Here is a 72,089-nt window from a genome sequence, read left to right as displayed (position 1 = left end):
GAATAATAAGCCCCATATATTTTTCCATACAGAATAATTGGCCACATATAATGTTCCATACAGTATATGATGAGCTCCACATAATGCTACAGTATATGATGGTCCCCATGGACGATGCTCCAGTGTGTTATGGGCCCAAATAATGCTCTACATATAATGGGCTCCATTTCTAATGCTCCAGTTTATAATGGGCCCCATAAATGCTGCTCCAGTGTCTGATGTCCCCAATCTGGAATGCTCCAGTATATGATGGGCCTCATGGATGATGCTCCAGTGTCTTATGGGCCCTAATAATGCTCCATATATAATGGGTCCCATTTCTAATGCTCCAGTGTATCATGTGCCCCATAGATGCTGCTCCAGTGTCTGATCTGCCCCATTTGGAATGCTCCAATATATGATGTGCCCCATAGATGCTGCTCCAGCGTCTGATCTGCCCCATTTAGAATGCTCCAGTATGTGATGGGCCTCATGGATGATGCTCCAGTGTCAGATGTCCCCCATTTTGAATGCTCCGGTATATGATGGGCCCCATTTTTAATTAACCCAGGCATGGTATGTGAAAAGATCTCCATGGAGTAATCTGAAGTGTGTGCTGCCGCATCCTTCACTTTTGGTGTGGGTGAAGGACACATGGAAAGAGGTTGCTCCTGACCAGAAGCCTGCACTTACGACTCAGTGCTAGCATTTTTTTAAACTTCAGAAGAGGAGGAGATAGAGCTGGAGGCTGTTTCAGCAATGTAAGCCAAAAACAGTTCCTGATGCTCAGGCTTTAAAAGCAGTCTACCTACTCCCAGAAAATGGAGCCTTACAGGCCTTCCAGCGCGACACCATGACATAGGCTCAACACCTCCTGCCTTAGCTGCTATTGTGTTTTTGGCACTACCAGCAGAGGCACCACCATCAGTGCCAGGTGGCCCCCCACGTCCACGTCCACTTCCTCTTCCACCATACTTCCTCATGTTTTAGAAAATTGACCCAAAATACCAGCAGATATATGGTACTGTATCAGAAGCCTACAGCTCTATACAGTCTAGGGATAACAGTAAATCTCCATATATATTTTAGGAGTCATACACAGATGCTCACAGGCTCAGTATGGATTACCCAATAAAATAAAAAGGTGAAAAAGGGTACAGTATCACCAGATACAAGGTATATATAGTATAGTGTAAACATTCTGAATTTCCATATACATTTCAGGAGGCAGACACAAGCGCTCTCAGGTCCAGTATGGATTGCACAAGAATATGAAAAGCTGTAAATGGGTAATGTAACACAATCGTACAGCTGTATACAGTGTTGGGCAAATTTGAAATCTTGGTATATATTTCCAGAGTCACCCTCAGACGCTCACTCAGTCTGGGTTTGACCATAATAAAAAATGTTGTAAAAAAGGTACTGGATAACAAGATAACAAGTATATATATTATAGGGTACAATTGAAATCTCCATATACATAGTCCCGTAGTCACTCTCAGACGCTTACTCAGTATGGATTTGACCGTAATACTAAATGTCAAACAAATGTACTGTATAACAAGATACAAGCTGTGTTATGATGAGTCACCGAAGGAGGAAAAAACAAAATACCAGCTAAGTCCAGAAAAACCAGAGAGGTTGGCAGCTATCGGATTGCAGACCCCTGAACCTATCCACAACAACTAGCAGTAGCCGTGGGGGGTTCCTACGGTGCCCTAGACCCCTCGATCACAGCCGGAGAACTATATAGCCTAAAGACAGAAAGGGGAAAAACTAAACTGCCCCAGAGCAGACCCCAAAGCAATAGGCAGCCCCCAACATATAATGACGGTGAAGCAAGATGAAAACACTAACACAGATAGAAAGATAGGTTGAGCAAATGATGGGGCCCAAGCTAACTACATAGGACAGGATAGGAAAGCTGCTGTCTGCCATCCGCAAAAACCCTATCAAAATGAGCCAACCGACTGATAGGAAAAACAGGCCCTGAAGTCGCTAGGCTTCAAAAGACTATATCAGCACTCAGGTATATTCTGAAGACAGAGCAAAATATCAACAGATCAGAGACAAAAATGGAGTTCAGCTCACCCCCGACCGGGGATGGCAGAACTCCCAAAAAACAAGGCAAAAACAAAAAAAAACTGAAGAGTACAAAGAAGAGCAGAAAACTTAGCTTTGGGGTGCAGGAATCAGACTGGTCTCCAAGAATCCAGCAGGAAATCACCAGCCAGGAAGAAGGGCGTCGGCAGCCTTATATACAGTCCTCAATTCCAGCCACCCATTCATCATCTAGCTGCCCATGTGTTTGGTAATCAGCCTCACTACCTTCCTTCACCAGATGAGGGAGTTCATCAGACCTCAATGGTGAAGGGAAAAAATGAACTCACAACAAAGCTGTATCGAGTATAGGGTAAAAACTGGTATCTCCTATTCACCGTATATATAGAAGGTGTAAACCACACATGCTCACTCACTATGGATGATACCATAATGCAAAATTTGGAACAAAGGTACTGTATCAGCACATACCAGGTCCATTCATTCTAGGGGTAATTTTAAATTTCTGTCTATACTTCTGGAGTCAGACACAGACACTCACAGGCTCAGTATGTATTACACCAGAATTTAACAAGTAGAAAAGGGGAAAGGTAGTCGAAGCGTACAACAGTATACAGTGCTGTGGTACTTTTAAATCTTCATATATATTTCAATATCAGTAAGCCAGTTCAGAGTCTCCACTACTGGAAACTACATGGATACAAGTACAGACGGAAAGTCGAGTGTTAGCAGAAATTTGGGAATTACTCATCGCGGGAAAACCTCCCGGTAGATGTTACAGAGGCAATGCAGACCCTCAATTACTGTGTCTGTGGAGACTGCGAAAACAGTTCTTTGTGAAGAAAGGATTGATTTATCACAGTAGAGTGGATCACATCACCGTTACTCGTCTCCATCAAACTGTGATCACAGGGAGAGATATAGACATGGTCCTCACTGCCTATCATGATGTGTCTGGTCATTTTGGAGTGCCAAAGACAGAAGCCACATGCCGTAGGCGATTCTATTGAATTGGCATGAGAGGAGACATTGAAAAATGGTGGCAGGAATGTCACACATCTGTGACTATCACAACTGTGAAAGGTGATCATAAAGCACCACTGCATCAACTTGTAAGTTGACATTCATTACAAATGGTAGCCATTGATCATCTGAAAGTAGAGGCCAGCAGGACAGGGCATAGCTACATCTTAACCATCATCGATCAATACACCAAATTTCTAGTGGCCGTCCCTGTGAAGGATTTAACTGCCCAGATTACATAGAGCAGGGAGAGGTAAGTATTGCAACTTGCAAGTGCTGTGGCCATGACCAAGCAGGGGGGGCACACTCATGGTCGACGATACTGGCACAGGGCCCCTCATAGTACGCTGGTGTGTCTGACGGCGAGTGGGCCCCCCCACCATCAGAGACACTGTATTGTACTATGAGGGGCCTTGTACCAGTGCCGTCGGCCATCTGTGGGCCCATCCACCTGTTCAGAGCAACTGCACTTGCCCGGGTGCGCCAGTAGTTGACCCCAGCCATTGGGGGGGTGGGCAGCCCACTTAGAGAGGTTTAAAAGATGGCATATGTTGATGTGTTGGCTGGACATTCAGCTGCTGCAAAGGGCGGAATTGGGCAAGTCCGAGGAAGAGGAGGATAAAAGCGAGGCAGATTTCTGGTAATCTATGTGTCATCAGGGGAAGGTGGAACAAAATCCTTTGAAACCCATGCATGGTTCATTTTAAAGAAGGTTAGATCATCAACATTTTGGGTAAACAGACGGGTCCTTTTTCTGTCAGGATTGATCCAGCAGCACTGAAGACTCTTTCAGATAACACACTAGCAGCAGGGCAAGCGAGCTCCTGTAAGGCATATTGTGCCAATTCAGGCCAGGCATCCAGTTTAGAGGCCCAATAGACAAAGGAGAATGACTTGTGAGGGAGAACATCGATATGGGAGGAGAAGTAGTTTGTAACCATAGTTGACAACTGCTGTCTTCAGTCACTTTTAATCGATGCAGTATTAGCAGTCGTGTGAGAGGTACTTGAGAAATCATTCCACAACATGGTCATTAAACCCCTGTCTCCAACGCCACTTCGGTTGTGTGCACCACGAACACCTCTTCCATTGTGCCCACTACGGCTCGTGGGAGAACCAGCACCATTGCTGTGTGCTGGAAAAGCCTCAAGCAACCTGTTTACCAGAGTTGCTTGTTTGTTAGCCAATATTATATCTAGGTTCTCCTGTGGCATGATGTTGTGTAATTTGCCTTTGCAGCATGGATCGAGGATGCTGGCCAGCCAGTAGTCATCATCTCTCATCATTTTGGCAATGCGGGGGTCCCTTTTTAGAATCCGCAAGGCATAAACGCACATGTGGGCCAATGTTCCAGGTGTCAATGATGCACTGCCAGAGTGGTGGGTGGAGGAGCACTTTCTGGCAAATCCACATCCCTACAGTCATGCACAAACACTGTACCTGACCTTGGAATGCCAACATTTTCTCTTGCCCCCTGAGAAGCATCCTCCTGCCCAAAATAATCATCCCCCTCATCTTCCTCCTCCTCAAACTGGAGCAAGTTCAGAAAAGAGCGACCAGAATGGTGACCGGTCTGCAAACCCTGTCTTATGAGGAAAGGTTGCAGGATTTGGGAATGTTTAGTTTGCAAAAGAGAAGACTGAGAGGAGACTTAATAGCTGCCTACAAATATCTAAAGGGCTGTCACATTGTAGAAGGATCAACTTTATTCTCATTTGCACAAGGAAAGACTAGTAGCAATGGGATGAAACTGAATGGGAGGAGACACAGATATTAGAAAAAACTTTTTGACAGTTAGAGTGATCAATGAGTGGAACAGGCTGCCACGAGAAGTGGTGAGTCCTCCTTCAATGGAAGTCTTCAAACAGAGGCTGGACAGACATCTGACTGGGATGATTTAGCGAATCCTGCTTTGAGCAGGGGGTTGGACCAGATGGCCCAGGAGGTCCCTTCCAACTCTACGATTCTATGATTCTATGATTCTATGATTCCTCTTCCTCTTCTTCCTCCACCTCGTCCAGGACAGTTCCCTGACCAGACAATGGCTGACTGTCAGCAAGGCTTCCCTCCTCCTCCTCCTCCGCTGCAGATGCCTGATCCTTAACGTGCATCAAACTTTGCATGAGCAGACGCATAAGTGGAATGCTCATGCTTATGATGGCGTAGTCTGCGCTTACCAGCCGCGGGCATTCCTCAAAACACTGAAGGACTTTACAGAGGTCTTTCAGCTTTGACCATTGCACACCTGACAATTCCATGTCTTCCCTCAAACTGCCTGCCCGTGTATCCTCTCACAAATGCATTACAGCCTGCCTCTGTTCACACAGCCTCTCAACCATGTGCAGGGTGGAGTTCCACCTTGTTGCAACGTCTATGATTAGGCGGTGCTTGGGGAGGTGGAGCAATCGCTGCAGCTTCTGCATACGAGTGGAGTGGACGTTTGAGTGACGGATGTGTGAGCACAGTCTTCGCACCTTATGGAGCAGGGATGTTAACTCTGGATAATTATTAAGGAAGCACTGCACCACCAGGTTGAAAGTGTGAGCCAGGCAAGGTATGTGTGTGAGTTTTGCACGGGCTATGGCTACCACAAAATTACGGCCGTTATCACGGACTACCTTGCCTGCCTCAAGATGTAGACTGCCCAGCCATGACTCTTAGTCGCTGCTAGTAGTCGGCCAGTACCTCCGCGGTGTGTCTGTTGTCACCCAAAGACATCATCTTTAACACAGCCTGCTGACGCTTACCACTAGCTGTTCGATAGTGGGACACCTTGTGTGCAATACTGCCAGCTGCGGATGGAGTGCTCATGCGACTGCGCTCTGTGGACGAGCTTTCACTGATAGAGGAGGAGGAGCGAAAGCCTACAGCCAACTGTTTCCTATACGGTTGGCTAGGCAGCACTGTTCCACCACTGCTGTTCCCAGTGGAGCCTGCATCCACCACATTAACCTAGTGATGGACACGTAACGGCCCTGGCCATGCCTACTGGTCCATGCATCTGTTGTGAGGTGCACCTTTCCACTCACTGACTGTTTTAGTGCATGGACAATGCGGTCTTTCACATGCCGGTGGAGGGCAGGGATGGCTTTTCGAGAAAAGAAGTGCCGACTGGGTAGGTCATAGCGTGGGATAGCATAGGCCATGAGGTCGCGGAAAGCTTCGCTTTTAACCATACAGTAGGGCATCATCTCTAATGATATTAGTTTGGCAATGTAGGCGTTCAAACAAAGTGTACGCGGATGAGAGGATGAGTACTTTCTTGTAGTACTCAGAGTGTCTGGTAGGGTGAACTGGACTGGAGAGCTGCATATGGGGGAAGTAGCGGTGGACCGGACGGAGTGAGAGGGGGTTGGAGGTGGTATTGGTGGTGATGGCCTAGATTCACTGTTGTGTTGCAAAACCATTGTGATTCCCTGAGTGCTTTGGCCTTGCGATGACACCTCCACATTTAGTGCTGGTGGTGTGCTTAACGGTGGCGGTGGTCTTACAGTGGGGGAAGCGATGGAGCATTGCTGGCTACCTTCAGTCGGAGCAGGTGCACACGTGCTACCTGAGGTTTTGTAGTCCGTCCATGCTTGCAAGTGTATGTTGATTAAATGTCTAAGCATGCAACTGGTATTCAAATTTCTGAGTTGTTTACCTCGGCTAAAGGTCCTTCCGCACATCTTACAGGTAACCTTTGCCTCATCAGTAGGATTTTGGACAAAGAAGTGCCACACTGTACTCTTCCTACTATGGTATACATTTTCTGGCCTTGCACACTGTGCTAAGTTGTCCGTCTGGCCAAGCTGTCCTGCAACTCTTTTAGTTTTTGTTCCACGTTTTTGGACAGGTACGGACCTGGCAGATAACCGCTGCTGCGATGTCAATGCCTGCTGCGGATCCTTCTCCTTATCTGAACTATTGCCAGCGCCACCTTCCTCCCCCAATGGATGCCAATCCGGGTCAAGAACTGGGTCATCCATCACCTCTTCAAAGTCAGCTGCACCTTCCTCTTTACCTTCCTCTGTGTCACCGTGTAAGGTGCTATAGTATGCGGGAAGGGGCACCTGAGTTTCATCAGGGTCAGATTCTGGCTCAATAGACTGTGAGGGCAATGTAGTGCTCTGGGTCGATGTACCAGCAGAATCATCTAGCAGTGGCTGTGCATCAGTGCACTCCATGTCAGATTCATCTTGGACTGGGGAATTCTGGATTTGACTGGACAACACAAGCATGGTATGTGAAATGAGCTCCATAGAGTAATCTGAAGTGTGGGCTGCCTCATCCTTAACTTTTGGTGGGGGTGAAGGACACAAAGAAAGGTGTTTTTCCTAACCAGAACCCTGCACTGACAACTCCGTGCTTGCAGGTTTAGAACGTTCAGAAGAGGAGGCAATAGAGCTGGTGGCTGTTTTGGCAATGTACGCCAAAACCTGTTCCTGATGCTCCGGCTTTAAGAGCGGTTTTCCTACTCCAAGAAAAGGCAACCTTACAGGCTTTCTTGGGCCAGACGATGATGCAGGCTCAACACCTTCTGCCTTAGCTGCTATTGTGCTTTTGCCAGAACCAGCCGATGCACCACCACCATCAGTACCAGCTGCGTCCCCGTGCCCACGTCCACGGACTCTTCCACCATACTTCCTCATGTTTGGGAAAATGTACCAAAAATACCAGTAGAGAGATAGTACTGTATGAGGAGCGTCCAGCTGTGTAAGGTGTATTAAACAAATTAAATCTATGTATATATCTTGTTAGTCACAGACGCTCTCACAGTATGTATTGGACCGTAATCCAACAAGCAGATATACGGAACTGTATCAGAAGTGTACAGCTGTATACGTTTTTTGTGCAACTAACAATCTCCGCATATGTATTTACGGAGTATCACACACACACTCTGACTCTGTACAGATGTGACTGTAATGCGAACGGCAGATATACAATACTGTTTGAGAATCGGACAGCTCCATACGGTGTGTGTATGGAAAATTGTCAATCTCCATCTATTTGTATAGGGACTGACACATGCTCTCTCTGTCTAGTTTTGACCGTGATCAAACAGCAGATATACGAAACTGTTTGAAAAGCGGACAGCACTCTAAGGTGTAGGTCTGGAAAAACGGAAAAACTCCTTGGCTTTTTTTCCAGAGTCACACACAGATAGCTTCTATTTGTCCGTGATACAAGGCGGTACACAGTAGTGTGTGAGGAGCGTACACCGCTATACGGTGTGTGAAAAAATGAAAGCTCAGTAAGTCACCAGGACAAAATAATAAAAGTTGGAGTGCTTTGAAAAAAGCTGTTTGAACAGCAGTGTGCACACAGCAATGCAGCTAGCAGGTAGCCTTAAAAGGCAGCCTGATCACCACCAGCGCTGCTGCATAAAAGCAAAAATCCTCCCCTCTCACTGCACACTAACTGTACAGTGAAAAGCGCTATCAGCAGAAGCAGTTTTTTTTCTTCTTCCCTGCCTCACGCTCTCCCTGTTCAGAATCAGCAGCAGCACCTCTCCCTATTCTAAGATCGGCAGAAGTAAGATGGCGGTCGGCGGTCACAGCCTTTTATACCCACTGTGATGCCACGCAAAGCCAGCCAATCACTTCAATGCCCTTCTCTAAGATGGTGGTGGCCGCTGCCTATGTCATCGCGTTGCCCATAGTGTGCGTCCACCTTCATTGGCTTAGAAAAGGCGCTGGAAGCATTATTTGAAACGCAACTTTGGCGCAATGATCGGCGACCTCATGGCCCACCTCACGCTATGGTCGGGTTTCGATCGGCGAAACCCGATTTTAGCTAAAGTCAGCATTTTTTCAATTTGACCGACCCGTTTCGCTCAACACTAATGATACCGAATACAGAAAAAGACCAAAACTTTCTATTGCATCAAGTAGTAAGGCTAGTTTATTTCCTGCAGCGCATGGCGCCACTAAGCCCCGCCCCCTGCCGGCTCCCTGCCCGCCCCATCCGGTCATCGCCGCCTACTAGCGCACATGGGCGCTTGCGATCTGCGCACCCTATCTTTAGCATAGGGTGCACAGATCGTGCGCTGGCCGTGCGCTAGCAGGATTTTGCCGTGCGCTGCGCACTTTTGAAGGTGCGCCCGTGTGCGCCGAACGCAGCATGTTGCATTTCGGCGCACCTTCAAAAGTGCAACATGCTGCGTTCGGCGCACACGGGCGCACATTCAAAAGTGCGCAGCGCACGGCAAAATCCTGCTAGCGCACGGCCAGCGCATGATCTGCGCACCCTATGCTAAAGATAGGGTGCGCAGATCGCAAGAGCCCATGTGCGCTAGTAGGCGGCGATGACCGGACGGGGCGGGCAGGGAGCCGGGAGGGGGCAGGGGCTTAGCGGCGCCGTGTGCTGCAGGAAATAAACGCCAGTGTGAAACTAGCATAAGCTTTTTAAATAGATATATTACCAACATCAAGTTTACTGAATAGGCACAATAACAGAACCAAACTTTTTAGATAGGTAAGTTAACAGAAGCAAAATTACTACATAGATACAGCACCAGAACCAAGCCAGTACATAAATACTTGATTTACTTTGCTAAAATAGCCCCATAGCTCCATCATATTCCAGAGTGCTTTACAGACATTATCATCACTGTTCCATTAGGCTCACAATCTAAATCAGTATATCTATGGATTGTGTAAAGAAACGCACACAAACATGAGGAACATATAAACTCCTTGCAGTTGTAATTGGTGGCATTTGAAACCCTGAATGTAGGGCTGCAAAGCAACAGTGCTAGCCACTCAACTAGAGTCTTTTAAAATTAAGCTCACTACATAGATGCAAAACAGAACCAACCTAATTGCATAGATGCAGCAGAACCTAACTTATTGCATAAATATGGTAACAGAGCCAAACTTGCTACATAGATACAGTAACAAACTCAACCTTACTACATAGATATGGTAACAGAATCTAATGTACTACATAGAAATAGTAAAAGAATCAAGTTTAGTTAGAAATTGTAACTATCTAAATACAATAATAGAACCAAGCTTAGCACAGTCACAAAACCAACCCTACTGAATATACTGTAACAGAATCAAGCTTACAACATGAATAGAGTAACAGAACCCAGATAACTACATTGGTACAATAACTAAACCAAGCTTACTATATGCTACAGCAAAACCAAGTTTAACATTACCATGATCACCTGATATGACAGCGTGGCACTGTAAACAGTCTTGCTTAATGGAGATAACCAGTTGTGGTCATGAAGGGTGGTATGTAGAGATGAACAAGCATGAAAATGGGTGCTCGTTGCTCGAACCGAGCAATTCCTAATAGTATCATGCTTGATTCGAGTAACGAGTATAATGAAAGTCAATTGGAAATCCAAGCTTTTTTCCAGCAGTCCCTACAAAGATGTCTGTGGGGCAGTGAAAATGTTGGAATGGATGGGAAAAGTGCTGAATGGAAGCAGAGCAGCATGGGGAAAACCCCTTGAAGCATTTTTAATCCCAGATTGCTGCTCAGAACAATGGCGTCACACTTTTATTTCATATTAGGCCTCTTTCACACATCAGTTTTTTGCCTTCAGGCGCGATCCGGCTTTTTTTTGTAAAACCGGATCCGGCAAAATGCAATGCCGGATCCAGTTTTTCCCCATTGACTTGCATTAGCGCCGGATCGCGCCGGATGGCATTGCGTTCCATCCGTTTTTTGCCGGCTCCAGCAACTTGTCTCATTCCGGCGTCTGGAAAAAACGGCTACTGTAACGTTTTTTGTCTCCGGCGAAAAAGCCGGAAGCGCCGGATCCGGCGCTTCCAGCTTTTTGCTACAATGAAAGTCTATGGGCGCCGGAATGTGCCGGATCCAGAAAAAGACGGTTCCAGCCACCGGATCCGTTTTTTTTAAGTCTGCGCATGCTCAGATCCAATTGGCCAGCCCCCAGGAACAGATATAACCTGCTAGACGGATCCAGCAAAAAAACGGATCCGTTTCTACAGTTCTCCAAAATTTATGCCGGATCCGTTTTTTCTAAAAATAGCCGGATCCTGTCTGACGGCAAAAAACTGATGTGTGAAAGTAGCCTTATGGAGTGACAATAAAACATTCCAAACCGAAGAGAAATTGCATTTTATAGGAAACACTTTTTCCTGTATAATGATTTGTATATAAGGCAAATTTTAAAAAAGGATTTAAAAAAGAATATAATTTAAGTAAACCAAAATCGATTTTTTTTTTTATTGAAAAATGGGAAATTTCAGTGTAATGTATGAAGGAAGCAAAAATTGCCAAAAGTAAGGGACTCAGATACACCCTGAATTAACGCTCCGTCAGGAACAATGGATCTGACAGGCGCAGCTCTTCTACTTTCATTTCTCCCTTCTCACCAGATTTTCAGGAAACCCCCTCCCTCTAGATAGTCTCCTGGCTCCTGCTGCTGTGTGAAACCTGATACCACAGTTGGTCTGCAGAGCTTCAGGAAGGAAGATATAGCTGCGCTGGCTTCTCAGGCTCATTGGTCCCGAACACATCACACTTTATAAGGTTGGTATGTAATGTTTTTAGTCATTACTATTGTTTATTTAGCTTGTTTTATGAATGGATAGAGAAAGGTTTGAGGAAATTTCATATAAATAAGGCAGATTTTCTTACAAATGAAAGTGTGCATCTCAGGCACATTGTTCCCTAATGCATATTCTCTCTCTTGCTTCAGATTATCTTCTGAAATGGAGAAGAAAATGTATGATCTTTCAAAACCCCATCATGTTGAGGAAGTGGGAAACATGCTGTTAGATGATGATGATGATGCAGACCCCACAATGAATGAGGATTTTGAAGAAAGTGAGATTGATTCTCATGATGAGGTGGAAGTCTGTGAACTAAATTCTGAAACAGAGCAAGATGGTGACAGTGATGAGGAGGAAGAAGATATAGAATCTTATTATATGGGAAAAGATAAAAAAAAGCAAATGGAACAAAAATCCACCCATAAAAAGACGTATGGAACCTCATAACATTATCACTCACCTTCCTGCAGTTATGGGAACAGCGTAAAGCAAAAAATGCAGCTGAATGCTGGAATACTTTTTTCACAGATGACATTCTGGACTCTATTGTCATATACACTAATCAATATATAGACAATATAAAGCACAAGTTCATCTGTGACAGAATCCTGAAGCCCACGGATGAAATCGAACTGCGTGCATTTTTTGGATTATTATACCTTGCAGGAGCTTATAGGGAAAATCGGCAAAGTTTGGAGGAACTTTGGGGTATAGAAAGTGATGGAATTGAAAAATTTAGCCTTGTTATGTCTCTAAAAAGATTCAAGATTCAAATTCGTTGCCTTCGGTTTGATGACAGAACTACCCGAACCGAACGTAAAACATATGACCGGCTTGCTCCAATTCGCGATGTATTCCAAAAATTTGTGGAAAACTGTAAGATAAACTATCACCCTGGGGCAAATGTCACAATTGACGAAATGCTCCCTGGTTTTCGTGGCAGATGCGCATTTCGTCAATACATACCATCAAAACCTAGCAAATACGGAATAAAAATGTGTGCCCTTGTTGATGCCAGTAAGACCTACACATACAACATTGAAATTTATGCTGGAAAACAGCCAGATGGTCCTTACTGTGTCAGCAACAAACCCACTGATGTTGGGAAAAGAATGTCTGAGCCCTTATTTGGATCAGGTCGCAATATAACTGCTGATATTTGGTTTTCAAATTGTGATCTTAATGATTATCTAAAAACGCAGAAGCTTTCATATGTCAGAACTGTAAGAAAAAATAAAAAAGAATTGCCGCCACAGCTTGTTACTGTGACAGGGAGAAAACAGTACAGCAGTATGTTTGCATTCCATGATGGAAAGGTTTTGGCTTCCTATGTACCACGCGAAAAAAAAAATGTACTTCTTCTCTCAACTAGGGATGGGCGAATCCTGAAATATTTGGAATCGCTAGGCTGTAACGAGTCCGACTTGGAAACTCGCTATTCGTTGCAAGTCTAGCGAGTCCAATGTTAATGAATGGGGATGCTAGTTTTGCAGCGATTCCTGTGCTGGGGAGGAGGAGAATGGGGATGCAGAATTTTTTTTTTGCAGAGTTTCTTAGCGATTTTGTGTCAGCAGCTGGACACAAAATCGCTAAGAAACTAGGATTGCTTGTATTAAACTGTTAAAAAACTAGCTAGGAGTTCTCTCTCTCTGTTTTGCAGCGATTCCTGTGCTGGGGAGGAGGAGAATGGGGATGCGAGGAGAGAGAGAGAGAGGGAGAGAGAGAGAGAGAGAGGGAGAGAGAGAGAGGGGGAGAGAGAGAGAGAGGAGAGAGGGAGAGAGAGAGAGAGAGAGGGAGAGAGAGGGGGAGAGAGAGAGAGGGAGAGAGAGAGGGAGAGAGAGGGGGAGAGAGAGAGAGAACTCCTAGCTAGTTTTTTCACAGTTTAATACAAGCAATCCTAGTTTCTTAGCGATTTTGTGTCCAGCTAGGAAACACAAAACTAGCTAGGAGTTCTCTCTCTCTCTCTCCCCTCCAGCACAGGAATCGCTGCAAACTCGCATCCCCATTCTCCTCCTCCCCAGCACAGGAATCGCTGCAAAACAGAGAGAGAACTCCTAGCTAGTTTTTTCACAGTTTAATACAAGCAATCCTAGTTTCTTACCGATTTTGTGTCCAACTGCTGACACAAAATCGCTAAGAAACTCTGCAAAAACTAGGATTGCCATTCATTTGCATTGGACTCGTTACTGTGCGAGTAATCGCTTGGAAACTCGCAGAGTACCGACTCCTGCGAGTCCCCTACTACTCGCAGAGTAACGAGTCCTAACGAGTAGATTCGCCCATCCCTACTCTCAACGCTTCATAATGATGATGCTATCGATCCTAAATCTGAAGCACAACAAAAACCAGAGATTATTACATTTTATAATGAAACCAAAGGGGGTGTTGATACAGCTGATCAGATGTGCTCAACTTTCAGCGTCAGCAGAAACACCAAGCGCTGGCCAATGGTCATATTTTTCGCTATGCTAAATTTGGGTGGTATAAATTCAGAAATCATTTACCTTGAAAACCAGCTTGAACCACTCTGTAGACGATTGTACCTGAAAAAATTGGCCCATGAACTAATGCTTGGAGAGCTACGCAGGAGCAGTATGACAACCATCGGTATCCCCTCTGGCCTTCAAGTTAGGCTCAAAAGATTCCGCCCAGATATTGATACTGAAAATCCAACACCTGTGCCACCTCCCAAAAGAAGGAGATGCACCACCTGCACCATGGAAAGCGGGAACAGAAGGCTTTCTAATTATGAATGTCTCAAATGTCATCATGCAATCTGCCTGACACATGCAAAAATGTATTGCAATTCTTGCTCTTTGCTTTGCAAATGTGTTTTTTCTGGGGAACCTTCAGGATCTAATTCAGATTAATTCTGTGTGTAATATTATTCTAGGTGCCTAGAAAATGTTTTTGTGCCAAAATTTTCTCTTTTTAATAACCGTTACTTGATATCATTGGGGGCTATTAGGTGGGAGTTTTGAAATTTGTGTATATCAAAGTTATTACTTTTATGTTGAGTAAATGGGTTTGTTTTGTAAATAATATGTAGTCTCTTTTATTACATCCCTATGAAGGTCTCTTATCACTTTTAGATCACTGAAAATGAGAAAATTAGATATTCTAGGCATTTTTCTAGCCTGCGCTTGACAGGCACATTGTTCCATTACGAGTTAGTGCGAATATTGTTCCTGACGGAGGGTTAAACATAAAGGAGGACCTCATACACATTCTGTTTGAATTGTCATGCATTGGTACTCCTAGAGGGCTATATACCAAGGTAATGTACTCCGGACTGCAGAATAGTCTATGGGTGAGCAATAAAATACCAATAAGGGCATGTGCAGAAGTTGAGTAAAATTTCTCCACCATTTCTGCATCTCTTGGCAGGAAAAACGCAGCTGCAAAAACACACACTTTGGCCTGCGTTTTTGATTGATTTGAATGAAGTTAACGGTGAAAAATGCTGGGCAAGAACACACAGTGTATTGACATGCAGCAGATTATTTTCTGCACCAAATCTGCAAGTCAGAAATATTCAACGTGTGCATGACACGTCACGTTTCTCATTCACTTTGCTGAAATAAGGTTTTGCTTAAGTCTTACTACAAATCCAGTTAGAAAAAACGCAACAAATATGTACCAAATCTGCAATGTGTGCACACAACCTAATACCAATGAAATTTTATTCAACAAGATGTAATACCCTATGGATGAGCAATATTAGACCAATACATTTTTTGGGGGTTACCGTATTTTGCGGATTATAAGATGCTCCATATTATAAGACGCACCCCAAAATTTTGAGAAGAAAAATAGGAAAAAAACTTTTTATAACAAAATGGTGGTGCTTCTTATAACCCATTCATCTTACTGCTTATTGGGGGTGGTGGCTGCAGTGAAGTTGGGTCCCAGTGTTGCTGTTGGAGAAGGCAAGAGTGTAGCGTTGCTGCAGACTGCAGGCTGGGATGAGTGGGTGTTCTGATGTGTGCTGCTGTGGGTGTTCGGTGGTGCAGGGTCTCTGTCTACATTTTGTGAAAGCCCAGAACCCCCACACTTACATGGTTCACTGTGTGGTGAACTCCAGGAAAATGGCTGCTGGGGGCAGCACATACGAAGAGGGAGATCTCGGCACCAAGATCTCGGGAGATTAGATCTTGGTCCCAGACTGGGGAACACTTAACTCTTTAATGGAGAAATTCAGGTGTGTCGTGCTCTGCGGAAAAGTTGCTGCCATCTCTCTAGTCACCTCACTGCCTCTTATCTGTTTCAGAGCCGCAGATCTCTCCCCCTCAGCACTTCTGGCCTTGCTCTGCATGCCAGTTTCCCAGGATATTCCGGTTGCTTGTGCACCTTTTTCTACCACACTTTTTCCTTCCACTCATCTTTTCCATTAATATGCTAATATGCTTGGATACAGCACTCTGTGAACAGCCAGCTTTTTTAACAATGACATTTTGTGGCTTACCCTCCTTGTGGAGTATGTCAATACCTTCCTTCTGGACATCTGCCAAATCAGCAGTCACCCCAATTATTGTGGAGCCTGCTGAAACAGACTAATCGACCTTTCTGAACACTTAGGAAACCTTTTCAGGTGTTAATTATTCCTAATTTACTTAGATAGTGACTTTTGGGTTTTCATTCGCTGTAAGCCATAATTATCAACATTAACAGAAATAAATACTTGAAATAGATCACTCTGTTTGTAATGACTCTATATAATATATGAGTTTCACTTTTTGTATTGAAGAACTGAAATAAATTAACTTTTTGTTGATGTTCTAATTTAGTGAGAAGCACTTGTATGTCTTTTTATACTACATAGTTAAATACAAGAGAGAAAATGAAAAACAACAATGTAAAACAAAAAAAATTAAGGGAAAGAAAAATAGGAAAACCTAAAGCTTGCTGTGAAATTGGTATTGGCACCCTTTACATTAAATTAGTACGGAAACACATTTTGACTTGCCTGTGGTAAATCACAAATGGGAATCACCTATAATAAATTGTCGGTGCCCATGTGACATAAATTAGTCAATGAATGATGACTTTGGTGTTTTAAAAAGCCACATGGTAGGCCACGATCCTTTGTCACAATGGTGAAGACAAAGGAGCTGTCTGAGGACATCAGAACTGTTATTACTAGAAAACACAAGACTTCCAAAGGGTATAAGACATCTCCAAAAGCCTTAGAATCCCAGTTTCAACAGTGTGCAACGTTATTAAGAAGTTTGTCATGCATGGAGCCATCAAGAACCTCCCTGGATGTGGGGGAAATAGATAAATTGGCAAGATGCCTTGGAAGGTTGGTGCGAATTTTGGAAAAAAACACCACATCAAACATCCAAAGACCCGAAGGCCAACAAGTAACAGTCTGTGGTCATGGTTTCAATAAGTACCATATGCCACACACTAAACCAATCAGTAGCTTTATGGGCGAAGGTGAATGAAGAAATCATTGCTGAAGAAAATACATAAAAAGGAATGACTGATCTCTGACAAAAAGTACCTCGACAAACTACAATTCTTCTGAGAAAATGTGATGTGGACAGATGAAACAAAAATAGAGATTTTTGGCAATGCAAAGCAACAGTTTGTTTACAGATGGCACAATGAAGCTTATAAGGAAAAGAACACACTACCAACAGTTAGGCAGGGTGGAGGATCCATAATGTTGTGGGCTTGCTTTGCTGTGTCTGGTACTGGAGGCCTTGACCGTATCACAGGAATCATGAAATTAGAGAATTATCAAGAGATTTTAGAACAAAATTTCTTACCCAGTGTAAGAAAACTTGTTTGATTAGAAGATCGTGGGTCCTCCAGCAAGATAATGACCCAAAGCACACATCCAAAAGTACACAGGAATGGTTGAAAAAGAAAAAAATGGACTGTTTTAAAATTGCCAGCAATGAGTCCTGACCTCAATCACATTGAAAATATTTGGGGTGAGCAGAAATCGGCCATTGGAAAAAGAAACCTGCAAACATTCAAGAGCTTGAACAGACTGCAAAGGAAGAGTGCTAGAAAATGCCATCTGAGAAGTGCAAGAAGCTTTTAGATGGCTACAAGAAATGTTTGGAGGCTGTCATCAATGTCAAAGGGTGTGCAACAAAATATTAATTAGGGGTGCCTTTATTGCTGCACATGCTTTTTTTTTCATTTTCTTGTTAGAAAATGTAACATGTAAGTTTAAAAACAATGTTTTATTGTTGTATTACTTTGGACCACTAATTAAAAATCCTGAGGACATAACTTTGGTTCAGTTCCATTTATTTCTGAAGATACTGTACTGTCTATGAAAAAATGAAGGGGTGCAAATAATGGTCAGCAGCACTGTATACATAAACTCATTATCTCACTGTTGTAGAGGATAGAGCCATTGACTCCTTGCTCTGCCCTTAGCTCTGATAAATGACAGGCCCCTTAAGGCTTTTGACATACCATATTTTGGAAGTTCACAGAGAAAGTCAAGCAACTCAATGATGTCTCATCATCACACCGCCTGTGTCTGGCCTGTGTTCAGAATGACCCACAGAGAAACAGGTTAACTCACCGGTCGGTGGCTGTACAGGAGTGAGCCCCTCACATGAACAGTGGGGGCATAGCACAATTTATATAACATGCATATGTAAGGGGAAAGACCGGGCTGAGGGTACCTGCTTGCCGGGTCCGGAACTGTTGAGGCTGTATCCCCTGTTGCATGGGAGAAGAAATGAGAAGCCGGACAAACCTCCTGTCCCAGGGAGGTGGAGTTACATAAAAGGCAAAGTGCAAGCAGCAGCAGGGAGTTTGGCGCCAACCCGGAGCAGTGCACAGTCAGGCGAGCCGCACGCGCCGTTCCCCTCCACCGAGTTCCGGCACTGCGACAGGTTCCGCTGCCTGAAGAGGGACCGCAGCACTGAGAGGAGCCGGGCGTTCTGCAGCAGCCCAGAGAGAGAAGTGCTGCGTGCTCTGGCAGTGTGCAGGCCGGGGTCCGTTGCCTCACGCCGCCAACAGCGGGGACTAGAAAGAAAGGTGCAGTGTGCCCGGTGGCTACTAGAAAGCAAGGTGCTGTATGCTCTGTGTCCGTGAGTACCGTGCACTTGCTGCATAAGGGAGACCAGGTACAGGACAGACACTCACACCCTGATTTGCCAGTCTACATTGGACTCAGACAGTGCTGCGGCTTTAATTGACCCAGCCACATCAATTTATATACTAGGGGCTCAGCGGAAGGCACAAGAGACTGACCGCTGCCACCAGAAGACAGATTCTCTTTGCCTACAGGACCTTCTTGGATCAGCACCACACCAGCCGTTGTTGGCGCTATTGACTTCACATGTGGTGTTATCTACAGTAAATTGATTGAAAGAACACTTTGCACCTAAAAGTAAATTTGCATGATGTGGAATCTGAAAAAACATTTATTCTTCACGGTAATATGACTTTTTAAAGTATAACTTTTACAAACCTATGTTCACACATCATCAGCTAATGATCCTCCCACAACTTCAGAACAGTAACATACTGCAATGCCTTATAGGTCAAACCCCAGAAAATACAGCCATTTGACTTTACGTCTTTACTCTTTTTATGTGTTTGTCGATTAAGAGTGCCTTTCTCCAGTGCTACTCTGAGAACCTGTATATCACATTGTGTCTCCCCAGTGGAAGAGCCTCTCTCCTAACATGGTTACCTGCAGAAAAATGAATGAGAGTAAGACAGATCTATTTAGCTAAGTGTAAATCCTTCAGTAAATTCAAGTATATTATTCAACTCAGTGATGCCCATCATTTGATATATATTCTTATGCCAGACTGCCTGGATCTGCTCTTAGAAACAAACAGAAGAAGAAAACTTATGGCATCATAGTATTCGCTTTCTTTCTTTTTCATATAAAAGCTATATATTTAGCAAGTGTAAAAGTCACCTATATTCCAAGAGCAATTTGGAATCCTGACATATCACAGCAAAACATACAGGAAAAAATTTAGTAAGTGACGTGCCCAGTTTTCTGGCAGAAAAATGTTGTAAATTTGGCAAATGTGTGATTTGTGCAAAAAAAGATTGCAACTCTTTTATCTTTTTTTGCTTATGGTACTTACATGAAAGATGGGCAAAGCCTCTTGTTGCACTTCAAATGTATTAGAATTTATGTCAGAAAGTGGCATAAATCACAGTTCAGCTCCAAGCAAGCTGTAGATTTGACTACAAAAATGCAACAATTTTTAGGTGAATGATAATAATACATTTGTGACATTTTCCTTTAGCAGGCATTGCTTTGAGACGAGATTATTAAACACCTAAATAAAATTCCTTTACGTCTGTCCCTTTTGGACCAAAATATATTTTTTACCTATTTTCTGGCACATAACATATTGGGTAATTTGCAGGTTGGGGGAACATTAAGTAAAGTGAGCATGGCTTTGTTTGCTTTGTATTTTTGGCAGTCTTTTCTTCAATAAAGCAATTTATATTAAAAATATTAAACATATTTTAATAATAAAAATTTGAAATTTTGCAATTTTCAGGCTGGTTACTTGAACTTTTTAGAGGTTAACTTCCTGTTGCAGGAAACAACACATGTACATAGCCACAGTAATCAGTCTCTGATCATTTCTTTTGTATTGAAGCATCTAATGAGCATGTGCAAAGGTCATTGTGAAGGGAAGGGGAACAGTGTCAGCTGTGATATTGCCAATTGACATTGGTGGGTCCTGTGTTATCAGCAGTGTATAGAGGTGTTGCTTGCGTTGTTTATTTGCAGAACAAGTTGTAGTTTTGAATTACACCATTAGTTTTAACACTCAATGTACTGACATGAAAAAAAAATCCAAGGGTGGTGAAATTGTGATAAAAGAAATGCAAATCCACCATGGTTTTGGTGCTTTGTTTTAAAGAATTACATTTTCTGAATTGTGATACTACAGGTCATTGTGTGCATGGTGATAAACTCGTATAGATTATTTTTCATTTAAGTGAAGAAATTTGTAGTTTAAAAAAAAAATTGGAGTGAGGGTTTGTGTTGCAATATTCCAACACTTGTAGTGCTTTTATTTTTCCATCGATTGAGCCTGGTGAGAGCTTTTTTTTGTGTGACGAGCTTACAGTTTTTTTATAACATCTGTGATTGGAAAACATTTTAATTGCATGTGTAAAGTTGCTTGTCATCCAAGGGAGTGGCCACACTTACAATTTTACCTAAGAATACTGCTCTAAGGCTGGGTTCACATGTACCGGAACTCTCGCGGAAATTACTGCGAGAATTCCGGAATTCCATTCCGTGGGAAAATCGCATTTTAAATTCCCGCGATTTTCCCACGGAAAAACTAGCATTTTGCAAGCGTAATTAGCTTGCAGAATTGCTAGCGTTTTCCAAGCGATCTGTAGCATCGCTTGGAGAACTGATTGACAGGTTGGTCATACTCGTCAAACATAGCGTTTGACGAGTGTGACCAACTTTTTGCTATTGAGGCCGCCTATGCGGCATCAATAGTAAAAGATAGAATGTAAAAAATAATAATAAAAAAAAATTATTGTTATTCTCACCTTCCGACGTCCCGCGCGGCCTTCCACGCTCCCGGTCCCAGTAATCCTTTGCGACAATTACCGCGATGACGTCCGTTCTCGCGGGATTTCGACGTCTCGCGGTCATTCGCGATGACGTTGTGCGAATGTCCGCTAGACCTCACAATCCCGCGAGAACGGACGTCATCGCTCGCAAAGGCTTACTGGGACGGGGAGCGTGGAGAGCGGCGGGAAGGCTGCGTGGGACGTCGGAAGGTGAGAATAGCAATATTTTTTATTTTAAATTCTATTTTTTTACAGGGATATGGTACCCAAAGCCTGGAGGACAATCTCCTCTCCTCCGGACCGTGGGTACCATCCGCAAATGTTCTGCTTACTTTTCGCATGGTGTGCACAGCCACATGCGGAAAGTAAGCAGAACAATGCATTCCTATGGGTGCGGGATCGCCGCGATTCCGCGATATTAATGAGCATGCTGCGTTTTTTACCGCAAAGCGATTCCGCCACGGTAAAAACCGCATTAGCACAGCATTGCGGAATCCCATAGGAATGCATGGGATGCATGTTTTTTGTGTTTTCACGGCAAAAACGCACGGAAAATACCGCCGCGGAAACACGAAAAAAACGGTACGTGTGAATGAGGCCTGAATCGTAATAAAACATCCTCCAAGAGTAACATCTCCCAATGATCTAGGAGCAATTCGGGCACTCGTTCAGTTACCCATCTGAGCTTATGTCCGAACTAACCACAAAATGGGAATCTTACGCATGTGCCAGCAGGGCAATAGATTATAATGGTTCTGACAGAGTGAATGTGTTCTCTAATGTGCACAATTTCCCAGCGTGTAGGATTGTACTGGAGGTGAACACTCAGACAAAGTGTACATTCACAGAAGATCTGTGGTCAGCTCTCCAAGATGTTTGGAACAAGCATTCTGCCACGTTCCTTCAAAAACTGTGTACAAGTGTAACTAAAAAGGCTTCGGGGATCAAAGTGACAAGTGATGGTGAGTATGTACTCTATGTTATATGTACTGCATGTCTATATGTATGTATTGTATGAATGCATGAATGTATTGTATGTAGTATGTATGTTGTATGTCTGTAGCATGTTTTATGCATGTTGTATGTATGTAGCATGTATGTAGTATGTACTATGTATGTATGTTGCATGAATGTAGTATATATGTAGTATGTATGTTGTATGTATGTATGTTGTATGAATGTAGTATATATGTAGTATGTATGTAGTATGTATGTATGTTGTATGAATGTAGTATATATGTAGTATGTATGTTGTATGTATGTTGTATGCATGTTGTATGAATGTAGTATATATGTAGTATGTATGTGGCATGTAGTATGTATGTTGTATGAATGTAGTATATATGTAGTATGTAGTATGTATGTATGTTGTATGAATGTAGTATATATGTAGTATGTATGCTTTATGTATGTTGTATGAATGTAGTATATATGTAGTATGTATGTAGCATGTAGTATGTATGTAGTATATATGTAGTATGTATGTAGTATGTATGTATGTTGTATGAATGTAGTATATATGTAGTATGTATGTTGTATGTATGTTGTATGAATGTAGTATATATGTAGTATGCATGTAGTATGTATGTTGTATGAATGTAGTATATATGATGTATGTATGTTTTTTTTTTTTTACATTCAACACATTAGCCGGATGACGGGACTACTACTGTCCCATCATTGGCTAATGTGTCAATCACTGTCATTGTAGCAGGCATCGCCCGACGGGACTTGTAGTCCCATCGGACGATGCCTGCACACATACACAACCCCCGGCAGCCCCGCACAGACCCCCGGCAGCCCGCACAGACCCCCGGCAGCCCGCACAGAACCCCGGCAGGCCCGTACAGACCCCCAGCAGGCCTGCACAGACCCCTGGCAGGCCCGCACAGACCCCCGAGAGGCCCATACAGACCCCACCCGCACACACAGACACGCACAGTGTCCGCCCACACACTGCCCACACTCTTCCCCCCTGGATGTACAAGTAAAGAAAAGGTTTTTTTTAATTCCGATATTTCTGTCCCATTGACTTGAATGGGGTTTCCGGTATCGGAATCGGCGATACCCGATACTTTTTGGGTATCAGTCCGATCCAATCCGATACAATACTTCACGATATCGGATGGTATCGCTCAACACTAGTTGTCAAGGCAAAAGGTAGTAACACAAAATATTAAGTCACATTTTTTTTATTGTTTATTCATTTTGCATTTTGTTAATTGACAAAAATAAACTGTTAGCAATTCTATTTTTTAATATACTTTTAGTTTGCAGCATTTGTTTCCACATCTGCCTAAAACCTTTGCATAGTACTGCACATAATTTTTTCTGTACACATATTTGTGTTTATTGAGCTGATTTTTCATGTAAGCGGAACAATTAATACCTTTGCGTCTAAAATGTTGCCTTTGGGTACAAGTAGCATTTGCTGAATGACTAGCACACCAATTATGGAAAGCACCGTAAGCAATCTTCACATTAGTTAACACCCAAGATGTACCAACTAGTGTAAAAGTGTGCACATCTGCTTCAAATCTCTGCTTCCCATCACACCTTATTTAAAAATGATTATATAAATGGTACAATTAACCCAAGAAAGAGTGAGAAACTGCTGAGGCGAATACCCTCACAAGGGTGTGCATGCAGTGATAATTTAAAGATGGCTTTCACATTAAAAAGGAGGTAGAAAAGAATTAATGATGTACTTGACTAATTCCTTTCTTCTCTCTCATTAAATCTTCTAAGGGAAAGATCATCCAATTGGAAAGCAGTTTGCAGAACAAGCTTTTTTATATTTTTATTCTGTTTCCATAAGAACTAACAAAGAGGATTTTTATTAGGCGGCATTCACATCCAGATTCCAATAATAAAACCAGTACATGGAGACATCTACCCAAACTTTAATTTTAATAATAATCCCACTTATCCTCTACAAGCATCTGTTCACCAAACATACAATTTAGGATATAATTACAATCGTTCATAATGGTCAAAAAAAAAAGAAAATAAGAGTGATTGTTTTATATGATAAAGAAACATATTAGGTAAATATATTACTCTCTTTTTACAGTAAACCCCAAATCAACATACAAAACCACTTTCAGTAGATTAAAGAAACCCAGCTGTTATAACATGATGCTACTGAGCTATACCAGTTATATCATATTCTAAGGGCACCATTCTACCAGGTGCCAAATACTAAAGGTACACTACCATTCAAAAGTTTAGGGTCACTTAGAAATTTCCTTATTTTTTAAAGAAAAGCACAGTTTTTCTAATGAAGCTAACATTAAATGATTCAGAAATACACTCTATACATTGTTAATGTGGCAAATGACTATTCTAGCTGCAAACGTCTGGTTTGTAATGCAATATCTTCATAGGTGTATAGTGCCCATTTACATCAACCATCACTCCAGTGTTCTTATGGTACTTTGTGTTTGCTAACTGTGTAAGAAGGCTAATGGATGGTTAGAATACCGTTGAAAACCCTTGTGCAAGTATGTTAGCACAACTGAAAACAGTTTGGCTGATTAGAGAAGCTATAAACCTTACCTTCCTTTGAGGTAGTTGAGAATCTGGAGCATTACATTTGTTGGTTCCATTAAACTCTCAAAATGGCAAGAAAAAAAGAACTCTCATGTGAAACTCATCAGCCTATTCTTGTTCTTAGAAATGAAGGCTATTCTATGCGAGAAATGGCCAAGAAACTGAAGATTTCCTACAACGGTGTGTACTACTCCCTTCAGAGAAGAGCAGAAACAGGCTCTAACCAGAGTAGAAAGAGAAGTGGGAGGCCCCGCTGCACAACTGAGCAACAAGACAAGCACATTAGAGTCTGTAGTTTGTGAAATCAAGGCCTCACAGGTCCTCAACTGGCAGCTTCATTAAATAGTACATGCAAAACGCCAGTGTCAACATCTACACTGAAGAGGCGACTCCGGGATGCTGGCCTTCAGGGCAGAGTGACAAAGAAAAAGCCATATATGAGACTGGCTAAAAAAAGGAAAAGATTAATATGGGCAAAAGAACACAGACATTGGACAGAGGAAGATTGGAAAAAAGTGTTATGGACAGATGAATCCAAGTTTGAGGTGTTTGGATCACACCGAAGAACACTTGTGAGACGGAGAAGAACTGAAAAGATGCTGGAAGAGTGCCTGACGCCATCTGTCAAGCATGATGGAGGTAATGTGATGGTCTGGGGTTTCTTTGGTGCTGGTAAAGTGGGAGATTTGCACAAGGTAAAAGGGATTTTGAATAAGGAAGGCTATCACTCCATTTTGCAACGCCATGCCATATTCTGTGGACAGTGCTTGATTGGAGCTAATTTCGTCCTACAACAGGACAATGACCCAAAGCACACCTCCAAATTAAGCAAGAACTATTTAGGGAAGAAGCAGGCAGCTGGTATTCTATCTGTAATGGAGTGGCCAGCGCAGTCACCAAATCTCAACCCCATTCAGCTGTTGTGGGAGCAGCTTGACTGTATGGTATGCAAAAAGTGCCCATCAAGCCAAACCAACTTGTGGGAGGGCCTTCTGGAAGCATGGGGTGAAATTTCTCCAGATTACCTCAGCAAATTAACTGCTAGAATGCCAAAGGTCTGCAATGCTGTAATTGCTGCAAAGGGAGTATTCTTTGATGAAAGCAAAGTTTTAGGGAGAAAATCACTATTTCAAACAAATATCTTTTTTTCAAATCTTGTCAATGTCTGAACTAGATTTTAAATTCATTTGGCAACTCATTTGATTAATAAAGGTATGAGTTTTCATGGAAAGCACAAAATTGTCTGGGTGACCCCACCTTTTGAACGGTAGTGTATTGGTAGTTTCAAAATGGTTCCTAGTCATTGCTGAAGCTGGAGGAAAAGGTGCAGAAAATAAGGAGAAGGGTCAAACAAAATTAGTGAGACTTAAAACATCATTAAAAACAGGCAGTGAAATGTTTTACCTCACAGAAAGAATCAGCTCCAATCTAATGATGTGATGCCTGTATATTCTCTTTTGCTTCCTCCCCTGCCCAGGAGATGCGGTATGATCAGACCATGTCCTTGCATGGTCAGACATGGCCATTACAATGTACATAACAGGGGCACAATTATAAGATATCTCAGCACAGGAACATTTTTTAACACATCCAAATGTGGAACTTATTATTTTTTCGAGATCTGGGATCTCGAAGAAGCATCGTTTCTCCTTGTGGAGATTGACATGCTAAGCATGCCAGGATGAGGAGACTTAAAGCCACAATGCTCCTCTGGGAAATATGCAAATTGTCTTTTCAGAGAGGAAGTGGACTAGAACACCAGTGTCACCTATTGGAAGTAACAATCCTAAAAGTCAATGCTGACCCTTTAACGAGCCTTGCATGTCAATCTCCGCAAGGAGAAACGATACTTCTTGGATATCAATCAGATGCCTCTCACATAGCCAAACCAGATCTCACACTTCACACTGATGAGGGGCAGTACCCCGAAACACAGTGCCTGCAAATTGAGATTCTGGTTTGGCTTTTATCCTAAGTCATGTGACAAGGCTCGTTAAAGGGTCGACATTGACTTTTAGGATTGCTACTTCCAATAGGTGGCACAAGAGTTCTAGTCCTCTTCCTCTTTGAAGAGACAATTTGCAAAGATCTGGTATTAAAATGTACTTTGTTGTGGGAAAAACCCTTTTAAGGCTGTAAATCTGTATTATTGCACATATTTGTATTTTTAGCTTCAAGAATATTATATATTTTTAACCTTTTATATTATATATGCTGTATCTTTTTTTTACTGTTGAAAGATACTTTTATGAAGACATATCAAGTGTGGTGCTAAAGTGACTATTCACTACTAAGGAATAGTCTTCAATATCAGATGGGTTGGGGTCAGCCACTACACAGGGTACTGAGTCATGCTGTTTTAGCTCTGCACAATTTTAATACTGTATCTGTCTGCCGCCTTTGTGGTTAACTACTGATTGGGGGTATCAGAAATGAAAGCCAAAAATGGGATTGTATCCCATCAGTGGACACAATGGATGGACAGTAAAACAGAGCGGTTTGAGAAGTGTGAAAAAATAAAAATAACACAAGTTGTAAGGCTCATATTTGATATGCTGCTTCACTGGTTTGCTCAGGTGCCTCATGCCCATGGATTGAGTTAGATCAGGACAAATTGTGAATGGATTACTTTTTCTTACCTGGTTTATACGAATTTCCTTGGGGTATTCAGTTTACTTTTAGGCTGTGTGCCCATGTTGAGTTTTTTAAGCGTTTCCGCAGCGCTTTTAGACAAGCGATTCTGCTGCGGAAACGCTTAAGAAAAGCATCTAATGTAATAGAATGGAAAACATGTTGTGCTAATGGTGCGTTTTTTTCCGCTGCGGAAACGCTTAGCGGGAAAAAAACGCAGCATGTTCATTAATTGTGCGGAATCGCATGCGATTCCGCATACATACACTGTAATTGCAAAAACGCATAGGAAAAGGCATGTCAAAACGCTTGACAATCACGTCAAAAACGCGTGTCAAAAAGCGCATGGATTTTCCCTGGCAAGGGCATGCGTTTCTGCTCAGGAAAAAAATGTTTGAAAAATGCTACGTGGGCACATAGCCTCACTGTCCAGTTCTGGATTGATGCGCCTTTCAATTTTAACGTTAAATAGCCTTAAATATATAGCTTTTACTTAGTTTTACTTTTTTTATTACCTACTGTAACCCAAAGGCAAACCTGCACATCTATAGTACAGCAATAAAGGGATATATACAGTGGGTATGGAAAGTATTCAGACCCCATTTTAACCCCTTCAAGTCAGAGCCCTTTTTCGGTTTTGCGTTTCTGTTTTTTGCTCCCCTTCTTCTCAGAGCCATAACTTTTTATTTTTCCATCAATATGGCCATGTGCATTTTTTTTTTGCGGGACGAGCTGTACTTTTGAAGGACACCATTGGCTTTACCATGTCATTTACTCGAAAACCAGAAAAAAATTCCAAGTGCGGTGAAATTGCAATCCCACACTTGTTTTTTGTTTGACTTTTTTGCTAGGTTCACTAAATGCTAAAACTGACCTGCCATTATGATTCTCCAGGTCATTACAAGTTCATAGACATCAAACATGTCTAGGCTCTCTTTATCTAAGTGGTGAAAAAAAATTCCAAAGTTTGCTAAAAAAAAAAAAATTGCACCATTTTCTGAGACCCGTATCGTCTCTATTTTTAGTGATCTCGGGTTGGGTGAGGGCTTTTTTTCTTGCAAGCCGAGCTAACGGTTTTAGTGATACCAGTTTTGTCAGTTTTGTTCTTTTGATTGCCTGTTATTGCATTTTAATGCAATTTGCGGCGACCAAAAAAAACGTAATTCTGGCGTTTTGATTTTTTTTCTCGCTACGTCGATTAGCGATCAGGTTAATTTTTTTTTTTATTGATATATCAGGTGATTCTGAACGCAGCGATACCAAATATGTGCATGTTTGATTTTTCTTAATTGCTTTATTTTGATTGGCGGCGAAAGGGGGGTGATTTGAAATTTTATGTTTTTTTATTTTTTTATATTTTTAAACACTTTTTTTAATTTTGACATGCTTCAATATCCTCCATAGGAGGCTCGAAGCTGCCACAACTGGAACGCCTCTGCTACATAGAGGTGATGCATAGATCACCTCTATGTAGTAGAATTACAGCATTGCTATGAGTGCCGACGATTCCGCTCACACCTATTGCGGGCACATGTCGGCTGTTCAAATCAGCTGACATGTCCCGACTTTGATGTGGACTCAGCGCTGGAGCCCACGTCAAAGGGGGAGACACGACATGTGCAGTACTAGTACGGCGCATGTTGTGAAGGGGTTACAATTTTCCCTCTTTGTTTCATTGCAGCCATTTGGTAAATTCAAAAAAGTTCATTTTTTTTCTTATTAATGTACACTCTGCACCCCATCTTGACTGAAAAAAACAGAAGTTTAGAAATTTTAGCAAGTTTATTAAAAAAGAAAAACTGAAATATCAGATAGTCATAAATATTCAGACCCTTTGCACAGTATTGAGTAGAAGCACCCTTTTGAGCTAGTACAGTTTTTCACACTTGGAATGGGGAATCCTCTGCCATCCTTCCTCGCAGATCCTCTCCAGTTCCATCAGGCTGGATGGGGAACGTTGGTGTACAGCCATTTTCAGGTCTCTCCAGAGGTGCTCAATTGGGTTTAGGTCAGGGCTCTGGCTGGTCTAGTCAAAAATGGTTGCAGAGTTGTTCTGAAGCCACTCCTTTTTATTTTAGCTCTGTGCTTAGGGTTATTGTCTGATTGGAAGGTGAACCTTCAGCCATGTCTGAGGTATAGAGCACTCTGGAAGAGGTTTTCATCCTGGATATCTCTGTACTTGGCCGCATTCATGCTTCCTTCAATTGCAACCAGTCATCCTGTCTCTGCAGCTGAAAAACACCCCCATAGCATGATACTGCCACCAACATGTTTCACTGTTGGGATTGTATTGGGCAGGTGATGAGCAGTGCATGGTTTTCTCCATATATACCACTTAGAATTATCACCAAAAAGTTCTATCCTTATCTCATCAGACCAAAGAATCTTATTTCTCATAGTCTGGAAGTCCTTCATGTGTTCTTTAGCTAACTCTATGCGGGCTTTCATATGTCTGGCACTGAGGAGAGGCTTCCGTTGGACCACTCTGCCATAAAGGCCCTACTGCATCTGTGAAGCTCAGCCACAGTGATCTTGGGGCTCTTCTTTACCTCTCTCACCAAGGCTCTTCTCTCATGATAGTTCAGTTTGGCTGGACGACCAGGTCTCGGAAGACTTCTGGTAGTCCTAAACTTCTTCCATTTAAGGATTGTGGAGGCCACTGTGCTCTTAGGAACATTGAGTACTGCAGAAATTCTTTTGTAACCTTGGTCAGATCCGTGCTTTGCCACAATTCTGTCTCTGAGTTCTTGGCCATGATTCTCATTTGGTCTGACGTACTGTGCTGTTAGGTCTTATATAGATAGGTGTGTGCTTTCACAAATCAAGTCCCATCAGTTTAATTAAACACAGTAGGACTCCAATGAAGGAGTAGACCCATCTAATGGAGGATCACAAGGAAATGGACAGCATGTGACTTAAATATGGGTGTCTGAGCAAAGGGTCTGAATACTTATGACCAGGTGATATTTCACTTTTTCTTTTTTAATAAATTTGCAAAATTTTCTACATTTCTGTTTTTTCAATCATTATGGGGTGCAAAGTATACATTAATGCGAAAAAAATGAACTTTTTTGAATTTACTAAATGGCTGCAATGAAACAAAGAGTGAAAAATGTAAAGGGGTCTGAATACTTTCCGTACCCACTGTATATTTAATATATATATATATATAAATATATATATATACAGTACAGACCAAGAGTTTGGACACACCTTCTCATTCAAAGAGTTTTCTTTATTTTCATGACTATGAAAATTGTAGATTCACTCTGAAGGCATCAAAACTATGAATTAACACATGTGGAATTATATAATTAACAAAAAAGTGTGAAACAACTGAAAATATGTCTTATATTCTAGGTTCTTCAAAGTCGCCACTAGTGTTGAGCATTCCGATACCGCAAGTATCGGGTATCAGCCGATATTCACTGTATCGGAATTCCGATACTGAGTTCCGATACTTTTAGCATATCGAATACCGGAATCGGAAGTTCCCATAATGCTATGAGCCAGTTTGATTTGATTCAGCCAATGACAATCCTCAGAAGTGTGGGCACATCCTGTTAGGCATGTAGGCATGTTAACTAATGGCATGGCTGTGATTGGCTGCTGAAATGATGTCATGATGCACTGTAAAAGCCACCGTCGCCATTTCTGGTTCACTCTGCTGTGAATTCAGTTAGGGACAGGCTGCTGTTCAAGACTCTGAGGGACAGTTAGTGATAGCGATTTTCAAAATCATATTGTGCTTTACCCAGGCTACATTCTCAATAAGTGTAGCTTTCTTTTGCCTTGCAGCAGTGTTCACAGCTGTCTGCAAGGTCTATGTGAGTGCAGCTCACGCTGTGTAGTGTGTCCTGCAGGCACATCTGCTTGTAGGCCGCTCAGCGTGTCACTGCCTCATACATATATTTCTTTTATTGCTGCAAATTTTTCATTCTCCTATTAGTGTGCAATTGCATCCATCCGTATCCATATACGTTGGTTGCAACCACTATAGGAGTAGAGAGCGGAGCCTTTCTGCAGCCTTTCAGTGCTAGTGCCCATTTATCTGCACTGTTCACGGCTGTCTGAGAGGTCTCTGTGTGAGTGCAGCTCACGCTGTAGTGTGTCCCGTAGGCACATCTGCTTGTAGGCTGCTCAGTGTGCGTCACTCCTTCACACATATTTTTCTTTTATTGCAGCTAATTTTTGATTCTCCTATTAGTGTGCATCCATCCGTATCCATATATGGTGGTTGCAAACACTATAGGAGTAGACAGCGGAGCCTCTCTGCAGCCTTTCAGTGCTAGTGCCCACTTATGTGCACTGTTCACGGCTGAGAGGTCTCTGTGTGTGAGTGCAGCTCCCGCTGACTAGTGTGTCCTGCAGCTACGTCTGGTTGTAGGCCGCTCAGCGTGCGTCACTGCCTCACACATATTTTTCTTTTATTGCAGCTCATTTTTTATTCTCCTATTAGTGTGCATCCATCCGTATCCATCTACATTGGTTGGTTGCAAACACTATATAGGAGTAGATAGAGGAGCCTTTTTTCTGGCTTGTGCCCTTCAGCTGCAGCCAGATTAGTATTACCCTATTTTTTGGAGCCTCATCTTTTGCATTGTAGGTTACCTTCCTGCATTGTAATAGCTCCAAAAAGTTTGTGATACTATCGCTTTCAAATCTTTGGTCACATCCTTTTAGTTTTTTTAAAAAACAAAATAAAGTTCACCAAACACTACATTTGACAGTTGTGTAGGCCACATTAGCTCCTATTAAAGTGTAGTCCACACACACTATTCATAAAATTAGTGTTTCTTATGCCTGTTACCAGCTGTTCAGGAATAAGCACACTAAGCCCCCCCTTTGTACTTTTCTGCCTATCTTTATCAGTCTACCAAGATGAAGAAGGCAGGGAGCAAGGCACGTGGGCGTGGGCGTGGAGTTTCAGCAGGGAGAGGACGTAGGGATTCTGCAGGTAGAGGACGTGGGGATTCTGCAGGGAGAAGACGTGGGGATTCTGTGCCTGCTGCGGGCACCAGTGAGTCAGCATCCCCCAGTTTTAGCAGGCAACAGTCCTTTATGCGCAGCTTTGTTGGACCTCGCTGTTGTGAGCTCATTTTCTCTTTCACCTTTGATGTCCGATGAACTCCCTCTGCTGGTGAAAGGAGGTGGTGAAACTGATTTGGATGGGAGAAACCTGTCACCTGAACAGGTGGATTGCGATTGGACATCCGGAATCTCTGAGTGGATATAAGGCAGCCGACGCCCTGTAGGTTGCTGGTGATTTCTCTGCTCTGAGCTCTGGCCTCCAGTTCAGTTCCTGTCTTCTAAAGCTAAGTTTTGCACTGTTATTGTTCCATGAGATTTTGTCTGATTTGCTTAGTTTTGTGCTCTGCCAGCCCCGGCTGGGGCTCTGCTGAATTTCCATTTTTGTCCCTGATCGGTTAAATCTCTTTTGCTCTGTCTTCAGAATATATCGAAGTGCTGATATAGGGATTTTGAAGTCTAGTGACTTCAGGGCTGTTTTTCCTATCAGACGTGTTGGGACATTTTTGGTAGGGTTTTTGCGGATTGCAGCCAGCATCTTTTCTGTCCTTTCCTATCTAGTTAGTTGGGCCCCATCGTTTGCTCTGCCTGTCTTTCTGTCTGTGTTTGTGTTTTCATCTGTTTTCACCGACAATACATGTTGGGGGCTGTCTATTCCTTTGGGGTCTGCTCTTGGGCAGTTTAGATTTCCCCTTTCTTTCTTTAGGCTTATTTAGTTCTCCGGCTGTGAAGAGGCGTCTAGAACCACCGTAGGAACGCTCCATGGCTACTGTTAGTTGTTGTGAATAGGATCAGGGGTCTGCAATCCGCTAGCTACCAGCTCTCCGGTTTCTGGACTTAGCTTGCATTTTTGTTTCTTCCTCCTCCAGTGACTCATTCATAACAGAATCACCAGCCATACCGCAGATTCTAGGGTATACAATAGCAGGTAAGAATTGTAAAAAAAAAAAAAAGAAAAAAAAAGTGTCAGAATTTTTTTTTTTTTAATGTATATTTTTTCCTCTTTTTCTCTGGGGCCGTAGGAGGAATTTTTTCTTAATGGAGATTAATTGTCTGATCGTGTGGAGCAGCGCGCTGCTGAAGTGCGGGGAATTTCCGCCTATCTTGCTCATTCACATGCTGCTGAACCAAAGATCCCTACTCCTGATGTGTTTTTTGGGGATAGGTTTAAATTTTTGAATTTTAAGAATAATTGTAAATTATTTCTTGCCTTGAAGCCTAGCTCATCGGGAAGCTCTGCGCAGCAGGATAAAATTGTCATCTCTTTGCTGCTCGGCGATCCCCAGGATTGGGCGTTTTCTTTGACACCTGATGATCCTATTCTAACTAATGTGGACGCATTTTTTCAAGCCTTGGGGTTGTTGTATGATGAACTTAATGCTATTGATCAAGCTGAGAAAGCCCTGTTGGCATTGAGCCAGGGTCAGGATTCTGCAGAGTTGTACTGTTAAAAATTCCGAAAGTGGGCGGTCGTTACTACCTGGAATGATGGTGCCTTGGCAGCTCTTTTTCGGAAGGGTTTGACAGAAACCGTAAAGGATGCTATGGTGGGATTTCCTGTTCCCTTTGGTCTTGACGATTCTATGTCATTAGCCATTCAGGGTGATCTGCGTTTAAGTGAACGTAAAATTACACGAGAAATGTTGCCACCTGTTGAACAAATGTCTGAACCTATGCAATGTGATAGAGTTTTGTCTAGGGCGCAATGTCAGGAGTTCAGAAGGCGTAATAAGCTGTGTTTTTTCTGTGGAGATGCCTCTCATAATATTTCTGTCTGCCCTAAACAAGAGAAATGTTTTGCACACACATTTGCTGTGAGTGGTGTACAACTTAAGTTTCTTCTGGCAATTGCTCTGATCTGCTCCCTGTCCAAATTTTCCGCTAAGGCTTTTGTGGATTCAGGAGCGGCTCTGAACCTGATGGACTTGGATTTTGCTAAACGTTGTGGGTTTCCTATGACACCTCTGCGGATGCCTATCCCTTTGAGGGGTATTGATGCTACTCCTTTGGCGGAGAATAAACCTCAGTTTTGGACCCAGGTGGTAATGCGGGTCGCCCCAGACCATCAAGAAAATTGCAAATTTTTGGTGATGCATAATTTGCATGATACCATTGTTCCGGGGTTTCCCTGGTTGCAAATCCATAATCCAGTTTTGGATTGGAAATCTGTGTCTGTGGTGAGTTGGGGTTGTCAGTGTGCTCTTAGTGACACTCCTGTTTTCTCCACCTCTCCCCAGTCGCATGATGTTCCTGACTATTTGGCTGATTTTTATGATGTATTTAGTGAGAATAAGTCTGCGTCTTTGCCTCCTCATAGGAGTTATGACTGTGCAATTGAGCTGAGCCCTGGGGGTAAATTTCCCAAGGGTGGACTTTTCAATTTATCTGTACCCGAGCATGAGGCTATGCGATCTTATATTAAGGAGTTGTTGGAGAAGGGTCATATTAGACCATCCTCTTCACCCTTGGGTGCTGGGTTTTTTTTCGTGGCCAAGAAAGATGGTTCATTAAGGCCTTGTATTGACTATCATTCCCTCAACAAAATTACTGTTAAATATCAGTGTCCGTTACCCCTGATTTCTGATCTATTCTCCAGAGTTAAAGGTGCTTGCTGGATCACCAAGCTTGACCTCAGGGGGGCGTATAATCTTATTCGCATTAAGCATGGGGATGAATGGAAGACGGCATTTAATACTCCAGAGGGACATTTTGAGTACCTGGTGATGCCTTTTTGGCTCACCAATGCCCCTTCTGTCTTCCAGTGCTTCATGAATGATATTTTCTGGGACTTTGTGGATACATTTTTGATCATCTATCTGGATGATATTTTGATCTTTTCCAGGGATTGGGACTCTCATGTGAAACATGTTCGGATTGTGTTCTGCATTTTGAGGGAGAATTCCCTGTATGTTAAGGGGTCAAAATGCTTTTTTGGTGTACAGAGGATTTCATTTTTGGGATTTATTTTGTCTCTGTCAACTATTGAAATGGACCCGGCCAAGGTACAGGCCATTTATGATTGGGTTCAGCCCACTTCTTTGAAGGCCCTCCAGAAGTTTTTGGGTTTTGCTAATTTTTATCGTAAATTTATAGCTAATTTTTCTGGTATTGCCAAACCATTGACTGATTTGACTAAGAAGGGTGCTGATGTGCTGAATTGGTCTCCAGAGGCTGTTTCTTCCTTTCAGGAGCTGAAGCGGAGGTTCACTTCTGCTCCGGTTTTGTGGCAACCTGATGTCTCACTCCCGTTTCAGGTAGAGGTGGACGCTTCTGAGATTGGTGCAGGAGCTGTCTTGTCCCAAAAAGATCCGGTAATATCTAAAATCAATCTCTGTGCTTTCTTTTCCCGAAAGTTCTCCCCATCTGAACGCAACTATGATGTGGGGAATCGGGAACTGTTAGCCATGAAATGGGCATTTGAGGAGTGGAGACATTGGTTGGAGGGAGCTAGACATCAAGTCGTGGTCCTCACTGACCACAAGAATTTGATTTACCTTGAGTCGGCCAAACACTTGAATCCTAGACAGGGTAGGTGGGCCTTGTTTTTCACATGTTTTGATTTTGTGGTCTCTTTTCTTCCGGGCACTAAGAATGTCAAGGCAGACGCCCTCTCTAGGAGTTTCTTTGCTGATTCTTCTATTGTGACCAAGCCTGCTACCATCTTAGGTGAGGGGGTAGTTCTTTCTGCCATCTCGCCCGATTTGAGACGTGCTCTGGAAGAGTTTCAGGAGGACAAACCTGAGCGCTGTCCCATTGGAAAATTGTATGTTCCTGACAAGTGGAGGAAGAGAGTAAAGTCTGAAGTTCATTGCTCCGCATTGGCTGGTCATCCAGGTAATTTTGGTACTAGAGATTTGGTAAGTCGGTCTTTTTGGTGGCTCGCCTTATCTCGTGATGTCAGGAATTTTGTGCAGTCCTGTGGGACTTGCTCCCGGTCTAAACCTTGTTCTCGCTCTATTGGGTTGTTGATGCCTTTGCCGGTGCCCAGGAGGCCATGGACCCATATTTCAATGGATTTTATTTCTGATCTGCCTGTCTCTCAGAGAATGACTGTTATCTGGGTGATTTGTGATAGATTCTCTAAGATGGTCCATCTTGTACCACTCCCTAAGTTGCCATCTTCCTCAGAGTTGGTGCCCTTGTTTTTGCAACAGGTGGTTCGCTTGCACGGGATTCCTGAGAACATTGTATCTGACAGAGGAGTTCAGTTTGTCTCTAGATTTTGGAGGACTTTTTGTTCCAAGCTGGGAATTCAGTTGTCCTTCTCCTCTGCGTTTCACCCTCAGACCAATGGGCAGACGGAGAGAACAAACCAGACTTTGGAGTCTTATTTGAGAGGTTTTATCTCTGCTGATCAGGATGATTGGGTCTCATTTTTGCCCTTGGCCAAATTTGCTTTAAATAATAGAGCTAGTTCTGCCACTTTGATGTCACCTTTTTTTTGTAACTTTGGGTTTCATCCTCGATTCTCTTCAGGGCAGGTGGAGTCTTCTGCCTGCCCAGGTGTTGACACTGTGGTGAAGAGAATGCACCAGATTTGGGACCAAGTGGTGGATAAGTTGTCTCTCTCCCAGGAAAAGGCCCAGCGGTTTTCCAACCGGCATAGGACCATTGGTCCCTGGTTTAAGGTGAGTGATATGGTTTGGTTGTCATCAAAGAATATCTCTATGAAGGTGGCTTCTCCAAAGTTTAAACCTAGATTTATTGGACCTTACAAGATTTTGGAGATTCTTAATCCGGTCTCTTTTCGATTGGCTCTTCCTGTTACGTTTAAGATTCTTAACGTGTTTCATAAGTCTCTGTTGAAGAGGTTTGTTGAGCCAGTAGTTCCTGTGGTGGCACCTCCTGACCCTGTATTGGTTGAAGGTAATGTGGAATATGAGGTTGAGAAGATACTGGATTCTCATCTGGCAAGACGGAGACTCCAGTATTTGATTAAGTGGAAGGGTTATGGCCAGAAGGATAATTCTTGGGTCTCTGCATCTGATATTCATGCCGATAGATTGGTTCGTGCTTTTCATTGGGCCCATCCTGATCGGCCTGGTGGCGTGGATGAGGGTTCGGTGACCCCTCCTCAAGGGGGAGGTACTGTTGTGAGCTCATTTTCTCGTTCACCTTTGATGTCCGATGAACTCCCTCTGCTGGTGAAAGGAGGTGGTGAATGTTGTGAGTTCATTTTTCCCTTCACCGTTGAGGTCTGATGAACTCCCTCCTCTGGTGAAGGAAGGTAGTGAAGCTGATTACCAAACACCTGGGCAGCTAGATGATGACTGGGTGGCTGGAATTGAGGACTGGATATAAGGCAGCCGATGCCCTTCTGCCTTGCTGGTGATCCTGCTGGATTCTTGGAGACCAGTCTGATTCCTGCGTCTCAAAGCTAAGTTTTTCTGCTCTGCTTTGTACACTTCAGTTTTGTTTTTGTTTTGCCTTGTTTTTTGGGAGTTCTGCCATCCCCGGCCAGGGGTGAGCTGAATTCCATTTTTGTCTCTGATCTGTTGATCTTTTGCTCTGTCTTCAGAATATACCTGAGTGCTGATTTAGTCTTTTGAAGCCTAGTGACTTCAGGGCCTGTTTTTCCTATCAGTTGGTGGCACATTTTGGATAGGGTTTTTGCGGATGGCAGACAGCAGTTTTCCTATCCTGTCCTATTTTAGTTAGCTTGGGCCCCATCATTTGCTCAACCTATCTTTCTTATCTGTGTTAGTGTTTTCATCTTGCTTCACCATCATTATATGTTGGGGGCTGCCTATTGCTTTGGGGTCTGCTCTGGGGCAGTTTAGTTTTTCCCCTTTCTGTTTATAGGCTATGTAGTTCTTCGGCTGTGATCGAGGGGTCTAGGGCACCGTAGGAACCCCCCACGGCTACTGCTAGTTGTTGTGGATAGGTTCAGGGGTCTGCAATCCGATAGCTGCCAACCTCTCTGGTTTTTCTGGACTTAGCTAGTATTTTGTTTTTTCCTCCTTCGGTGACTCATCTTAACAGAATCACCAGCCATACTGCAGATCCTAGGGTACTCAATAGCAGGAGAGAATTGTAAAAAAAAAAAAAAAAGTGTGTCAGAATTTTTTTTTCTTGTGCATATTTTTTCCTCTATATCTCTGAGGCCGTAGGGGGAATTTTTCTCTCAATGGAGATGAAGCAATTGTCTGATCGTGTGGAGCAGCTCGCTGCTGAAGTGTGGGGAATTTCCGCCTATCTTGCTCATTCCCATGCTGCTGAACCAAAGATCCCTACTCCTGATGTGTTTTTTGGGGATCGGTCTAAATTCTTGAATTTCAAGAATTATTGTAAATTATTTTTTGCCTTGAAGCCTAACTCGTCGGGGAACTCCGCGCAGCAGGTTAAAATTGTCATCTGTTTGCTGCGCGGCGATCCCCAGGATTGCGCGTTTTCTTTGAATCCTGATGATCCTATTCTGAATAATGTGAACGCATTTTTTCAAGCCTTGTGGTTGTTGTATGATGAACCTAATGCTATTGATCAGGCTGAAAAGACCCTGTTGGCATTAAGCCAGGGTCGGGATTCGGCAGAGTTGTACTGTCAAAAATTCCGAAAGTGGGCGGTCCTTACTACCTGGAATGATGGTGCCTTGGCAGCCCTCTTTCGGAAGGGTTTGTCAGAAACTGTAAAGGATACTATGGTGGGATTTCCTGTTCCCTCTGGTCTTGACGATTCTATGTCATTAGCCATTCAGGTTGATCGGTGTTTAAGTGAACGCAAAACTACATGAGAGATGTTGCCACCTGTTGAACAAATGTCTGAACCTATGCAATGTGATAGAGTTTTGTCTAGGGCGCAACGTCAGGAGATCAGAAGGCGTAATAAGCTGTGTTTTTTTTTTGGAGTTGCCTCGCATATTATTTCTGTCTGCCCTAAACGAGAGAAACGTTGTGCACACACGTTTTCTGTGGGTGGTGTTCAACCTAAGTTTCTTCTGGCAATTACTCTGATCTGCTCCCTGTCCACATTTTCCGCCAAGGCTTTTGTGGATTCGGGAGCAGCTCTGAACCTGATGGACTTGGATTTTGCTAAACGTTGTGGATTTCCTATGACACCTCTGCAGACGCCTATCCCTTTGAGGGGTATTGATGCTACTCCTTTGGCGAAGAATAAACCTCAGTTTTGGACCCAGGTGGTAATGCGGGTCGCCCCAGACCATCAAGAAAATTGTATATTTTTGGTGTTGCATAATTTGCATGATACCATTGTTCCGGTTTCCCTTGTTGCAAATCCATAATCCAGTTCTGGATTGAAAATCTTTGTCTGTGGTGAATTGGGGTTGTCGGTGTGCCCTTAGTGATGCTCCTGTTTTCTCCACCTCTCCCCAGTCGCATGATGTTCATGACTATTTGGCTGACTTTTATGATGTATTTAGTGAGAATGAGTGTGCGTCTTTACCTCCTCATAGGAGTTATGACTATGAAATTGAGCTGAACCCGGGGTCTAACTTCCCCAAGGGTCGGCTTTTAAATTTACAGTGGGGCAAAAAAGTATTTAGTCAGTCAGCAATAGTGCAAGTTCCACCACTTAAAAAGATGAGAGGCGTCTGTAATTTACATCATAGGTAGACCTCAACTATGGGAGACAAACTGAGAAAAAAAAATCCAGAAAATCACATTGTCTGTTTTTTTTTCATTTTATTTGCATATTATGGTGGAAAATAAGTATTTGGTCAGAAACAAGCAATCAAGATTTCTGGCTCTCACAGACCTGTAACTTCTTCTTTAAGAGTCTCCTCTTTCCTCCACTCATTACCTGTAGTAATGGCACCTGTTTAAACTTGTTATCAGTATAAAAAGACACCTGTGCACACCCTCAAACAGTCTGACTCCAAACTCCACTATGGTGAAGACCAAAGAGCTGTCAAAGGACACCAGAAACAAAATTGTAGCCCTGCACCAGGCTGGGAAGACTGAATCTGCAATAGCCAACCAGCTTGGAGTGAAGAAATCAACTGTGGGAGCAATAATTAGAAAATGGAAGACATACAAGACCACTGATAATCTCCCTCGATCTGGTGCTCCACGCAAAATCCCACCCCGTGGGGTCAGAATGATCACAAGAACGGTGAGCAAAAATCCCAGAACCACGCGGGGGGACCTAGTGAATGAACTGCAGAGAGCTGGGACCAATGTAACAAGGCCTACCATAAGTAACACACTACGCCACCATGGACTCAGATCCTGCAGTGCCAGACGTGTCCCACTGCTTAAGCCTGTACATGTCCGGGCCCGTCTGAAGTTTGCTAGAGAGCATTTGGATGATCCAGAGGAGTTTTGGGAGAATGTCCTATGGTCTGATGAAACCAAACTGGAACTGTTTGGTAGAAACACAACTTGTCGTGTTTGGAGGAAAAAGAATACTGAGTTGCATCCATCAAACACCATACCTACTGTAAAGAATGGTGGTGGAAACATCATGCTTTGGGGCTGTTTCTCTGCAAAGGGGCCAGGATGACTGATCCGGGTACATGAAAGAATGAATGGGGCCATGTATCGTGAGATTTTGAGTGCAAACCTCCTTCCATCAGCAAGGGCATTGAAGATGAAATGTGGCTGGGTCTTTCAACATGACAATGATCCAAAGCACACCGCCAGGGCAACGAAGGAGTGGCTTTGTAAGAAGCATTTCAAGGTCCTGGAGTGGCCTAGCCAGTCTCCAGATCTCAACCCTATAGAAAACCTTTGGAGGGAGTTGAAAGTCCGTGTTGCCAAGCGAAAAGCCAAAAACATCACTGCTCTAGAGGAGATCTGCATGGAGGAATGGGCCAACATACCAACAACAGTGTGTGGCAACCTTGTGAAGACTTACAGAAAACGTTTGACCTCTGTCATTGCCAACAAAGGATATATCACAAAGTATTGAGATGAAATTTTGTTTCTGACCAAATACTTATTTTCCACCATAATATGCAAATAAAATGAAAAAAAACAGACAATGTGATTTTCTGGATTTTTTTTTCTCAGTTTGTCCCCCATAGTTGAGGTCTACCCATGTTGTAAATTACAGACGCCTCTCATCTTTTTAAGTGGTGGAACTTGCACTATTGCTGACTGACTAAATACTTTTTTTCCCCACTGTATCTGTACCCGAGCACGAGGCTATGCGATCCTATATTAAGGAGTCGTTGGAGAAGGGTCATATTAGACCATCCTCTTCACCCTTAGGTGCTGGTTTTTTTTTCGTGGCTAAAAAGGATGGTTCATTAAGGCCTTGTATTGACTATCGTGCCCTCAACAAAATTACTGTTAAATATCAGTATCCATTACCCCTGATTTCTGATCTATTCTCCAGAGTTAAAGGTGCTTGCTGGTTTACCAAGCTTGACCTCAGGGGGCGTATAATCTTATTCGCATTAAGCATGGGGATGAATGGAAGACGGCGTTTAATACTCCGTAGGGACATTTTGAGTACCTGGTGATGCCTTTTGGGCTCACTAATGCCCTTTCTGTCTTCCAGTGCTTCATGAACGATATATTCCGAGACTTTGTGGATAAATTTTTGATTATCTATGTGGATGATATTTTGATCTTCTCCAAGAATTGGGACTCTCATGTGGAACATGTTCGGACTGGGTTCCGGATTTTGAGGGAGAATTCCCTGTATGTCAAGGGATCGAAATGCCTTTTTGGGGTACAGAGGATTTCATTTTTGGGATTTATTTTGTCTCCATCAACTATTGAAATGGACCCGGCCAAGGTACAGGCCATTTATGATTGGGTTCAGCCCACTTCTTTGAAGGCCCTCCAGAAGTTTTTGGGTTTTGCTAATTTTTATCGTAAATTTATAGCTAATTTTTCTGGTATTGCCAAGCCATTGACTGATTTGACTAGGAAGGGTGCTGATGTGCTGAATTGGTCTCCGGAGGCTGTTTCTTCCTTTCAGGAGCTGAAGCGAAGATTCACTTCTGCTCCGGTTTTGCGGCAACCTGATGTCTCACTCCGGTTTCAGGTGGAGGTGGACGCTTCTGAGATTGGTGCAGGAGCGGTGCTGTCCCAAAAAGATCCTGTGACATCTAAAATGAATCCTTGTGCTTTCATTTCCCGAAAGTTCTCCCCATCCGAGCGTAACTATGATGTGGGGAATCGGGAACTGTTGACCATGAAATGGGCTTTTGAGAAGTGGAGACATTGGTTGGAGGGAGCCAAACACCAATTCATGGTCCTTACTGACCACAAGAATTTGATTTACCTGGAGTCGGCCAAGCGCTTGAATCCTAGACAGGCTAGGTGGGCCTTGTTTTTTACATGCTTTGATTTTGTGGTCTCTTTTCTTCCGGGCACTAAGAATGTCAAGGCAGACGCCCTCTCTAGGAGCTTCCTTGCTGATTCTCCTGTTGTGACTAAGCCTGCTACCATCTTAGGTGAGGGGGTAGTTCTTTCTGCCATCTCGCCCGATTTGAGACGTGCTCTGGAAGAGTTTCAGGAGGACAAACCTGAGCGTAGTCCCAGTGGAAAGTTGTATGTTCCTGACCAGTGGAGGAAGAGAGTGATGTCTGAAGTTCATTGCTCTGCATTGGCTGGTCATCCAGGTATTTTTGGTAATAGAGATCTGGTGAGTTGGTCTTTTTGGTGGCCCGCCTTGTCTCATGATGTCAGGAATTTTGTGCAGTCCTGTGGGACTTGCTCCCGGTCTAAACCTTGTTCTCACTCTAGTGGCTTGTTGATGCCTTTGCCGGTGCCCAGGAGGCCATGGACCCATATTTCAATGGATTTTAGCTCTGATATGCCTGTCTCTCAGAGAATGACTGTTATTTGGGTGATTTGTGATAGATTCTCTAAGATGGTCCATCTTGTACCACTCCCTAAGTTGCCATCTTCCTCTGAGTTGGTGCCCTTGCTTTTGCAACAGGTGGTTCGCTTGCACGGGATTCCTGAGAACATTGTATCTGACAGAGGAGTTCAGATTGTGTCTAGATTTTGGAGGTCTTTCTGTTCCAAGCTGGGAATTCAGTTGTCCTTCTCCTCTGCGTTTCACCCTCAGACCAATGGGCAGACGGAGAGAACAAACCAGACTTTGGAGTCGTATTTGAGATGTTTTATTTCTGCCGATCAGGATGATTGGGTTTCATTTTTGCCCTTGGCCAAATTTGCTTTAAATAATAGAGCTAGTTCTGCCACTTTGATGTCACCTTTTTTTTGTAACTTTGGGTTTCACCCTTGATTTTCTTCAGGGCAGGTGGAGCCTTCTGCCTGCCCAGGTGTTGACACTGTGGTGGGGAGAATGCACCAGATCTGGGACCAAGTAGTGGATAAGTTATCTCTCTCCCAGGAAAAGGCCCAGCGGTTTTCCAACCGGTTTAGGACCGTTGGTCCCCAGTTTAAGGTGGGTGATATGGTTTGGTTGTCATCAAAAAATATCGCTATGAAGGTGGCTTCTCCTAAGTTTAAGCCTAGATTTATTGGACCTTACAAGATTTTGGAGATTATTAATCCAGTCTCTTTTCGGTTGGCTCTTCCTGTCACATTTAAAATCCATAATGTGTTTCATGAGTCCTTGTTGAAGACGTTTGTTGAACCAGTTGTTCCTGGGGTGGCACCTCCTGACTCTGTATTGGTTGAAGGTAACATGGAATATGAGGTAGAGAAGATACTGGATTCCCGTCTGGCTAGATGGAGACTCCAGTATTTCGTTAAGTGGAAGGGTTATGGTCAGGAGGATAATTCCTGGGTCTTTGCCTCTGATATTCATGCCGAAAGATTGGTGCGTGCCTTTCATCGGGCTCACCCGGATCGCCCTGGTGGCATGGATGAGCGTTCGGTGACCACTCCTCAAGGGGGAGGTTCTGTTGTGAGTTCATTTTTCCCTTCACCGTTGAGGTCTGATGAACTCCCTCCTCTGGTGAAGGAAGGTAATGAGGCTGATTACCAAACACCTGGGCAGCTAGATGATGACTGGGTGGCTGGAATTGAGGACTGGATATAAGGCAGCCGATGCCCTTCTGCCTTGCTGGTGATCCTGCTGGATTCTTGGAGACCAGTCTGATTCCTGCGTCTCAAAGCTAAGTTTTTCTGCTCTGCTTTGTACACTTCAGTTTTGTTTTTGTTTTGCCTTGTTTTTTGGGAGTTCTGCCATCCCCGGCCAGGGGTGAGCTGAATTCCATTTTTGTCTCTGATCTGTTGATCTTTTGCTCTGTCTTCAGAATATACCTGAGTGCTGATTTAGTCTTTTGAAGCCTAGCGACTTCAGGGCCTGTTTTTCCTATCAGTCGGTTGGCACATTTTGGATAGGGTTTTTGCGGATGGCAGACAGTAGCTTTCCTATCCTGTCCTATTTTAGTTAGCTTGGGCCCCATCATTTGCTCAACCTATCTTTCTTATCTGTGTTAGTGTTTTCATCTTGCTTCACCGTCATTATATGTTGGGGGCTGCCTATTGCTTTGGGGTCTGCTCTGGGTCAGTTTAGTTTTTCCCCTTTCTGTTTTTAGGCTATGTAGTTCTTCGGCTGTGATCGAGGGGTCTAGGGCACCGTAGGAACCCCCCACAGCTACTGCTAGTTGTTGTGGATAGGTTCAGGGGTCTGCAATCCGATAGCTGCCAACCTCTCTGGTTTTTCTGGACTTAGCTAGTATTTTGTTTTTTCCTCCTTCGGTGACTCATCATAACAGGTGAAACTGATTTGGATGGGAGAAACCTGTCACCTGAACAGGTGGATTGCGATTGGACATCCGGAATCTCTAAGTGGATATAAGGCAGCCGACGCCCTGTAGGGTTGCTGGTGATTTCTCTGCTCTGAGCTCTGGCCTCCAGTTCAGTTCCTGTCTTCTAAAGCTAAGTTTTGCTCTGTAATTGTTCCATGAGATTTTGTCTGATTTGCTTAGTTTTGTTTTCTGCCAGCCCTGGCTGGGGCTCTGCTGAATTTCCATTTTTGTCCCTGATCGGTTAAATCTCTTTTGCTCTGTCTTCAGAATATATCGGAGTGCTGATATAGGGATTCTGAAGTCTAGTGACTTCATGGCCATATTTCCTATCAGACGTGTTGGGACATTTTCGGTAGAGTTTTTGCGGATTGCAGCCAGCATCTTTTCTGTCCTTTCCTATCTAGTTAGTTGGGCCCCATCATTTGCTCTGCCTGTCTTTCTGTCTGTGTTTGTGTTTTCTTCTGTTTTCACCGACAATACATGTTGGGGGCTGTCTATTGCTTTGGGGTCTGCTCTGGGGCAGTTTAGATTTCCCCTTTCTTTCTTTAGGCTTCTTTAATTCTCCGGCTCTGAAGAGGCGTCTAGGACCACCGTAGGAGCGCTCCACGGCTACTGTTAGTTGTTGTGAATAGGATCAGGGGTCTGCAATCCGCTAGCTAGCAACCTCTCCGGTTTTCTGGACTTAGCTTGCATTTTTGTTTTTTCCTCCTCCGGTGACTCATTCATAACACCTCGTTGTACCCCACTGCTGCGGGAGGAACAAATTGAAGCCGTTGTCGGATGGATGGCAGCTAATGCATCGACTTCAATGACTTCCACGTCCTCTCAGGGCCAGAGCACTGAAGAGCAACCATCTGTCTCTTCACCACCTGCCAAAGTGCCCAGGCAGTCAGAGAGCCCTGGACAGGAGCCATCACAGCCTCTACTTCTGTTCTCTGAATCTGTTGGCTTGGAAAGAGGGGGCCAGCCAAGCAGCATTCAAGAATGTGAAGAAGAGGGAGTATGCAGTGATGCACAACTTCTTTGTCCCTCTGAATCTGAAGAGGTGGGTGGGCCAGTGCCTATGGTCAGCACACCTCAGTATGCATCAGATGATGACGAGACTCTGTTGCCACTTTCTGTTGCGTACGGTGCTGGCGAGACAACCCAGGAGAAACAGGTGTTTGAAGAGGGGAATGTAGATGATGAGGTCCTTGACCCATCATGGCGTGAGGAACAGGAAGGTGGTGGGAGCAGCTCTGAGGAAGAGATTCCCCGAATGGCCAAAACAGGAGGGAGAGGGAGCAGACTTGGTTGCCTGTAGCCTCCACTTCGGCACCCTTAAGGAGCATTCCTCTTCCAAAAGCCAAAATGGGCGCTCCCAAGACTTGCAGTGCATGGTCCTTTTTTGACACAGTTGCAGATGACATTTGCTTTGTCAAATGCAAGCTGTGTCATCAGAAAGTCAAAAGAGGGAAAAATGTGAGCAACCTCAATACCACAAATATGTGGAAACATGTGCGGACCAAGCACGAGGTGGAGTTACACAGACACACTGAAGACGTAGGCCAACGTACAGCACCACCTACCACCTCTTCAGCTCGTGTTGGGGCCTCTTCCTCCAGCTCACACACAGCTGGTTCGGCTTCCTCACCGGATCGCCAAGGAAGAACCTCTGGCACTGTTGTCCGGAGACCCAGTGACATTCCACCCACAGCACCACGTTCCCAGTCATCCTCACACTCCCAGGCCACTCTACAGCCATCGGTACCACAGGCATGGGATAAAAGGCGGCCATATTTGGCAAACCATCCCCGAGCACAAGCTCTGAATGCTGGCATTGCCAAACTACTGGCCCTTGAATTGCTCTCATTCAGGCTGGTGGAGACTGACACCTTCCGTAACTTCATGACATTGGCAGTCCCACAATGCACCGTGCCCAGCTGCTTTTATTTCAGCAGGCAAGCTGTCCCTGCCCTGCAAAAGCAGGTGGAGGGAAAAATAAAACATGCGCTACTAAACGCCTTCAGTAGCAAGGTCCACCTGACCATCGATGTGTGGACCAGTAACCATGGACTGGGACGATACCTTTCCCTCACTGCCCATTGGGTGGGTCAATGTTGTGGAGCCGGGTACAGATCTGGACAGTGGCACTGTACATGTTCTGCCAACTCCACGGATTGCAGGAATCCAGTCTCTACACATTGACTCCTCCTCCTACTCAAGTTCCTCAGAAACAGCGCTGCAGGAGCCTGTTACGACCGATATGAGCACAGCCGTGGCCAAACATCAACAGGCCGTACTCAAATTAATTTCTTTGGGGAATCGAAGCCACACAGTGCAGGAGCTCTGGATTGCCATCAAGCAGGAGAGCGACGTATGGTTTGTGCCAGCGAATCTCCAGCCAGGCTTGGTAGTGTGTGACAATGGCCGAAATCTGGTGGCAGCTCTGGGCCTAGGCAACCTCTCTCACATCCCATGTCTGGCACATGTGCTCAATTTGGTCGTGCAGAGCTTTCTGAGGGACTATCCGGATCTTGATGCACTGCTGCACAAGGTCCGCATAGAGTGCGATCACTTGCGGCGTTCCAGCACGGCAAGATCGCGCCTTGCTGCTCTGCAGCGCCGATTACGCCTTCCGGAACACTGCATCATATGTGACCTACCCACCAGGTGGAATTCAACGTTACATATGTTGGAGCGGTTGTGTGAGCTGCAGGCAGCAGTCATGGAGTACCAGCTGTATCAGGTGCAAGCAAGTCGCACTGTGCGCCGGTTACACTTCAGCACCACTGAGTGGGTCTCTATGAAGGACATCTGCCTCGTTTTGCGTGCCTTCGATGAATCCACGCAGATGGCGAGTGCAGATGATGCACTAGTCAGCATGACTGTCCCCCTTATCTGCCTGCTTCAAAAAACACTGCAAGAACTAAGGGAGGAGGTTTTGGAAGAGGTGGAGGATGAGGAGTCACAAATGCCATCTGCTTCTGGAAAGTCTGTGCTACGTGGTTCCTCACAAAGGCCTAGGCAGGGGACACTTTGTGAGGAGGAGTCAATGAAGGAGGAAGACATCTCTCCAGAGGAGGGAGGTACACAATGCTCTAGTCAGTATGTACAGCGAGGGTGGGGTGACGCAGAGCAGGCAGAGATGACGTCTCAAGCAGGGGACAGCGTTTCTTTGGCAGTTGGGAGTCTGCAGCACATGGTTGATTTCATGCTGCAGTGCCTGAGAAACGACCGCCGCATCGCCCACATTCTCAACATGGCTGATTATTGGGTGTACACCCTCCTAGATCCTCGCTACCGGGACAACTTACAAAGACTCATACCACCGTTGAACCAGGAGCGTAAAATGCGGGAGTACCAAGACACACTGGTGCAGTCCATCATGTTCTCCATTCCACCCAACAGCAGTGCTGCTAGTGCTTTACAAAGCAGCTCTGTGCGTCGAGGCAGTGGAGGAAGCACTGCACAAAGAGGGAGCAGAAGCAGCGCCTCAGCACAAGGCAAGACCAGTATGGCCCAAATGTGGCAAAGTTTTGTGTGTCCGCCACAATTGTCTACACCATCACAGACGGCTCCAGTCAGCAGGAGGCAACGTTTCTGTCAGATGGTAACAGACTACATGTCTTACCCTGTCAGTGTACTCCCAGATGGCTCTTCCCCCTTCAAGTTTTGGGTCTCTAAGCTGGATACATGGCCAGAGCTTAGCCAGTATGCATTGGAGGTGCTGGCTTGCCCTGCTGCCAGTGTATTATCGGAAAGCGTCTTTAGTGCCGCAGGTGGTGTACTAACAGACCGTCGCACGCGACTATCCTCCTATAGCGTTGACCGGCTTACTTTTCTGAAAATTAACAAGGTCTGGATCTCACCAGAATTTGCCAGTCTTCTTCCAGAATAAATAATTGGTTGGCAACAGTATCCAGGTCTCCTGTTGTGTTGATGTTTCTACCACTTGAACTGTAATCCCTGGGCTTCAACACAGCCAGTTGTCCCTCAGAAGTGCCGTCTGCACAGAGAAAAACACTAGCTCCTGTGTTAGTCGGGTTCAGTAACGCCAGCTGCTCCCCTGCTGTGTGGACGGCAAAGTCTCCTGCTCCCTCCACTATCGAACTACTACTGATTTTTAAACGTGCTCCACTTAGGCCTCTGGCTCCACTGTCTCTAGTATTTCCCCTGGCCTCCAACCCCGCCAGTTGCTGCTCTGAAGTGGCGTCTGCACAATCCACACTTGTTCCTGTGTTACTGGGGCTCAGTCACGTCAGTTGATCCCCTGATGTGTGTCCGGCAATTTCTCCTGCTCTGTCCACATTCCCATTACTAGTAGTGGGAATGTGGACAGAGCAGGAGACCTTGCCGGACACACATCAGGGGATCAACTGACGTGACTGAGCCCCAGTAACACAGGAACAAGTGTGGATTGTGCAGACGCCACTTCAGAGCAGTAACTGGCAGGGTTGGAGGCCAGGGGAAATACTAGAGACAGTGGAGCCACAGGCCATAGTGGAGCACGGTTACAATCAGTAGTAGTCTACAACCTATATAAAATTTGCTGAAAGTTGGCCTCCGCCTGCTGCATCATTGATCCTGGGCATCAACACAGCCAGTTGTCACTCGGAAGTGCTGTCCGCACAGAGAAAAACACTCTCTCCTGTGTTAGTGGGGTTCAGTAACGTCAGCTGTTCCACTGCTGTGTGGACGGCAATGTCTCCTGCTGCCTCCAAATTCAAAAAACAGCAGGCCTCAGCCTGCTCCCTGCTTGATCCTGGGCTCCAACAATGCCAGTTGGTGTTCAGAAGTGCCGTCTTCATAGAGAAAAACACACTAGCTCCGGTGTTAGTGGGGTTCAGTAGCGTCAGCTGTTCCCCTGCTGTGTGGACGGCAATGTCTCCTGCTGCCTCCAAATTCAAAAAACAGCAGGCCTCAGCCTGCTCCAGGCTTGATCCTGGGCTCTAACAATGCCAGTTGGTGTTCAGAAGTGCCGTCTTCACAGAGAAAAACACACTAGCTCCTGTGTTTGTGGGGTTCACTAACGTCAGCTGTTCCCCTGCTGTGTGGACGGCAATGTCTCCTGCTGCCTCCAAATTCAAAAAACAGCAGACCTCAGCCTGCTCCCTGCTTGATCCTGGGCTCCAACAATGCCAGTTGGTGTTCAGAAGTGCCGTCTTCATAGAGAAAAACACACTAGCTCCGGTGTTAGTGGGGTTCAGTAGCGTCAGCTGTTCCCCTGCTGTGTGGACGGCAATGTCTCCTGCTGCCTCCAAATTCAAAAAACAGCAGGCCTCAGCCTGCTCCAGGCTTGATCCTGGGCTCTAACAATGCCAGTTGGTGTTCAGAAGTGCCGTCTTCACAGAGAAAAACACACTAGCTCCTGTGTTTGTGGGGTTCACTAACGTCAGCTGTTCCCCTGCTGTGTGGACGGAAATGTCTCCTGCTGCCTCCAAATTCAAAAAACAGCAGGCCTCAGCCTGCTCCATGCTTGATCCTGGGCTCCAACAATGCCAATTGGTGTTCAGAAGTGCCATCTTCACAGAGAAAAACACTAGCTCCTGTGTTAGTGGGGTTCAGTAACGTCAGCTGTTCCCCTGCTGTGTGGACGGCAATTTCTCCTGCTGCCTCCACATTCAAAAAACAGCAGGCCTGAGCCTGCTCCATGCTTGATCCTGGGCTCCAACAACGCCAGTTGGTGTTCAGAAGTGCAGTCTGCACAGAGAAAAACACATGCTCCAGTGTTAGTGGGGTTCAGTAACGCCAGCTGCTCCCCTGCTGTGTGGACGACAAAGTCTCCTGCTGCCTCCAAAATCACACTACATCTTATTTACTACTTGCTGCAAGTAGGCCTCAGCCTGCTCCTTGATTGTTCCTGGGCTTCAACACAGCCAGTTGTTGCTTGGAAGTGCCGTCTGCACAGAGAAAAATGCATGCTCCAGTGTTAGTGGGGTTCAGTAATGCCAGCTGCTCCCCTGCTGTGTGGTCGACAAAGTCTCCTGCTGCCTCCAAAATCACACTACGTCTTATTTACTACTTGCTGCAAGTAGGCCTCAGCCTGCTCCTTGATTGTTCCTGGGCTTCAACACAGCCATTTGTTGCTTGGAAGTGCTGTCTGCACAGAGAAAAACAAATGCTCCAGTGTTAGTGGGGTTCAGTAACGCCAGCTGCTCCCCTGCTATCTGGAAGACAAAGTCTCCTGCAGCCTCCAAAATCACACTACATCTTAGTTACTACTTGCTGCAAGTAGGCCTCAGCCTGCTCCTTGATTGATCCTGGGCTTCAACACAGCCAGTTGTTGCTTGGAAGTGCCGTCTGCACAGAGAAAAACACATGCTCCAGTGTTAGTGGGGTTCAGTAACGCCAGCTGCTCCCCTGCTGTGTGGACGACAAAGTCTCCTGCTGCTTCCAAAATCACACTACATCTTATTTTCTACTTGCTCCAAGTAGGCCTCAGCCTGCTCCATGATTGATCCTGGGCTTCAACACAGCCAGTTGTTGCTTGGAAGTGCCGTCCGCACAGAGAGAAACACTAGCTCCTGTGTCAGTGGGGTTCAATAACGCCAGCTGCTCCCCTGCTGTGTGGATAGCAAAGTCTCCTGCTGCCTACACAGTCCCACTACCACAGATTTTTAACTGTGCTCCACTTAGGCCTCTGGCTCCACTGTCTCTAGTATTTCCCCTGGCCTCCAACCCCGCCAGTTGCTGCTCAGAAGTGGCGTCTGCACAATCCACACATGTTCCTGTGTTACTGGGGCCCATTTACATCAGTTGATCTCCTGATGTGTGTCCGGCAATGTCTCCTGCTCTGTCCACATTCCCACTAACAGTAGGAAGTGTCCCCAAGTGCAGTGGCAAAAATCATCAAGCGCTACAAAGAAACTGGCTCACATGAGGACCGCCCCAGGAAAGGAAGACCAATAGTCACCTCTGCTGCGGAGGATAAGTTCATCCGAGTCACCTAAGAAATTGCAGGTTAACTGCAGCTCAGATTAGAGACCAGGTCAATGCCACATAGAGTTCTAGCAGCAGACACATCTCTACAACAACTGTTAAGAGGAGACTTTGTGCAGCAGGCCTTCATGGTAAAATAGCTGCTAGGAAACCACTGCTAAGGACAGGCAACAAGCAGAAGAGACTTGTTTGGGCTATAGAACACAAGGAATGGACATTAGACCAGAGAAAATCTTTGCCTTGGTCTGATGAGTCCAAATTTGAGATCTTTTTGCGACGCAGAAAAGGAGAACGGATGAACTCTACATGCCTGGTTCCCACCGTGAAGCATGGAGGAGGAGGTGTGATGGTGTGGGGGTGCTTTGCTGGTGACACTGTTGGGGATTTATTCAAAATGGAAGGCATACTGAACCAGCATGGCTACCACAGCATCTTGCAGCGGCATGCTATTCCATCCGGTTTGCATTTATTTGGACTTTCATTTATTTTTCAACAGGACAATGATCCCAAACACACCTCCAGGCTGTGTAAGGGCTATTTGACCGAGAAAGAGAGTGATGGGGTGCTGAACCAGACCTGAACCCAATCGAGATGGTTTGGGGTGAGCTCGACCGCAGAGTGAAGGCAAAAGGGCCAACAAGTGCTAAGCATCTCTGGGAACTCCTTCAAGACTGTTGGAAGACCATTTCCGGTGACTACTTCTTGAAGCTCATCAAGAGAAAGCCAAGAGTGTGCAAAGTAGTAATCAAAGCAAAAGGTGGCTACTTTGAAGAATCTAGAATATAAGACATATTTTCAGTAGTTTCACACTTTTGTTAATTGTATAATTCCACTTGTTAATGCATAGTTTTGATGCCTTTAGAGTGAATCTACAATTTTCATAGTCATGAAAATGAAGAAAACTCTTTGAATGAGAAGGTGTGTCCAAACTTTTGGTCTGTACTGTATATATACAGTATATATATATATATATATATATATATAATGCATCATAAACATTTCCTAGAATCATGAATCATAGAATGGTAGAGTTGGATGGGACCTCCTGGGCCATCTGGTCCAACCCCCTGCTCAAAACAGAATTCACTTAATCATCCCAGACAGATGTCTGTACAGCCTCTGTTTGAAGACTTCTGTTGAAGAACTCTCCACCTCTTGTGGCAGCCTGTTCCATTCATTGATCACCCTAACTGTCAAAAAGTTTTTTTTAATAACTAATCTGTGACTCCTCCCATTCACTTTCATCCCATTGCTTCTAGTCTTTCCTTGAGCAAATGAGAATAAAGATGATCCTTCTACAATGTGACAGCTCTTCTGATAATTGTAGACAGTTATTAAGTCTCCTCTCAATCTTCTCTTTTGCAAGCTAAACATTCCCAAATCCTATAACCGTTCCTCATAGGACATGGTTTACAGACCGGTCACCATTCTGGTCACGCTTCTCTGAACTTGCTCCAGTTTGCTGATGTCTTTTTTAAAATGTGGTGCCCAAAACTGGGCACAGTATTCCAGATGAGGTCTGACCAAAGAGGAATAGAGGGCAATAATGACTTCACATGATCTAGACTGTATGCTTCTGTTACTACATCCTAGAAATGTATTTGCCTTTTTTGCTGCTGCATCACTGTCATGATCCATGCTTGGATCATGACAGATAAAATGCACTAGTAATCTTTTTTTTTCTTGCACTGTGGTGGTTTCAGTTCTAGTTTTGCCCCCGGTGGCCATTAGGATCATTGCATGCTGGTTGATTCAGTTCTAGTTTTGCCCCCGGTGGCCGTTAGGGTCATTGCACTTGATGTTTTCTTTGCTTTGCCTTTTGCCCACGGTGGTCACTGGAATTATAGCAGCCTTTAGCCCCTGATCATTTGACCATTCCCTTTTCCTATATAGGGTCACATGGTCTATGAGGAGTTGTTGGTGATATTGCTCATTTCCAACCAAGACGGGTGAAGGAAGGATAGAGAGAGTTCCTGGCAGCTCAGTCAGAGTCCTGGTGTGGAAGGAGTCAGAGAGGAATTCCTTGCAGCTCTGACAGAGCTTGGTGGCAGCTATTCAGGAGGAAGGCTGCATTCTGGTGGTGGACTCTGTTGCTGGGAGCAAGAGCAACGGTGCAAAGCTAAGTGGTGTTTCCCTGTTTGTATTTTTCCTTGGTGTGTATTAGTACAGCGGTGGGGCCAGTGACTGCACCACCCAGCTCCCTAGCAAGGGATAGGTGTAGGGTGTGCTGGGGTGACAGGTATCCTGATCGGCGCCCGGTGCGGAACCAGCCTAGGGATCGTTAGGAGTGTGAGGGACACTGACTCAGGGGAGTGCAGGAGGTCTCCACATCCCCATTCCCTATCGCAGGGCCCACCGTTGTAACTGTCTTCCCTTCCCCCGTGTCTAGTCGGTTTAGTTACCGGCCTGCGGGTCGTGTCACACTGGACGGGTCCACATGACAATCACACTGTTGACTCATGTTCAGTCTGTGATCTATTAGTATACGCAAGTCTTTTTCACATTTGCTGTTGCTTAGCCCTATTCCTCCCATTCTGTATATGCTTTTTCACTTTTATTGCCAAGATGTAGTACTTTGCATTTTTCCCTGTTAAAAACCATTCTGTTAGTTGCTGCCCACTGCTCCAGTTTATTTATATCTTTTTGAATCCTCTCTCTCTTCTCTAGTATTAGCTATCCCTCCTAGCTTTGTGTCATCAGCAAATGTAATTAGTTTACCCTCAATTCCTTCATTTAAATCATTGATAAAGAGGTTGAACAATACAGGGCCCAGGACAGAGTCTCGTGGTACCCCACTTGAGACATTCTTCCAACTGGATGTGCAGCCATTTACAACCACTCTTTGCGTACAATCACTAAGCCTGTTATGAATCCACCTAACAGTTGCCTTGTCCAATCCATACTTAGTCATTTTTTTAATAAGGATTGTGTGAGATACTTTGTCAAATGCTTTGCTAAAGTCAAGATATACTATATCTACAGCATTTCCTTGATCCACCCAGTCAGTGATTCTGTCATAGAAGAAAATTAAGTTAGTCTGACATGACTTATTAGTTACAAACCCATGCTGATTCTGTTTAATCACTTCATTCTTATCCAGGTTCTTACATACATGGTGTTTAATAATTTGTTCAAAGATCTTTCCTGGTATAGAAGTCAGACTCACCGGCCTATAGTTCCCTGAGTCCGCCTTCTTTCCCTTTTTGAAGATAGGAACAACATTTGCTTTTTCCAGTCTTCTGGGACTTCTCCTGTTCTCCAAGACTTTTCAAAAATTATGGAGAGTGGTTCAAAAATTTCTTCTGCTGTCTGTCATGATCCATGCTGGATCAGGACATATCAAAAGCACAAGTAACCTTTTTTTTTTCCTAAGCTGTGCTTAAGGTTGGTTTTTACACCCAGTGGCCATTAGGATTATTGCACTGTGGTGTCGTTTGTTCTAAGTTTGCCCCGGTGGTGGTGAGCATCATTGCACTCTAGTTTCTTTAGTTAAGTGCACATGATTATTATGCAGGTGTGATTGCTGGCTCTGCTATAAAAGAGTCACAGGTGTTGCAATCAGTGTTGGTGATAGTGTTCATTTCAACCATCCTTGGTGGAGGAAGGAGCTGGAGAGCGTTCCTTGCAGCACTGTCTTTGCCTGGTGTGAAAGGAGTCATAGGGGATTTCCTTGTAGTTCTGACAGAGCTTGGTGGCAGCTATTCAGGAGGAGAACTGCATGATGGTGGTGGACTCTGTTGTCAGGAGCAAGTGCAACAGAGTAAAGCTAAGTGGTGTTTCCCTGTTTGTGTTTTTCCTTAGTGTGTATTAGTACAGTGGTGGGGCCAGTGCCTGCACCACCCAGTTCCCTAGCAAGGGATAGGTGTAGGGTGTGCTAGGGCTACAGGTTCCTGTTCAGCGCCTGGTGCGGAACCGGCATAGGGAACGTTAGGAGCGTTAGGGACACTGTCTCAGGGGAGTGCAGGAGGTCTCCACGTCTCCTTTCCCTATCGCAGGGCCCACCGTTGTAACTGTTTCCCTTCCCTTTGTCTTGTTGTTTTAGTTACCGGCCTGTGAGCCGTGTCACACAGGACAGTATCACGCGCCACGTCCTGTTGTTCTAGTTACCGGCCTGCTGGTCGCTTCACACAGTCACACCCATAATAGGAAACATGCTGGAATATTTATTTTTTATGCTTTGTTTATATCTACATAGTTTTATTAATTGCACTAAATGATAAAAAGAATTATTATTATTAGTAGACACAAATTTTGGTTAATTAAATAAACATAGTACACATGTGGCTGTTTATTATTCCAGCATGTTTCCTATTATGGGTGTGACTTTATATACAGGATAGCATTGCCCCATTTTTTCCATGAATTTGATATTAAATAGTATATGTCTACATTGATGCTTTGCAAAAAATGTTTTTAAAATCCTGTTCTTAATTTGATAATTAATAAAAGATATAATTTTACACATAGGACGTATGGTCATTGTTTTTTGTATGGTATGCTATGTTTAGATGATCCATGGTATTTCCTTTGCACATGCAATAGACATTATGGTGAAATAAGGATCTTTATATATACCCTGTGTTTGTGTCCATGATCTGTTGTAGCACTGCAGTGTTTTGTACAATTTTTACAAAGTGACCTTGGCCATCACTACCTGATCCTGTAGTGTAATATTGTTTGTATTCTTATTTATATGATGTATGTTTAATAAAATCTATACATTTTATATTATTATGGACTCTTTACTCCTTTGCGGTCCTTTGGTTTTCTTTTATGATTTGTAGTAGCTTCCTGCAAGGCAGCAGTAGGTCTCCACCATTCCCCAAAAATGCAGCCCATTGCTCAGCCTAAGCATACAGTTTCAACTAAGTGCAGTATTGGTTTCCTAATGTCTTCTCTGCTTCATAAGTAGATGTTTGTTAGGTGTCAGGATTTTCCCGCTGCGCGAAATGGATCCCAGGCATTGTCTGGTCCTGCTGTCTCCCATTTAGATCCGGCCACTGTGATTGCTGGTCAGCACAGACATCTGTCCCAGCGTTTTTCTGAGGCTTGCGTGGACTCCGGGGCTGAGGGCAATTTCATGTGAACTACCTTCGCCCAATGGCACACAATTCCATTAGTGATGCTTCCTAAGCTTATGTCCATTTGGGTAGCTAATGGATCCATTTTACCAACCCCGATTTCCTATCAGATTACACCTCTTAGGCCGGGGTCACACTTGCAAGAAACTCGCATGAGTCTCATGTCTCAATACCAGGCACTGAGCCGACACTTGGGAACGGAGTCCTCAGCTGCATAGAAATACATGCAGCCGCACACTCCAGTCCCGAGTGCTGGTGGCAGTGCCAGGGATTGAGACGTGAGACTCGTGCAATTTTCTCCCAAGTGTGACCCCGGCCTTAGGGCCCTGTCACACATAGTGATCTCACTAGCGAGATCGCTGCTGAGTCACAATTTTTGTGACACAACAGCGATCTCACCAGCAAGATCGCTGTGTGTGACAGCGATCAGTGACCGGCCCCCCTGCCGGGATCGCTGTAGGAAAGCCCTGGACATTTTTTTGGTCACTGGTCTCCCGCTGGCCAGCACGCATCGCTGCATGTGACAGGCGGGAGACCAGCGATCAGCTGGTAACTAAGGTAAATGCAGGGTTTCTAAGCACGGCGCTGATTTAGGGAACTGGTAACTAAGGTACACATCGGGTTTCTAAGTGACGCACGTGCCTTAGAAACCTGATGTGTACCTTAGTTACCAGCTCCTGCATCAGCACGCTGGTAACTAAGTACACAGCAATGCAGTGTGCTGGGCATCGCTGGTGCTGATCGCTGGTCAGGCTGTCTGTCTGACAGCTCACCAGCGATCGTGTAGCGACTCACCAGCGATCCTGACACGTTGATATCGTTGTCGGGATCGCTGGTGAGTCGCTATGTGTGACGGGGCCCTTACACTCACTACGTCTCCAAAACATCAGGAGACAGTATCTTTTCTTGTTATCTCTGAGGGTATGGATGAGGTACTTCCGGGGATGCCTTGGCTGTGCCTCCATTCTCCCCAGATTGATTGGTCAGTAGGGAGCATACAGAAATGGGGCAGTTTCTGTGAGAGTCTGTGTCTTAAGGCCCAGGTGCCCCCACATGAGATCTATGTACCATCTAACCTTCAGTCAGAGTGCCACTCTGGGGCACATATCTTCAAATGGGGTAGTCTCTCTAGTACTAAAAGGACCACTGAGCAGTTGGAGCAAAGGAGAGCTTTGGCCCATGAGCAATAGCACATCCATGCCCCCCTCCCCGCTTGTGGCAACTTTCAAATGTCACCGGGGGATGTTAGGGATGGGGGCAATGTTAGGCATCAGAATCTTTCTGCTTGCCGGGATGGAATCCAGGCATTGTCTGGTCCTGTGGTCTCCCATTTGTGTCTAGCCGCTGCAATTGCTGCTCAGCAAAGACGTCGGTCCCAGCATCTTGCTCAGGCTCGTGGTATACATTTGGTTACTGCTGGCACTCCAGCCAAGTCTATGGTAACCAGTGATACACTGGTGCACCCTTGCGCTCTGGAGCCTAAGTCCAGAAATCACCTTACTGAGCATGTCCGTGATGTGGCATCTTCTCATTGGTGGTCACACGTTAGCTCCTTTGGTGATGTGGCAGCTCCGCATTGGCCCGCAGGCGATGTCATGGCTGGCTGGCCATGAGTGTTTGGGGTGGAGCTTTGGGTTTAATAGGCTCTCAGTGGTGCATGTGGGTGCACTAGTATCATTCAGGTTCGGTGTGTATGAGTGGATACTCTACCACTCTGTCTGCATGTGTGTGTATCTGTCTACCTTCTGAGTCTGAGCTTCTTATGTGTTATTCCACTTGGCTTAGCATCTGTCTCGCTCATGTGTGCAGTTAGAACGGTTCCGTTTCAGAGCTAGCTCAACCTATGTGCTGTACGTCTCTGTGAAGTCAACAGGGTTTTTTACCTAGCGTCATTTGAGTTGTTTCTCTTGACTTAGCATCTGTTTCGCTCTAGTGTGTCGTTAGCACAGTTCAGTTTCAGAGCAAGATCAACTCTTTTGCACTACCTCTCTGTGAAATTAAGAGAGTTGGGTATTTTGTGGTCTGTTCATACTTTGTGGAGTTAACGCAGTCTGATTTAGGAAAACTCTCACTGCTTCGTTCCGCCATTGTTCACACTAGCAGCTGTTATTCATCTCTGCACGGAGGGTCCTGGGTTGCGATTGCACTTTATTTTTTATTTTATTTAGTGCAATCTGGCAACCCTAACAATGCTTTTCTATCATTTGCAGCTAAGGATAGGATCACTTTTGTCTGGCTTTGTCTTGTACGGTGCTTCCCAAACTCCAGTCCTTACGTCCCCCAGCATGTCATGTTTTCAGGATTTTTTTAGTATTGCACAAGTGATGGAATTATTATTAAGGCATCAGAAACTGTCACAGGTTCTCTGTGCAATACTAAGGAAATCCAGAAAACATTATTTGTGGGGCCCTTGTGAGGACGAGGTTTGGGAAGCCCTAGTCTAGTTTGACCAGTTTTTTAGGGAAGTGTAAAGAGCGCTATGTAGGCAAGTTATGTGCAATAGAAATCTGGGTTTCTGTGGCAGTTGGAGTTATAGCAGCAGCTGCATTAATGCTGGAGTGACTGTGCTAGCCAAGAGCTAATGGCCTTGCGTTCTAGACTGTATTCTATGATCTCTCTGTTTTGATCCAGTTCTCTTTTGCATCATTGCTGTTGGGATGAACCAGATAATGATTTCTGCATGTTCCGAACAAAACAGTTAACTCTCCCACAATTTCTGAATGCTGATGATCCTGTCAAAAGTTGAAATTCTGCAATAGGTTAGAGACCCACTTGCAGAATGACACAAAAAGAGAAAAAGCACAGCATATCTTGATCAACAGACTGGTGCAGGGATTCTCTCCGAGCTTTTCATGTCCTGTAAACAAGTAAAAAAATTCAGAATTTTCATATAATGCAGAGAAGGAAAATGTCCAACAGCTCAGAGCTTTAAGAGAATCTGACAGCAGAATGGTGCTATGTAATCTGAAAGCAGCAAGGTATAAGAGCTGAGACCTTGCAATGTTGTGTCACCTACTAGGCTGTGTGTTGCTCTTTCAATATAATCCGTTTTTTATCAGCACAAGATTATTACTACAGGACTAGATGTCTCATGTCTCCTAGTCAACTGCTTTGTGTAATCCCACCTCCATCACTGATTAGCAGCTTTCTGTCAATATACGGTGTACATAGATAGCAGGCAGTCAGTGGTCTGGGCGGAGTTATACAGGGCTCAGCATTCTGAGCCCTGCTGCAGCAGATGAAACAGTGTATTAAAATGACAACGAGCAGTCCAGCAAGTCACACATTGCTGGAATCAGGGTCTCTGCTGCTACATCATGTTGCTCTCAGACTATACTGCAAAAAGCTGGTGTAGGATTCCCTTTTCACATACAGTGTCCAAGTTGAATATCAGCTTCAGAAGTTACAAATGAAAATTTTACTGTCTACAGATGACCTGTGCTAGGTTCTTACTACTGAGAGACCAAAGATTAATAATCAGAAATAGGACAAGAAAAATAGACATGGAAGAACAATTAGCTTCAGTGAAGGATATTCGACTGATCCACGTAAGATATGAGAATACTACTAAAGGCATTTACTATTCACTGCGAAGTTTCCATAAGAGATCCAGTCTAAACACCAAGTTAAGTTACTCCTGCTAAGGAAACTGTACAAAATAAAACTTACAAAGAAAAGGCTATGCAGAAGCACATAAGTGAAAAATGATTGTATAACTGAAATCAGTGGGTGAGCACATAGAAAACATCCAAGAATGTCTATCACTAGCATGGAGGGAACGAGATAACCCAAGAACCAACATATTCATGTGAAGTTCTATTTTCTGAAAACACAGAATTCTGGACTGCTCATCAAAGGACATGACTAAATATTTTTAAAGTCCTTGACTGCAAAAAGACATTCCTGGGTAATAAGGAACCTTGGCCTAATGAACTAAGCCTTAACTGCTGAGAAGTGGGGCTGGAGTTACAGCAACAGCTGCAGCTATGGTGCTGTTTTCTAGGCTGTATTGTATGACCTCTCAGGTTTGCTTTGTTTTAATTCTCTTCTGCATTCTGTATTCTTCTGTATTCTCAGTGTTGTGTTAATGCAGATAAGGGCTAGCTCACTGGAGTGTAAATTCTCTCATGAGTAGTGTTGAGCGATACCGTTCGATACCCAAAAATATCGTATCGGATGGTATCGCCCGATACGAAAAAAATATCGGGTATCGCCGATTCCGATACCGGAAGTCCCATTCAAGTCAATGGGACTTCCGGTATCGGAATTTAAAAAAGCCCTTTATTTCCTTGTTGGCTAATTCTACATAATTGAAAACAAATAAGAATCATGTAGAATGTAGGGCAGCACGGTGGTTCAGTGGTTAGTGCTGCAGCCTGGGTTCGAATCCCACCAAGGACAGCATCTGCAAGGAGTTTGTAAGTTCTCCCCGTGTTTGCGTGGGTTTCTTCCGGGCACTCCGGTTTCCTCCCACACTCCAAAGACATACTGATAGGGAATTCAGATTGTGAGCCCCCTCGGGGACATTGATGATAATGTGTGCAAACTGTAAAGCGCTGTGGAATATGTTAGCGCTATATAAAAATAAAGATTATTATTATTAAAAAATAAAGATTATTAATGTATTGTAGGAGGTGGAGGAGACATTAAAGGCATAGTGGTTTATTCAAATCACATGGCATAGCATTAATTCCAATTTTTTTTTCAAGACGTTCGGAGTTAAAAAGATATTGACTATGTTAACTTTTTTATATTTAGTCAGATATGTATGTTTCACAACTTCCATGCTCTTCACCTTCTTTTGTACTTCTCCCACACTTTCTTCTTCATGATCCGCAGCAGTAGCATTTTTTTCATCAACTTTTTCTTCACCTTATTCATCTTCTTCTTCTTCACCTTCTTCCCATTAATTTTTTTTTTCCATTCTTCATATTCTTCTTATTCAGTTATTATTAATTTTCATATGCTATTTCTTCATCTTCTTCCTCTTCTTCTTTTTCTTCATTTTCTTATGGTGACAGGCATTCCTGTAGTACTTATCTATAAAAGTTATAAGATTACACCTTGCGTTCTGCCTGTCACAAAAGATTTACAACAGGATTTGTCCGCGTTCAGTTTGGCCTGCAGCAGCAGGCATTTTCCAGGGGCACCACGAGGAGGAACGGACACACCCCCATTTACTGCTTAGTCTTCTTCTGCTTATAATTTTGATTTCTTCTATGCTGATTTTTAGTCCTATGCTTAATGTTCTTCTGCTTTCTGTTCTGCTTTTGCTTCTTCTGCTTCTTGTTCTTCTGTCTTTTGTTCTGTATCTTGGTGGTTGTCTTCAAGTTCTTTGTCCTCTTGGTCTTATTATTTAGGGTCATATTTCTGGTCTTCTTTGGTGTGGTCTACAGGGTCGTCATCATCAGGGTCGTCGTCATGGAGATCAATAAGGATTACCAAAGACAATTTCAAAAAGCTTGATCTTGGAAATGTAGCAGAAGGTACAAGAAGGCTGAGAAACTGGCGAGAACCAGCTGACAGTACTGGAACCCGTAGTGGCAGCAGAAGGAACAAGAGCCAATGGTACTACCGAGGACCAACTGACGGTGATGGACCATGGTTACTAAGCAGAAGGTTTCTGTGCTAAAAAGCACTAGCAAGGACCAGCTGACGGTGCTGGACTTCGGATACCGAGATGGAGGCACCTAGGCCAAAGGCTCTGGCGAGAACCAGCTGACAGTGCTGGCACCCGGATGGGTAGCAGAAGGAACAAGAGCCAATGGCACTACCGAGGACCAACTGATGGTGATGGACCATGGTTACTAAGCAGAAGGTACCTGTGCTAAAAAGCACTACCAAGGACCAGCTGACGGTGCTGGACCTCGGATACCGAGATGGAGGCACCTAGGCCAAAGGCTCTGGCGAGAACCAGCTGACAGTGCTGGAACCCGGATGGGTAGCAGAAGGAACAAGAGCCAATGGCACTACCGAGGACCAACTGATGGTGATGGACCACGGTTACTAAGCAGAAGGTACCTGTGCTAAAAAGCACTACCAAGGACCAGCTGACGGTGCTGGACTTCGAATACCGAGATGGAGGCACCTAGGCCAAAGGCTCTGGCGAGAACCAGCTGACAGTGCTGGAACCCGGATGGGTAGCAGAAGGAACAAGAGCCAATGGCACTACCGAGGACCAACTGACGGTGATGGACCATGGTTACTAAGCAGAAGGTACCTGTGCTAAAAAGCACTACCAAGGACCAGCTGACGGTGCTGGACCTCGGATACCGAGATGGAGGCACCTAGGCCAAAGGCTCTGGCGAGAACCAGCTGACAGTGCTGGAACCCGGATGGGTAGCAGAAGGAACAAGAGCCAATGGCACTACCGAGGACCAACTGATGGTGATGGACCACGGTTACTAAGCAGAAGGTACCTGTGCTAAAAAGCACTACCAAGGACCAGCTGACGGTGCTGGACTTCGGATACCGAGATGGAGGCACCTAGGCCAAAGGCTCTGGCGAGAACCAGCTGACAGTGCTGGAACCCGGATGGGTAGCAGAAGGAACAAGAGCCAATGGCACTACCGAGGACCAACTGACGGTGATGGACCACGGTTACTAAGCAGAAGGTACCTGTGCTAAAAAGCACTACCAAGGACCAGCTGACGGTGCTGGACTTCGGATACCGAGATGGAGGCACCAAGGCCAAAGGCTCTGGTGAGACCCAGCTGACAGTGCTGGCACCCGGATGGGTAGCAGAAGGTACCCATCCAAAGCAAAGTAGCCAGGCCGCAAGCCGGCCGCAGTTACCGAAACCCACTGTCCTACAGGGGGTCCATGTCCCATTGGCACTACGGATCCAGCCTTCAGTGCCAGTTCCCGCAGCCCACATAGGAGTCACCTAAACTGCAGGCACCGTAGAGTCGGCTAACCCGGCCGCAAGACGACAGGACAACAGATTGGTGGCATAGTGACCTTGACACTACCCGGCAAAAGCTGACGTGCTGGAACCAGGCTGGGCAACAGGGAATACCCGTGCCAAAGACACTGCCGAGAACCAGCTGACGGTGCTGGAACCCAGATGGGTAGCAAAAGCTACAAGAGCCAATGGCACTACCGAGGAACAGCTATGTTGCTGGACCACGGTTACTAGGCAGGAGGTACCTGTGCTAGAAAGCACTACCAAGGACCAGCTGACGGTGATGGACCTTCGGATACCGAGATGGAGGCACCTAGGCCAAAGGCTCTGGCAAGAACCAGCAGACAGTGCTGGAACCCGGATGGGTAGCAGAAGGAACAAGAGCCAATGGCACTACCGAGGACCAACTGACGGTGATGGACCACGGTTACTAAGCAGAAGGTACCTGTGCTAAAAAGCACTACCAAGGACCAATTGACGGTGCTGGACTTCGGATACCGAGATGGAGGCACCTAGGCCAAAGGCTCTGGCGAGAACCAGCTGACAGTGCTGGCACCCGGATGGGTAGCAGAAGGAACAAGAGCCAATGGCACTACCGAGGACGAACTGACGGTGATGGACCATGGTTACTAAGCAGAAGGTACCTGTGCTAAAAAGCACTACCAAGGACCAGCTGACGGTGCTGGACCTCGGATACCGAGATGGAGGCACCTAGGCCAAAGGCTCTGGCGAGAACCAGATGACAGTGCTGGAACCCGAATGGGTAGCAGAAGGTACCCATCCAAAGCAAAGTAGCCAGGCCGCAAGCCGGCCGCAGTTACCGAAACCCACAGTCCTACAGGGGGTCCATGTCCCATTGGCACTACGGATCCAGCCTTCAGTACCAGTTCCTGCAGCCCACATAGGAGTCACCTAAACTGCAGGCATCGTAGAGTCGGCTAACCCGGCCGCAAGACGACAGGACAACGGATTGGTGGCATAGTTACCTTGACACTACCCGGAAACAGCTGGCGTGCTGGAACCAGGCTGGGCAACAGGGAGTACCCGTGCCAAAGACACTGCCGAGCACCAACTGGCGTTGTTGGAACCCAGGGACAATCATGGTGAAGGCCGAGGCCTACTTGGTGGTAGTTTTAGATTGTTTGTAGGCTACAACAGACTGTCAACGTGCTCCAATTAGGCATCTGTCTCCACTCTGTTTCCAGGATTTCACGTGACCACCAACACCGCCAGTTTATGCGTACAGCAGCCGTCTGCCCAATCCACACGTGTTCCTGTGTTACTGGGGTTCTGTAATGTCAGCAGATCCCCTGATGTGTGTCTGCCACTGTCTCCTGCTCTGTCCACATTCCCACCGCTTGCTGTGGGAAGGTGGACAGCGCAGGAGACAGTGTCGGACACACATTGGGGGATCTGCTCACGTAACAGAACACCAGGAACAAGTGTGGAATGCGCGGATGGCAACTGTGAGCAGGAACTGGTGGTGCTGGAGGTCAGGGGAAATACTAGAGACAGAGTGGAGACAGAGGCCAAATCAGAGAATGTTTAAATCTGAAGTAGTTACTATTTGGAGGCAGCAGCACTTTGCCCTCCACACAGCAGGGGATCAGCTGACGTTACCGACCCCCACTTTCACATGAACGAGTGTTTTTTTCTGTGCGGACAGCACTTCTGAGCACCAACGGGCGTTGTCGGAGCCCAGGGAAAATCAGGTAGTAGGCCGAGGCCTACTTGGAGCCAGGCGTAAATCTGAGGTTGTTTGACTGTGGAGGGAGCAGGACACTTTGCCATACACACAGCAGGAGATCAGCTGATGTTACCGAACCCCACTTACACATGAGCAAGTGTTTTGTCTGTGCGGACAGCACTTCTGAGCACCAACTGGCGTTGTCGGAGCCCAGGGAAAATCAGGTAGTAGGCCGAGGCCTACTTGGAGCCAGGTGTAAATCTGAGGTTGTTGGACTGTGGAGGGAGCAGGACACTTTGCCATACACACAGCAGGGGATCAGCTGACGTTACCGAACCCCACTTACACATGAGCGAGTGTTTTGTTTGTGCGGACAGCACTTCTGAGCACCAACTGGTGGTGTCGGAGCCCAGGGAAAATCAGGTAGTAGGCCGAGGCCTACTTGGTGGCAGTTTTCAATTGTTTCTAGACTACTACTAACTGTCAACGTACTCCAATTAGGCCTGTGTCTTCACTCTGTTCGGAGTATTTCCTCTGGCTTCCAACCACGCCAGTTGCTGCTCTGAAATGCCGTCTGCACAACCCACACTTGTTCCTGTGTTACTGGGGTTCTGAAACAGCAGCTTCTCCCTAGAGGTGAGTCAGGCAATGTCTCCTGCTCTGTCCACTTTTCCACTAAAAGTAGTGGGAATGTAGACAAAGCAGGAGACATTGCCGGACTCACCTCTGGAGATGAGCAGATGTTACAGGACCCAGGTAACACAGGAACAAGTGTGGATTGTGCAGACGGCACTTGAGAGCAGAAACAGGCGGTGTTGTAGGCCGGAGGAAATACTCAAAACAGAGTGGAGACAGAGGGCAAATCAGAGAACATATTAAATCAGAGGTAGTCAGAAGTTGTAGGCAGCAGGAGAGTTTGCCGTACACACAGCAGGGGATCAGCTGACGTTACCGAACCCCACTTACACATGAGCGAGTGTTTTGTCTGTGTGGACAGCACTTCTGAGCAACAACAGGAGTTGCTGTAGCCCAGGAAATAAAGTTCAGGTCATAGAAACATGAACACAACAGGAGACCTGGATCCTGTTGCCAGCCAATAATTTCTTCTGGAAGAGGACTGGCAAATTCAGGTGAGATCCAGGCCTTGTTCATTTTCAGAAAAGTAAGCCGGTCAACATTATCAGCGGATAGTCGCGTGCGACGGTCTGTTACCACACCACCTGCAGCACTAAAGACACGTTCCGATAATACACTGGCAGCAGGGCAAGCCAGCACCTCCAATGCATACTGGCTAAGCTCTGGCCATGTATCCAGCTTAGAGACCCAATACTTGAATGGGGAAGAGCCGTCTGGGAGTACACTAACAGGGCAAGACAAGTAGTCTGTCACCATCTGACGGAAACGTTGCCTCCTGCTGACTGGAGCCGTCTGTGATGGTGTAGCCGTTTGTGGCGGTCCCACAAAACTTTTCCACATTTGGGCCATACTGGCCTTGCCTTGTCCTGCGGCACTGCCTCTGTTACCTCTTTGTGCAGAGCTTCCTCCACTGCCTCTACCCACATGGCTGCTTTGAAAAGCACTACCAGCAACACTTGCGGGGGGAATGGAGAACATGATGGCCTGCACAAGTGTTTCTTGGTACTCCCTCATTTTACGCTCCCGGTTCAACTGTGGTATGAGGCTTTGTAAGTTGTCCCGGTAGCGTGGATCTAGGAGGGTGTACACCCAATAATCAGCCGTGTGGAGAATGTTGGCGATGCGGTGGTCATTTAACAAGCACTGCAGCATGAAATCAACCATGTGCTGCAGACTGCCAACTGGACCGGAAACACTGTCCCCAGCTTGCGGCAGCATCTCAGCCTGCTCAGCATCACCCCACCCTCGCTGTACACACTGACTACTAGAGCCTTCTGTACCTCCCTCCTCTGGAGAGATGTGTTCCTCCTCCTCCATTGACTCCTCGTCATCCTCCTCACTAAGTGTCCCCTGCCTGGGCCTTTGTGTGGAGGCACGTTGCGCAGACTTGCCAGAAGCAGATGGCATTTCTGACTCCTCATCCTCGACCTCTTCAAAAACCTCCTCACTTAGTGCTTGTAAGGTTTTTTGAAGCAGACAGATAAGGGGGACAGTCATGCTGACTAGTGCATCATCTGCACTGGCCATCCGTGTGGAGTCATCGAAGGCACGCAAAACTTGGCAGATGTCCCTCATAGTGGCCCACTCAGTGGTGGTGAAGTGTGTCCGGCGCACAGTGCGACTTGTTTGCGCCTGATGCAGCTGGTACTCCATTACTGCTGCCTGCTGCTCACACAACCGCTCCAACATATGTAACGTTGAATTCCACCTGGTTGGGAGGTCACATATGATGCGATATTCTGGCAGACGGAATCAGCGTTGCAGAGATGCAATGCGCGTTCTTGCCATGCTGGAACGCCGCAAGTGAGCACACTCTAGGCGAACCTTGTGCAGCAGTGCATCAAGATCCGGATAGTCCCTCAGAAAGCTCTGCACGACCAAATTGAGCACGTGTGCCAGACATGGTATGTGAGTGAGGTTGCCTAGGCCCAGAGCTGCCACTAGATTTCGGCCATTGTCACTCACTACCAAACCTGGCTGGAGATTCGCTGGCACAAACCACACATCGCTCTCCTGCTTGATGGCATTCCAGAGCTCCTGTGCTGTGTGGCTCCGATTCCCCAAAGAAATTAATTTAAGGATGGCCTGTTGACGTTTGGCCACACCTGTGCTCATATCTGGCCTAACAGGCTCATGCAGTGCTGATTCCGAGGAACTAGAGTAGGAGGAGGACTCAATATGTACAGACTGCATTCCTGCAATATTTGGAGTTGGCAGAATACGTACAGAGCCACTCTCCAGATCTGTACCCAGCTCCACAACATTGACCCAATGGGCAGTGAGGGAAAGGTATCATCCCTGTCCATGGCTACTGGTCCACGCATCGGTGGTCAGGTGGACCTTGCTACTGACGGCGTTTAGTAGCGCATTTTTAATTTTTCCCTCCACATGCTTTTGCAGGGCAGGGACGGCTTGCCTGCTGAAATAAAAGCGGCTGGGCACATTGTATTGTGGAACTGCCAATGACATCAAGTTCCGGAAGGTGTCAGTCTCCACCAGCCTGAATGACAGCATCTCAAGGGCCAGTAGTTTGGCAATGCCGGCATTCAGAGCCAGTGCTCGGGGATGGTTTGCCGAGTATGGCCGTTTTTTCTCCCATGCCTTTGCTACCGATTGCTGGTGAGTGGCCTGGGAGTGTGCTGATGACTGAGAACGTGGTTCAGTGGGTGGAATTTCACTGGGTCTCTGGACAACAGTGGCAGTGGTTCTTCCATGGCGTTCCAGTGAGGAAGCCGAACCAGCTGTGTGTGAGCTGGAGGAAGAGGCCCCAACACGAGCTGAAGAGATGGTAGGTGCTGCTGAAGGTTGGCCTACATCTTCAGTGTGTCTGTGTAACTCCACCTCGTGCTTGGTACGCACATGTTTCCACATATTTGTGGTATTGAGGTTGCTCACATTTTTCCCTCGTTTAACTTTCTGATGACACAGCTTGCATTTGACAAAGCAAATGTCATCTGCAACTGTGTCAAAAAAAGACCACGCACTGCAAGTCCTGGGAGCGCCCGTTTTCTGTTTTGGAAGAGGATTGCTCCTCACGGGTGCCAAAGTGGAGGCTACAGGCAACCAAGTCTGCCCCCGCCCTCTCCCTCCTCTTTTGGCCGTTCGGGGAATCTCTTCCTCAGAGCTTCTCCCACCACCTTCCTGTGGCTGACGCCATGATGGGTCAAGGACCTTATCATCTCCACTCCCCTCTTCAAGCACCGGCTGGTCCTGGGTTGTCTCGCCAGCACCGTACGCACCAGAAATTGGCAACTGAGTCTCATCATCATCAGATGAGCACTGAGGTGTGCTGACAATAGGCACTGGCCCACCCACCTCTTCAGATTCAGAGGGACAAAGCAGTTGCGAATCACTGCATACTCCCTCTTCTTCACGCTCTAGAATGCTGCTTGGCTGGCCACCTCTTTCCAAGCCAACAGATTCTGAGAACAGAAGTAAAGATTGAGATGGCTCCTGTACAGGGCTCTCAGACTGCCTGGGCAATTTGGCAGGTGGTGAAGAGACAGATGGTTGCTCTTCAGTGCTCTGGCCCTGGGAGGATGCGGAAGTCATTGAAGTGGATGCGTTAGCTGCCATCCATCCGACAACGGCTTCAATTTGTTCGTCACGCAGCAGTGGGGTACGGCGAGGTCCTACAAAGCTGCGCATGAAGGACTGTTGCCTGGTAAAAGTGGGGGATGCCGGGTCACTGGTGGCCGCAGCAGACACCGAATCCCCACGTCCTCTCCCTGCTGAATCCCCCCGTCCTCTCCCTGCTGAAACTCCACGGCCACGACCACGTGCCTTACTCCCTGCCTTCTTCATCTTGGTAGACTGATAAAGATAGGCAGAAAAGTAAAAAAGGGGTGGCTTAGTGTTCTTATTCCTGAACACCTGCTAACCAGTATAAGAAACACTAGTTTGGCTAAGAGTGTGTGTACTACACTTTAATATGATCTAATGTGGCCTACACAACTGTAAAGTGGAGTGTTTGGTGAACTTTATTTCCTTTTTTTTTGGGGGGGGGGGAAGAAAAGGATGTGACCAAAGTTTGAAAGCTATAGTATCACAAACTTTTTGGAGCGATTACAATGCAGGAAGCTAACCTACAATGCAATTGATGAGGCTCCAAAAAATAGGGTGATACTAGTCTGGCTGGCCCTGAAGGGCACAAGCCAGCAAAAAGGCTCCTCTATCTAATCCTATATAGTGTTTGCAACCAACCAATGACAATGGATGCGGATGGAAGCACACTAATATAGGAACAAAAATCTGGATAAATTAGCTGCAAAAAAAGGACTATGTATGAGGCAGTGACGCACGCTGAGCGGACTACAGCTAGCGGTGGCTGTAGAACACACTGCAACGTGAGCTGCACTCACACACAGAGAGACCTATCAGACAGCCAAAAACAGTGCAGAGAAATGGGCTATAGCACTGAAAGGCTGCTGAAAGGCTCCGCTGTCACTCCTTTAGTGTTTGCAACCAACGTATATGGATACGTATGGAAGCACACTATAGAGGAGAAAAAAAAAAAGCAGCAATAAAATAAAAATGTGTATGAGGCAGAGACACACGCTGGGCGGCCTACAAGCAGACGTGCCTGCAGGACACACTACACAGCGTGGTTCTGCACTCACACAGCCCTTGCAGACAGCTATTAAAACAGTGCTGCTGGGCTACAAAAATGCTACAGTGGTGGATTATGTAGCCTGGGTAGAGCAATAGATATGTTTGATGATCGCTATTTCTAACTGTCCCTCACAGTCTTCAACAGCAGCCTGTCCCTAACTGAATTCACAGCAGAGTGACCAGAAATGGCGGCTGCAGCGGTTTTTATAGTGCATCATGACATCATTTCAGCAGCCAATCACAGCCATGCCAGTAGTTAACATGCCTACATGCCTAACAGGATGTGCCCACACTTCTGAGGATCCCCATTGGCTGAATCAAATCGAGCGGGCTCCTAGCATTATGGGAACTTCTGATTCCGGTATTCAATATGAAAAAAGTATCGGAACTAAGTTTCGGAATTCCGATACAGCTAATATTGGCTGATACCCGATACTTGCGGTATCAGAATGCTCAACACTACTCATGAGAGAGAATCAGATCAATTATGTAAATGACACTCGGCTCAAACTCTGATCAGCTTAGCGTTATCCAATTGTCTCGGATGAGAGAATCGTATCACAGGTGATGGAAGATGGAGAATGCAATTTCTCCATCTTTTCCATTGTGAGTCTGCGGAGAAACTCGCAACACATTGCAATTTTTTTCTCATGCTGAATCGGCATGAAAAAAAAAAGCTGATCAACACTGCCCTATAAAATAACATTGGTCCGAGTGCTATACGATAAGAAATCAGATAGCACTCATCCGAGTTATACGACAGTGTGAGCAATCCCTAGCAGTTATTACACACTTGGTCAAAATTGTTGGTACCCCTCGTTTAATGACAGAAAAACCCACAATGGCGACAGAAATAACTTGAATCTGACAAAAGTAATAATAAATCAAAAATCTATGAAAATGAACAAATGAAAATAAGACATTACTTTTCAACCATGTAATAACGTGTGTATATGTGTTAGTAAAACAGTTCATTCTCCCACAATGTCTAAAAGCTGAAATTCTGCAACGACAGGCATAATACAAAGCTATATTATGGCCTTGTGAATTCACCTTAATTCATATTAGCTAACTATTGGGACATGTCATGAAAATGTAACATTTTATCAGATAGATCCTTCAAGGTGAGCTTATCAAAAGTACCAGTAATGTATGTGGGATACAGTTTGCTCTCAGTGCTTAGCTTGCTGTGAAGTTTTGTTCTTCTTTCTGCTTACTTAAACTTAAAGCTGATTTAGTCAGGATTTTAATGCCCATAAAAACA

This window comes from Dendrobates tinctorius, unplaced genomic scaffold (genome assembly GCF_039654945.1).
Source record: "Dendrobates tinctorius isolate UK_male_01 unplaced genomic scaffold, ASM3965494v1 ptg000183l, whole genome shotgun sequence".
Lineage (NCBI taxonomy): Eukaryota > Metazoa > Chordata > Amphibia > Anura > Dendrobatidae > Dendrobates > Dendrobates tinctorius.
Note: the sequence above shows the minus strand (reverse complement) of the source record.